The 72089-nt window shown below is 39.5% G+C and overlaps 1 protein-coding gene across 1 annotated transcript; it reads left to right on the forward strand.

The window, feature by feature from the left end:
* Positions 1–35469: 35469 nt before the first annotated feature.
* On the forward strand, positions 35470–56603 carry TRIB2 (tribbles pseudokinase 2). Its single transcript, XM_030447758.1, is given in 5 exon segments — positions 35470–36890; positions 40924–41053; positions 41055–41162; positions 41165–41204; positions 54224–56603. Coding segments are annotated over 5 exon segments (1029 nt in total). The 5' UTR covers positions 35470–36612; the 3' UTR covers positions 54697–56603.
* Positions 56604–72089: the final 15486 nt, after the last annotated feature.

The following is a 72089-nucleotide window of genomic DNA, read 5'->3' on the forward strand; positions in this document are numbered from 1 at the left end:
GTATCCACAACTTCTCTGGGCAATATGTTCCAGAGACTCACCACCCTCTTAGTGAAGAATTTATTCCTAATATCCAGTCTAAACCTATTCTCCTTCTCATCTATTGCAAGAAATCTTTTCCAGATGAAGTCCTCAGAAGACACAATGGAATTATATTTTTATTATATTTTATCTTTTATAAGGGAAGCAAGAGATTTAAATCTTACATAGTCAACAGCTTTCATATATCAAATTTTTTAAAAATGCTCTTTTCAACTACTTCTAGTTAAGTGTAAGTTTTGAGAAGTTGATGAATCACTGGATGTGATATCACACCAATAATATTTTTTTGCATTGTTATTTCCTTGTATTGAGGTATCTTCTACATTGGACTCCAGAAGACATGAGCAATGGGAAAGGAGCAGCAATAGAAAGTGCGTGCTGTTATAAACAGAAAGAAAAGGCAATACATTGGTTTTTCCTATTGGTAGACAGGATGAACAGGTGATATACAGCACACATCTATATCAGATATGAACACAGAACGCAAAACTTTGAGGAATTTTCAAATAGAAAGAACAATCCAGGCTAAAATAAGAGGGAGGATCCAGCACTGAACCAACAGTGTGGTGGTGGAAGGGCATCAGAGTAAGATACAGTGAGTAAAAAGGAGACATTACAGTAAAGGGAATTTTACAGTTCTGACCGATACTGGGAAGGAGGAAAGGCAAGGAAATGAAGAGTTAGGGATATGAGTGATGACATGGATGGCAAAGGGAGAGAGGGGAAGAAGTGGGGCACACAGGCAGAAAAAAAAACTTATTATGGCAGGAATCACCAGATGGCATTGTTACACATAGTCATAAAGGTTATTTTTCTTGACATGTAAGTAAGTTTCAGTTTCAGGGGAAAAAATGCTGTGTTTTAGCTGTTAAAAATGTCTACAAGAGTCAACAAGCAATGGAACTAGAAACAATGTTAGAGGTGGAAACTCAGGAGGAACTGGACAGGAATACTTGATTTTAAAGTAAAAAACCCAAAAATAACTAGGTCTTCATGGGTGATGGCTGTTGATCCATCACCCAAAACCTGATCTGGAACTAAGAGCCAATCCCTATATTCCTTTTCTTCAAAAAGAAAAAAAGTAGTTAGATAATCTCTAAAACAATCTATAATCTATAAGACCCTGACAGCTCCTATTCTTCAGTAGGAATGCAATGTAATGATTTCAAGAAGGATGTAAGGTCTGAAGACAAGGAACAAAGAAATGAAGGAGAAGAGTAAGAAGTGGAAAAATTACAACACTGGAAAAGACCAGGGAAAACATTAGTTACAATGGGTAGTGAAGCATATATGCAAGTCAAGGCAGTCTATAGATTAGCAAATACAGAACCATTAAAATGGCTCAAAATACACTGTAGAAGTGATATGCAGCCAAAATAAGGTAGATACAACTTTAGAGTATTATTTTGGTCTGTTCTATAAGTGCTAGCATATTGAAATAACACAAACAGCACTAGAAATGAGGATTTGGGGAAAATAGCATTACTGAGGCTAGAAAAGACTTTGGAGCTAAGGGGGTAAACAAGATCTGCAACACGTGTTTCTGCTAAATGGCAGAGTTTTGCTTCTATAATAAAAACCAAAACTATTCCTCTTAACACAGTTTCTGACTGGTTTTCAAGCCTGTTTCAAAGCTTCTTGCTTACCAAGTTCTTCTGCATAGTCCAGTGACAGATTTGAATTCTGCAAATTAAAAAAATAAACAAATGGCTTTTACATGACTGCCCTCTTGCCAGAGAGCAAAATCCTTAACAAGGACATCCAAGACAGTCTCTGAAGCTGTCTACTTACTATTCTATAGAGAGCTGGGGAGAGAGGATGTAAACAAGTGTATTCCTACCCTTCTCCAGGCAGAACATGTACTCTATGTTCATTCCAGATTTCCCTCCTTCCCATGGCCTGACTGTTTTAACTCAGACAGAAGAACAGAAGCTTAAGAGTTCTTCACTGTCTTGACTACTCATGACGCTTCCCAGAGAAGCTCATATGTCACAGCTAAGGATCTCTGGCAGACAGCAGCCTTCAAGCACCTTTATGTTCTTCTGAAAAAAAAAAAAAATTCCACTTCACTGCAAACGGTAGTCAAAATACTTGTAAGTGAAATCTTGGACCTATTGAAATCAAGCCTCTGTCCTTCTCTCTCAATGCACAGCCTCTGCTCTCAACTCAGCTCTTTATCACAGAGGTGACCCAGGTCCCTACAGAGGTGGCCCAGGTTCTGCAGCCCGCCCTTTCCTTGCAGCAAAACTGGGAACCCAAGGCTGATAGCCAGAAAGGCTAAGCTAAGCTCTACAGCTAACTGGGGAGAATCTTTCCAGGATGATGTCCTGGACCAGACTGTGCAATATGTGTACAGATATTCCAAAGGCTGAGGACACAGCCCTGAGTTCTCTCAGCAGTACCCAATTGCTCTCTCGTACTGCTGCCACACTGGTAGAGGTCATTCAGCCCACCAGGGCTCAAGCCACTTTAATCTTAAGGTTTTCCGCCTAGGAATGCTGCACAACCAGGGAAAAATAGCAAGTAGTTGAAAATAGAGTAAAAGAAGATGAAAAAATGGTTAAGTCTTTGAAAGTTTATTGTTGGAGCTACTAAGCCTTTGGAAGATGAAAACAATCTTGTTCAGGAGAAAATGGCCATGCAGGCTGCCCGTGATAGGTTGGGCTGCTCTGGGTGAGATGGGCTACCCTTGCTGTGCACCCACACTGCTCTGCTTCTCAACTTCTCCTGTTAAAAGGAGAGATCTTCTGTGCTCAGATAGATGTTATAACCACCTCCATACATCTTTGTTGTCCTCAGACTTATTCCTCTTCACTCATTGCATATAGAAATCTCCAGAGACATACTCCACCCCCAGAAAATCTGGACCCATCCCAGACTGATCTTAGCTGGTTTCAGACCACTCTTTTTGACCATCCAGCTGTGTCTAGCTCTCCTTCTCATCCTACACTGGGAGTCCTCCCAGAACTACCTGCTTTTAGGAGGGCCTTGTTTTTAAATAGCATTAGGTATTTTCAGCTAAGCAGGGCCTGCTCTACTTAAAAGCCTATTACACATGCTAGTAGTTAAGGTAACTTTAAAAAAAGAAAGAAAGAACTAATACATGTCTCTGCCCATCTGTTCTTAACTCCATGTGGGCTCACAGACCTTTTAGCATGTCTTTCTGACATGACAAGAACTTCTTTTGTTAGGACAGAAGACTAAAAGGAACTGGATGATACTTGGAGGCTCTCTTTTAAAGGTAAATATTTTTAACAGTGTAACAAAACTGGTCTGTCAGCAAAATTTGTGAGCAGCAGTTTATATTTCTGTAATAGTACTTTCCTCAGTCTGGATTCCATCTCTTCATGTTTTTATTCTGTTTGGTTTAGCTGATCCCAATTGCACAACTGTTCTCTTTAGTAAATTTAAAGGTCAGTATACATAACATCAAAATCAGAATTATATCACGTGAAGAGGAAACATGACAAACTAATGTGCTTTGAGCTGGCAAGCCCATGTGATGTAGCTGACTGGTTCCTCCCTGCTTCATATCTGTAGTGTTCCTGTGACTTGCATCTCACTCATACAAGCCAAAAGAGAAGCGTCTGTGCCACTGCTCAGATTTAATGTTTTGAGTTGCCAGTAGTTTTCAAGACAGGAATGTTTTTCAAATTACTGGAAACTGGGGAAACACAATATGTAAAAAAAATACAAAGGAAAAAACAAGGAACAATGGTTGCTATGAAACTGAACAGAGTCAACAGGCTTGGTCATGCTCTTTCAGCCCTCAAAAATGTATCTGAATGAAGTATTGGATCATTTCCAAACTAAAGTAATAGTAACAAGGTAGTACAAGTATATATCTCCTATACATTGTAGAGATCACTTCCACTGTATATGTTCCAAGACATCCAAGTACAAAAAAATACTTTATTTAATAATTATTACAAAAATGTCAGCTGCATATTTTAAAGAAGTAGAACAGTGGAAAGTAACTAAAGAAGCTCCCAAATAGCACAAGGAACTCTAAAATTCTTTATGCGAATAATACAATTTTTAAAGAAAATTTGCTAATAGTGCTCTGTATGAATTTAGGAACCTTAAATCCAAAAGAAAAAGTATCAGGATATGGGTAATTTCCTAATTCTTCAAGAGTTCAATCCCATATCACCTGCATTTTCACTTAGAAAAATATACATTGGCTTATTAGCCATCTTAGAGTTCACTGGAATTTGGCTATGTGTTTAGAAGTTTTGCAGTATTAAGAAATAAAGTGTAATAGAAGGGCTTCATTTCTTTCTGCGAGTCTTACAGTTTTAGACCTATGAGTAATAACTCATTCATTTGCCACTGAAGTTTTAGAGATGATCAGGAACAAACATGAATACAGGAAGGAAGACAGACCAGATCTTAAACAGACAGCTTTCTAAATATAACTGTCACCATCATTGGTTACTCACTCTTTTTTTATTTTTTTTTTTATTAAATTAAGGTTAAAAAATTAAAATTGAGGTTTACAAAGTGTTGTTATTATTCTGGTTTACACTTGCTAACTTTCCTGAAAGTTTGTCTGATTTATCCACAGAAAGTCACATTCTTGCTTTTTCATGCATTAAAGATCAATTCATAGCAAATGAAATCCTTTTTATCCTCTTACATGAGGAGATGGAATTATGGATCTTCCACAATCAGGGAAGAGTTTTGGTTGACTATGATTCCAAATGCTTGACTTAAACCTGAGACAAACCATCTGATGATACACCTATTTTGTTATTTGTTTCAGTGTGCAAACATATATTGGCTTAGGCTAACGATTTGAAAATCTATAATGCAATGTCTATTTGTGAAATTTTTAATGAATCAGCCCTAGATCATAGCTCTTGTTTTTGTTCTCTCTTATCAGGCGAGAGATGGAGTCTGAGGAAGGAGATGATGACAAGAAGCTCTCTAGAACATACCAAATTGGATGATGCATCTCAGTGTCTCCACACACTGTAATTAAAAGGCAGGCAGACACACATTTTCAGTAATCTGAAGGAAAGTGTTTTCAAATTTCTGGGTTTTTTCCAATAGAAATACTTTTGTTTAACCTATCGTGCAACCCATCCCTTCCTACCATTATGTGTCATTAGTGACTTTGAAGGTTTAGTCAAACTTTGTGCTACACCCCCCCAGTCATTTGATAAAGAGAAGCTTTAAAGCACGTTACCATTCTGCAGACTTGTTTCAGATGGCCTAGACAGGCACTTCCAATATTTTTACTAAAAATTCAGAAAGGATGGACAAATCTTTTTGAAGTCAGGTCTGACAGCATTTAATAATTACAGATGAGAATTATGCTACCATCAAGTCCTGTGTGGTGTATCTTCATCTATTTACACCTCTCTTTGTAGGCAGAATGGTTTGTTCTCACATCCCCTTGTGGTGATGCATTTACATACAGAGCCTGCTCACAGTCCGTATCAGCTCTGAAGCATTTGGCACCATGCTGCATATTTAATGTTAACACTTATACTGAGAAAGGGTATACCAGGAATACAGAATAGGAGAGTAAAAGCATTGCTTTGTTTCAGTTTCTCTCCCTTTCTAGCATGCTGTCACCATATTATTCTGGGCAACACAACACCAATTTATATTTAATTTAAACTTGTTTTTTTCTTCTTCTCTAGAGCACAACTAAGTCTATTTTCTCCATCGCTTTTATTTTGTTGATTCTCAGTGATCCAGTTACTGTTTAGTTCTGGGAATATTTCATTACAGTGTGAAGTTTTTTTCATGTACTAGTGTTTGTACACATGAATACATTTAGGTTTGGACTCACTTTAATGTTCCAGGGCCACATAAATGATGACCTTTGCTGAATAAATTATGTTGGCTAAATTAACTCTTGTACTGCTGCTGATTTAGGGATCTTGAGTTTTCAGACACTTTTCAGCAAAGCCCAGGAAAGAGATTCTAGAGTGAGATTAAGACCTGAAATTAAATCAGAAAAGAGCAATGAGCACACAGAGAAGTACATATTGTCATTGATTTTTTTTGCCCTCCCAATTACAAAACAAACATTCTTTGTAACAAAGGGATCATTTCAGCTACTCTTAAAAAAAAAAAAAAAAAAAAAAAGGCGAAGCATAAAGAGTTACCCAAGGAGAAAAAGAGTTCAATACTGGCATTTTGACCTTCCATGATAGTACTTAGCCTTCAACAATATCTCTACTGCACTCTTCTGAGATCCCACCTGCAGTACTGTGTCCGCTTCTGAAGTGCCCAACACAAGGACATGGAGCTCTTGGAGTGAGTACAGAGTAGGGTCACAAAGATGTTGGAGGAGCTGGAGCACCTCTCCTACACAGACAGACTGGGAGAGTTGAGATTGTTCATCCAGAGAAGGCTCTGGGGAGACCTTGTAGCAGCCTTCCAGTACCTGAAGGGGGCTACAGGAAAGCTTGAGAGGGAATTTCTACAAGGGCATGGAGCCATATGACAAAGGGTAAAGGCTTTAAACTGAAAGAGGGTTAATTTTGGTTAAATATTAGGAAAAAAATCTCCACTAAGAAGGTGGTGAGACACTATAACAGGTTGCTCAAAAAGGCTGTGGAGGCCCCATCCCTGGAAGTGGTCAAGGCCAGGCTGGATGGTACTTTGAGCAACCTGGTCTATTGGGAGGTGTCCCTGTCCTTCCAACCCAAACTATTCTATGATTCTGTGATAACAGAGACTCCTATTTTTTAATGCTTTGTCTTAAAGATTATTTTACTGAGGAAACCACAGGGGAGCTTAAAGTCTTAGTAAACATTCCCATTATTAAATATTTTTCCTATGATCAATGTTGACTAAATAAAGCCTTAGGTTGTGGAGAAGCCTGCACAGAAGAAAACTTTGCTGCAACTCATTTTGTTCCTAACTAACAAGGGGATAAAAGAGCTCATCTGTGTAACAAGTCCATTTAGTTAGTAATGCTCAAGTCTAGGCTTTTATTGAGAAAGCCCCAGGCTGTGGATCTGTAACAGGTAGATTAGGTGAACAGACCTCTGATTGCTTTCTGTTGCCTACTTAGCTTACAGTCAGCAATAAATATAAACTGTCATCCTGGCAGGCCACACAAATAGCCCCAGGTCATCTCTGCAGTGGGGATTTGTTCTTTTGCAGTCATTGCTAACTATCTTGTGGAGCTGCTACACCAACACTACCCTCAGGCTCAACAGACAGGACTGGAGCATGAACAGAGGTAGCTCACACGCTGCAGGCAGAAAGAGCAAATCACTGCTTGTGTGTAATGGGTCTGTCTGGGGCTATGTCTACAGACACAGAAGAACCTGACAACCCCCCCATACAAACAAGGACAGAGACGCAAATGAGATCTCTCTTCCAGTTGACATAGATTTGTCTCTTGATTCACAATTTTTCTGGCAATTCCTCTGCACACCTTTGAAACACTGAGAGTTCCTAATTCTGAAAGCAGGCTTGGTCCTGCTCCTAATGAAATCATTAGAAATGTTGCCACTGACATTGATAGGTGCAGGACTAGACCTGTAGCTCACATGGGTGATGTTTCCTGAAATATTAGCTACATCATGAGTTGCAGAGTACCACATGGTATCCCTGCCAATCCCTGTCCCTCCAGGAGCTGTTTATGTGGAAAAGAGATCAGTCTGGCACTTCTGATCTGCTTTTGCTTACCTGTGGTTAAGGGGCTTGACTGTAAGTGAATGAAGCCTTTAAAGAATTATAATTTCTTTCACTTGGAACTGAAATGTGACTTGGGAATTATTTTGCTTTTATTTTGAAATAATACTTGCTTTCTTCCTGGCTTCTCTAAGAACATCAAGTGAAAAAGCTGTGTTTCTTCTGTTTTTATATCATTATATTTGACAGTTCTTGTCCTTTTAAATACAGGAAAGAATCTCCTGATTGCCCCACAGAATGAGCATTAACTCCCACAATTTAACAGTTTAAGGCTTAAAATACTCTCTGACTTCTTTCCTCCAAAGTATGATTGAAATAAGATAGATCTAAACAAGGGCACCTAGAGGTGAGGAATCTGTCTGTACCCTTCCCACTCCTAAATGCATTTGAAAGCACTCCTCCTTTAAACAGTCTTCTACCCCGTCTGAGCAAGTTAGGTGGAGTAAACATGTCTGTGCAGTGATAATACAAAGAGAGCCATGTATCATTTCATCCCCAGGGAAGGAGCATCTGGTGCATCACAGATTTGTCAGGAATTAAGTTGGGAGTCACAGTTCTACGTTTTTTAATCTTGTTTGACTTTAAACTATGTTTTGTAATCAGCCTAATAGAAAGGCGCTGCTGAGACACAGGGATTAGCTGTAGAGAAGAAAAGCAATAGTACACATGGCTCTTTGATGTATTTTTATTTTAATTAGAAAGTGCCACTTATAACAGCTCAGAGGGCTGCACATAAAATCTCAGCTAAGCAGTCACACTGTCCAGCACTTGAACTTCTTGCAAAACATTGTCCAAGCTAGACAGAAGCAAGCTCTGAGCAATTCAGAAGTGCAATAAAGGATTCAGTAAGCAATAAATCACAAGAAACAGGATCATGTTGGGTGGCTAAAGCTATCAGTAATGTCAAGGATGTGAGCAGAAAGGAGCATTTAGTAATGAAAAAGAAATGCTTAACAGAAGACATTCAGTGAAAGAATGCCTGTTCTTTAATTAGAGAGAATGGAAGGAAATCAGGGCAAATACTACATATGACTTTAAACTTCCCTTTTGTGTGATTTTTTTTAATTCTGGCTTACAAACACAGGCAGAGGGATCATGGAGACCTTCCGTCTGTGGAACATAAACTGGGATTTATCACCCTAGAGGAACTGCCACTGTAGAAATGCCTGTTTCAACATTGTTAAAAGCTGAACATATTTGGCATCAGAATAAAGCATTAGACAATTTTTAAAACCCATCTTTTGATCCAAACTTGTGTTGTAAATAACACAACAGCAGCTGCAAAGGATTCTCAGTTTCCACCATAAACTTGGTAGGAAGAGACTTTTCTTTCCATAAGTACATTTAAAACTTGCTGGGATGATTCCACTAAGTTTTTACACATCAACAAGTGTTTATAAAACCAAAATATATGCTTTTTATTATTATTATTTTGATGGATCTTCTCCTATACATGTTACACTAGCAACATAACAGAAGTTTTGCAAGAAATTGCCTTGCAGATTCAGAGCTCGGTGGGAACCTAATGGTTGTTTGCTGCTGACAGTCAAGTTGCATGCCATCAGCATTCCTTGGAAAAAAAGTGTTTGATTTGGAGGTATACCCTATTCCTGACAGCAATCAGAGGTGAAGTAAATTGTTTTTGTTTCCACAGAAGTTCAAAATCTGCCTACACAGAGAGATTGCTAGGTCTCAGCAGAGAATTAATGGGAACTGTGAATCTAGAAAGATATATAAGGAAGAGTGTAATTTTCTTCTTTTCTGAGACTCAGAGACCAAAGCAATCAGAAAAAGCTCAGTATGTTTCAAACAACAAGTAACAAGATGTATTTTTTCCTTCGATCCATTACAAAAAACTTGCCCTTCTTAAAATTCCTGCACATACTCCCCTTTATTCTAATTCTGTCTTCTGTGATTTTACCCTGAACTTTCACTACTCAGGAAAGAAAACTTATGGTTTTTTTGTAGTACATTTACCGCACTATGTGCATTCAGAATAATATTAAGGTAGCTGGGGTGTTTGGCTTGATTATTAGTAGAAAAGGATTAAATACATCTCTACACACCTGTGTGTGCATACATGTATGTGTATGTGTAAGATGTTTCAGATCCAGTGGAAGCATTGTAAAACATTTGAAAAGTATTTTAAACAGACGGATTAAATGTAATTCTAAAATCTAGATCTCAATGAGCAAGCTCCGTAAGTTTTTGTCAGAAGAAAAGGATAGATACGGTGCATCACCCATTCTGGTTGCCATCAGTGAACAAAGCTGAGGAATATGTTAAAATAGACCAATAGATTCAGTCAGAAAACCTAGTAATATTTTTCTAACAACACTGCTGTTGATAGACAGCCATTCAAGAGTACTATATGCAGCTGGACAGAGAAATAAACGCAAATATCCTACAACCTACTTAAATGTGAGATATCACAACTGTTTCCCATGGCCTTTCTGACTTTCATCTAGAGATCAGAGAGGTCATCCTTCCTGTCTCCTTTTCTTTGAAGAGAAATTCAATAAGGCTATGCCAGTTTTCACCTGATGGGGATTTAGCTCACTTAACATGAGACTAATAGCTTCAAAAAACATTTCAGCCTTGGCATTGATAATAAATACTGTTTCATGTTAGCTATGTATACCTCACACACTTAGCTCTAACTTACTGTAAATAGAATGAAGAGTGCCTTGTTGCTGAATAATTTATTACACATTAAATATGGCCCAAGGCAATAGTGTTTTCAAGTTGCACAAAGGCCTTATATATTTCCTGCTGTTATAATTATGTAAAGGAAATACTGACAGTCTGAATTATGAAATATAGTCTATCTATTCAGCAACAGTTCAAAGATAAATTGTGTGTGAGGTTAGTGAGCAAAGACAGGGGATTTCTAACATTGTGTACTCTCATGGCATGTACAGTACCTGTTTAAATACCTCCTTGCTGCATAGCAAAGTTGCAGATCATGGAGAGAAGTTCAGTTACCCCAACAAATGGGCATAGCTGACACTACTGACTCATATCCCTTTTAGAGCCATATTTTTCTTTGTGTCCTAGTCTCACTTTATCCTTCTTTTGATGTTTAATGAGACATAAAAATACCTTTACTTCACTGATTATCTTTCATCGAAGCAGCTCACAACACCTCTGTGAGGAAAGCAAGAGACATCCAGAGATTTTTTCACCTACCATAGCTTGTATGTATTCTGAAATGAAGGGTAGTCATTTTTCTAAGAAGCAATGTATATCAAGATTACTTTTAAATAGCATAATATATTTATCTAGTCCTGCTGCATGACACATCCTGAGGCAATAACATAATACGTCTAAATGAGATGTGTGGATTCATTGAAACTATTAATTCTTAAAATGTCAGGTGATTAAAAGTTTTGCTTCTATACCTCAAAGAACCAAATATTTTAGGAAATCAGGTTCAATGATTCTGAAGTCTGTGAGACTTGAGGAAAATACCAGTTGACATAGATACTTTTTCAGCTATGGACAAATTTTAAGAAGAATACTTTTCAGCTCTGCAATTGCTTCTGTCAGAGTTCCATATGCATTGTAAAATTCATGAAAGACATAGTCTCAGTTTTACAAATGAGGAAGTAATGCACAAACAGATGATGTGATTTCCAAAGGTTAACAGTAAACTAGAATGGTACAAACAGGAACACCCTGCTGGCTTCCTGGCCCCTACTTGCCACATGGGGTTGTACTTTCTCTTATATACTTTTTAGAGAGACATAAGCTACTTTTTGAATTCCAGGAAAAATGTTTATTTGATATTAATGCTGGAGAATCTGCTGTGTAATTAGTTGTTTTTTTTTTCTTTCCTAAACTCATCAGGTGACAGATAAAGATTTTTTTTAAATTTAATAAAGGTAGATTCAAACATATTTTTCTCTTGATTATTTAGGTGTGGGGTTTTTTGTGTGTGTTTATGTTTCTTTGGTTTTTAAAACAGATATTTAATGGAAGACACTCAGAAAACCCACACCTTTAAAAGGAAGTTTGCTGACTTTTCCAAAACCAGTCCTGACCAAATGCAATTAAAAAACTCTCCTATGATACATCTGAATGATATTATGTATCATAGTATCTATGGAGATGATGCATCATAAGTTTTCTTTATTTCAGAGGCAGGAAAAATCAATGGCATGCTGATATTTTAACATGAAAAACTACTTGGGTTGAGTTACATTCATTATCTGCATACCAGATTAGATGCACTTTGTTCTGTATCTGGCATATATATAACCTTTGTCATGGAACTTCACCCTCATTATGACACTGAGTGAAAAGAAAATAGGCTGAGAAAGCAATCCCAGCTCTTATACTGAAGTTAGGCTGGATTAAGTTTAACTGAATCAGATGTGCACTGCAGTCACTGGGAGGGGAGAATGAAAGAAGGATTTCTTGGCACCTGTGAAAAATAGCAAAACAAGTGTGTTTTGACTAAATGACAGATTTAGGGAAGGGTGCTTGATTTGCCCATATAGCCTTTCTGCTATTCCCTGTACTTAGGCATTATGATTGAGTATTTAATTATATTGATAATGTACTGGTTTTTTAATTCTGCAGAATCACTCCCTCATTTAGTGGGTGGTACTCAGTAAACAAGGCAGCTGTTCAATATTCCTTTTTAGCCACTTTATTCACTGTGTGTGGCCTCATGCCTTATTTAGTTCACACAATCCCAAATCGGCCTTGGGCCTGGAATTATTCACCGAATAGTATGTGATTATGCAATTAGAAACTGTATCAAAACACTCAAAAGTGTAGAATTAGGATTGCATACAGTCGAATTTAAGTTGGTTGAATTCCTTACATTTTTGAGTGCTTGATTTTTCTCCTTTGGATTCTTTTTTCAATATTTTCAGTATTTTTCTTCTTGCTAACCTTCAGAAGGAAGATCTGTGGAGGACCTTTGCAAGCCTCCATTGCTAGAACTTCAAAGTTGTGGCTTAAGTTGTGAATGGCTTGCTGTGTGGAGCAAAAAAAAGCATTAATTCTCAGTGTATTCCCAGAGAAGCCTCTCTGCTCTCTCATTGCCTGATGCAGCAGTATCATTCTGACCTGTGTCATTTTTCTAATGGAGCCTCCAGAGAAACAACCTCACCTTTTCTGGAGCAGTTAAAAAAAGATCATTGTAGCTCCTATCTAATATAATACTGTGCCTTAAACAAAGAAACTCACAAGGGTCTGGAGAGAGATTGTGTATGGTCCCATTCATCATGCTAGATGAGGATACCTTGAGTATGGTGGCATCCTCGATCACAAACTACAGACTGTGTTTGCTGGTTTCTGGGAAACATCCCTTCTGCCTCACTCAGCAAACAAAGGTACAAGCTGGCCCTCTACAATATTAGAGATAAAAAGACTTAGCCTGTCACCTACTTAATTTCCCCCCGTGGTTTTCACACATTTTAACTTTATTCACACTTATAACGGATCTCAGTGTTAGCAACGCTGTTTTTAATGCTGCTTTTTTTTCCCTCTTCATCTAATCCAACTCTAATTATACTCAAGTATGTCTAATTATAACCTCTAATAGCAGGCTAAATAATTTCCAAACCTTCTTGGCTTTTACCCTGTTCAAATATGTAAAATCACAGACAGAATCTCTTCTCATTTCTGCTGGGCTGTGTCAGAGAGTAAAGTTTAGCTTAGAAAAGTGAAGCTGCAGACTCCCAGTACTAGCAAGGTGGTGTGAGAAAGGGGCAGCATCCCATGCTCCACTATAATCCCAGGATACAATTACTTTGTTAATTTGTATCTAACTTTATTCAATTAGTTTATTTTCTATAACCCAAATTTCTGAGGCTTTGTGGAATCTGGGAAGGAGGAGATGGAAGGGAGTAGGAGGATTAACCAGTTTTGAATTTCAAGTGCAAAGACTTCGGTAAATGAATTCCCAGAGGGCTCCCAGTGCAAATTTAGAAGCATTGGGTTGTGGGCACTACAATGGGCTAATTGCTAATTAATCATTGTTATATATGTTGTGTGCATTGTTAAGCCAAAATTACTCTGACACAAGGCTAGAGCTGGAAATGTCACCCTTGTTCTTGCTCGACATGACCTGGTGCAGAACAGATGAATATTCATCTAACCTGTGTAAAGAAGCCTGTGTTCTGGCTGCTACTCACATTTTTTCCTCTTTATGTTGGCTGTCTTCCTACACATATTGCAAAATCCAGTGCCCTCCACCTACCATTACTGCCTTCTCTTCCTCCTGTTCTACCTCAAGCTATGAATAAAGAAAGGCAGCTGGATTTTCTGCCACTTTGCATACTTCACAACTGTGTAAATTTACTCCAAACCCACCCACCCGAGACTGCATCTCTCCTGTGGCTTGGACCTTCTCACAGAAGGGAATCTAAGTAATCCCAAAGACCATTATGCAATACCAAATAACTCATTCCAAAATTGAAAAGACAAATTAATAATAAATGAGCCTTTGTATTGAATGGGAGATGAAGTCCTTGTTTTGAAGTAAGCACAGCAGAACACCTGAAGTCACTTATTACTCCATGTAGGAGACACTTGGAGACAAGCTTCCATATCCTTCCTCCTTGCAGGGGAGGGCTATCTCACAAATTTAGTAAGAAATTATAACTTTGGAATAAGATGTTGAGGAAAAAAAACTATAAAAAATAAAATTAGTAAATATTCAAAGATTTCTAGATCTATCATAGGAGTTCATTTGGAGGTTTCATAAAGATCAGAGAATAACAGATTGATCTTTAAGAATTACTGTAACAGATTTGCTGAACAAAATAGTATACTAATATACGAGAAATAGAACATTTACACTTTTGACTTTGACTGATTCAGAATTACCCGAGGTAAATTAGTTCATGTGTAAATTTAAATTGATTTCCAAACACAGGTTTAAAAGAATCATCGACCCTTTTCTTTCATTTTTAAAGTACTTCCAAAAAGAAGGGTGTCTTTATTTTATTTTTGTTGTTGTTGTTCCTGTTCCTAAATGACTGTTCTCCACAGACTTGGAATTGACTGCTTTTTCACAGCAAATTCCACTAATAACTTCCTTCTTTCAAATTAGCCATTCAACTCTCACTGTGTACCAGTGAAATGAGGCTGCAGAGTTGACACTAGCAAAAAAATGTTATTCAAAAAGACTTTTTTCTTCATTCTTCCAAATTTCTGAAAACAATGGAATTTTCTTTGGAAAATATTGTAGCCAAATTTTGTAAATATATAGAAATATGCAACTATGACATCTGAATATAATAGAATTTAAACATGAATAAAAAAAAAATCCAATACCTGTTTTAAAGTCAGTTTTGCTGAGACTACATTCTCATCCAAAGTGTGTTGCTATTTCTTTATGCCATCAAAACTCAAAGCCCAGAGTATGTGGGCTTACAGTTGTAACTTGGTTAGCAGACTTTTATGTTAAACTCATCTCTGATTATCAAATGTTGTATGCATTGGTTTTGAACTACTGGTTGTTTACCTTTGCATTTCTCTGTATGTAGTGAACTTTTGTCTAGCATTATGGAGACCCTATATAGGAACCTCTACAGAAGTTCATATTTTCTTTCAGTATTTAACATGCACCTAACATAAACATTTCAAGAATGAAGTCTGGAGTGTTTCTTTGCTTGAAGATTTGCTCATAGTTCTGCAGAAATTCCATATTCTGCAAAGGTTAAAACAGATGCTTTCATCTATGAGTGAAACCTCTGCAGGTCTCCAGACTAAGTCTGTGACAGCTGATGAACTCCTGATATAGCCAATAGGTTTATATGTGGATCATGATAAATCTTCCAACAACAGAATACAGTGTTCTAAAACTTTGGACCCTGCATACACTTTACACTATTTTATTTTCAAAAAAACTTCTATTCATTCTGCCCATCATTTTTACAGTTGGCATGGTAACTGCCTAAAAATGTGCTGTAGGCATTACAGCTCTGAGCTTTTCTTGTAGCTTATGATGCTTAATCAAAAAGTTTGCAATACATCCCAGTACTGTAAGTGGTAAAGCTAAAAATATTGCTCTCTTCAGAGCATAAACAACTGCAACATGCTTTTAAAAGGAGTTTGTGCTTACAACGACACAGAAAAACACCAACACTTATCCTTTTTATCCATTTCTGCATTTCAGTAGTGTGCAGAAATTCTGGAAGTCCTGACTGTCTGGTATTGAGTAAATTTTTCCTTTACAACACTATATATATTTTTAAAGGTAAGTATTTTTGCTGAAAGACTTTGATCTCTGTAATGTGTGACAAGGATGCTATTTAAAGCCATGATACTGCAAATGCATACATGGGGGGGAGGATTTGCACAAAACTGAATTGTAGCACTGAACTCACAGGGATGACTTAGAATAGCAGTAAAGCAGTAAACTCTGTGTTCAGCTGGATACAGAATTTAGGTCCAGCCCTCATAAACCATACAACTGCCCAAATATTTTCTTAACAAATGACCAGTATTCTAAATATTCATTTTTTCTAAGACACAGATACAGACTTAAAAGAGGAAAGATGGGAACTGTGAAACAATCACAACACTTGATGCAGAAACATGAAATGTTAAAAAAGGGTTAATGAAACTACACTATCATCCTGATAAAGCCACATTTGTCTAAAGGTTGGTACTTAAACTAGGGCTACCAAAATAACAAAATGTGTAAACATGGAGCATTACTTGCTGTAGGTTCCTTGTATTAATAAGATGTACAAAGTGGTTCTAGTCTTCGCTCTAGCACACAAGGCAAACATCTCCTCAATGGGGCAAATGACAATCCTCACAAAGAATACATTCCTTTTTGGTACTATTACATATGGGTCTGTAAAACCAGGGACAGCACCATAGTTTCTTTCTAGAAAATTCTGATAGTGCACATCTATGCACCCTGAATGGGCACTCATGCACTCAGCTTGAGGCTCAATGAACCCCGTTATTACAGCAAACATGCACTTTTACAAGGCCTAGCTTCTAGGATTATGGCCCAACCACACATCCCCTAACACTCAGCAAAAGTGGTACAGCTATTTGAAAGATGTGTTATCTCTCCTAAGATGCTCCTCTTCTTGTTTTCTCTTTTTCTTCTGAAGATTTCAAATAGGGATATGATGTCTGCTCCTGTGTTAGAGACATGATCAGCAATGCATTCCTGGCAGCAGAGGTGATGGTGGTGACAGCAGCCAGTGCTGATGCTGACTTGCTGATTTGCTGGAAAATTCTATGCTGTAAAGTGTGAAAATTGTCTCAGTGTTTGGATGGGAAACAGAGGTACTCAGAGCTTCTGAGATTCCAGTTTCTCAGTGAGGTGTCATACTTGTATGAGCTTGGGTAATCTGTGTTTGAAAAACCTTAACTTGAAAGGTATGGTCTCCTCATTCACTGTTGTACTGTAATGAGCCTAAGAAAGGCTTTTTGACTGCATGGAGAGCTCTAATGAGGCTAAATGTAAACCTGTACATTTTTTTTTCTGGTCAAGCAAGCAATTTAATTGCAAGAGAGGAAGGTTGATTTTATGGTCTGAACTTTTAGGATGCAGTTACAGTTTCCTTCTCTGAACATCACCAGCTTCCTGCAATACCTTTGATAGAACAGGTCAGAAAAAAGGCCAGATCCACAAAAATAAGCAAGTTCCATCTTCCAAAAGCTGAAGATACATACATGAGCATGATGATCTTGTAGAACACAAATGCAGAAGCACTCAAATCCTCCACTGTGTCTAACATGTTTACTTTTGTTAAAGAAACACCACATGCTTGCTTGCATGCATGTCTGTCATTATACTGTCATTCAGACATATAAGAGGTAATGACTGTACCGGTGTGAGTACGGTCTGTTTATAGGGGATTGTGGGAACAGGCTCCAAAACATCATCTTTTTCAATTTTTTAAAAAACTTAATTTCCTTTTAGGAAGAAATTTAAGGCAATACTAAGAATTACATTTTCATAATAATACAAAACTCTGCTCTTCAATGAAGCTATAAAGCTGCTACAAAAATATTTTGTATTATTTCATAATTTCTTTTACTTCATAATCTTGTTGTCCAAGGAATAGAGGCCAATATAACTTTGATGCACTTACTCATACATGAGTCCCACTATCATTCTACCTTTCTAGCTTCACAAATAGGTTTTTAATTCCTGAAAAATTTCATAGAAATAGAAATTTCAAAGTTATTATATAACTTAACATGTTCTGAAGATATGGAACTGTGTAGGACAGAGACTGGATGTTAACTGTCCCCATTGAGGGTAAGGATGCAATGTGAGCTCACTCCTAATTACATAGCAGAGCATCCAGACAACAAAATAGAACTGTCCCAACCATTACAAAAATTTCACTGTGAATGTGTGCTTTAGTCAATGCTGGAGAATCTATTTGTCAATTACAGTGTCTCTTTGGTGTGGTTTCACTGAGTTGTAGCAAGATTTGAGCAGATCCTGAAATTTTAGTGGAATTTTGTTAAAAATTTTGCCTCTGTCTCCTGTTTATTATCATAAAATATTCAATAATTTTGTAAAAATGCTAATTTTAGGTCCATTTTTATTGTCTACAACTTCGTCTATGATACATTTCTGTCCCATGAGTGTGATAGACAGTTTTTCAAGGATTTTTTCAGGGCTTTTCTGCACTTGCATGAGCTATCAAAAACCCAATTCTTTTCAATACTCTGGCAAGCTGTCACCTGACAAGACAATATTTCAGATTAGAAAGAAAGTAGGACCACATGGGAGGGATGTTTTTCCAGATCTCATCCAATTTATTTCAAACCCCTGAGAATACAGAGAATTCTGACTCTCCAGGTGAAGAAAGTCTCAACTTAATTACTGGTCAATTTTTACCAGGAAGATATTAGAATATCTTCAAGACAATACTATAAATTCTGTTACAGAAAAATAAAAATAAAACTAGAAGAAATGGGAACTTATTCTTAGGCTCTATGGTGTTTTCAAATATTTTACCATACCTCACTCTGTGCAGCTACTTTTTCATGAAAATGAGAAACACTTTGCAGTTGAATTGCTCTTTAAGTAGAGAAAGTTCCAAGTAGCTGTGTGCCTAACACAGAGGCAGTGGCCCCTGCAACTCAAATGAAAGAAGATGGTGACTCCCAGGACAAGAAGAAAGTCACTGATCCTTTCTTCTCTGGGACTCTGCACTACAAACTCAGTCCTGAATGATGATAGTCTTGGGATGGTAACATTTTAAAAACATTGCCTTTCAGTTGCATAGATTCCAAATACACCTAAAGTATAACAAAGCCCCCAGGATTTTCTGAAGATTTATCTATTATGCTTGTGAATACATACTTTCCATTTAAAACATAATTTTGAATTATGATAGTATGATTGAATGATTTGGGTTGGAAGGGACCTTAAAGGTCATCAAATTTCCCAACCTGGCCCTGGACACTTCCAGAGATGAGGCATCATCAGCCTCCCTGGGCAACCTGTGCCAGTGTCTCACCACTCTCATAGTAAATAGTTTCTTCCAAATATCTGATCTAAAACTATCCTTCTAAATACCCTTCTAAAAAGTCCCTCTTCAGCTTTCTTTTAGGCCCCCTTCAGGAACTGGAGGGCTGCTACAAGATCTCGCCTTCTGTATTTTATAGGAGTAATATATGGGGAAGTTTGGCACTGAGATTGCAGGGGTTATTTTAACTCCTTCCTTAGTTTGTAACTCTTCCACAGCAATATTAATCTCAATTTATTTGGCTTCTTCAACAGTTAAAACTTTCAGAAGTATGGATTTCTGTTAAGTACTACCTGTGCACGTTAGGCAGGAAAGCCTCCCTGCTTTGGTGAGATTCAAGAGAATCCAACAAACAAAGTGACCCAGACCCTGCAGACACGTAACCAGGTCTACTCTTAACAACTTCAATGTGAAATTACGTATGTCAGTAAAATATGTGGCTATGGGCCAGAGTGACATCAAGGGACTTTTGCCAGGTCCTAATTGAGCAATAAGACAGGGTGTAGACTCTGATCCCATGCTTTGGTATGTTGCTAGGCAAAGGGCAGCAGCCCTGCACTATCACTCAACAAGGTGTGCTGTCATTGCACAACTCTGTACAGTGTGCTGGGATGATTATAGAGGGCTATTTCCAGTGTATAAAAGATATTTTATTTATGTATATTTTATTCTGCTGACATGCAGAGGAAGTAACTTGGTAAATGTTATTTTATAGTGACTGCATAGTCTATTTTTAGCTAGACAATAATGTGAAAGATGCTGTTGTTTATAGGCCACTGTAGGTGTGCATATTCTTACATACCAAGGCTGGATGGAAGACTGAAAAAATCCCAATGCTCTGTGCCTGCAATGAGCTGCAGGCATGCAGAATGCTACCCTTGCGTAGGTAAAGAGTTGTTACCTTTGGCATTAAATTTATACCTATAGAAAATCATTCCCAATGCACTGTGTGAGAGAATCCAGTATATATAAAAAAGATAACGCTGCTCCTTTGAAAACAATTTCTCATAGGAAGCTTCATGAAATTGTTTTCAGCTTCACAGTTATCTTGTTTGTTTTTCTAATCCTCACAAAGATTAATAAGGGAACGATGAGACAACAGCTAACTGTAAGCACAGGAAGCGACTATTGCCTCAAGCATCTGGAGATGATTATGTAAACACCATGTAATAAGAAGGCTGAGAGATTTAACTTTTGAAATCTCTTTTATTCCCTCCTAAAAAAACACCCTCTCAGAATATTTACCTTATTCCCTAAGTATTCTACAAGCTATTAATGTACTACAATTTGCACTGCAAGTTCCTTGCTGCTATTGACCAATCTGCTCTAGACTGGATCTTTTATCTGAACTTTTCCTGGTATGTCTTCTGGTATCTGACCCTTTATCTTGAGAGAGAGGTAATTAAAATTAGAAGGGGATGCTTTGTATCTAACTTCTGTATGCACTATTTTCCTCCTACCTGCTGGTAAATACAATCAATATTTTAATATTTATTACATGGTAATATTTCTTTTTCTGTCACTGGAAGAGTGATCTCTTTTTTAAGGCCAAGAAGTTGAACCTTACTCTCAGTGAGCCAGTCTAGTCACCCCACTTGATAACTGTGCTACTCACTAAAATTCCCAAGAGATAAAGCTTTTAGGAATATTGTTTTATAATTTATAAATGTTACTAATTTTAAGACTCATCTTACTATTTTATAGATTTTTTCCTCCTTCAGCAATTCCATATTGTACAGAGTTGATCTCTCTGTGGCTCTCTCTGCACTGATAACCATTAAAACTTGTCCACATAAGGCTCCTGGGAGATTCTCTGATACTGCTATGAGAAAAGTGATGCAGAGACACCTTACAATGTCTAAATTTGATCCTTTTCTCCTGTCAAATGATTCCAGCAAACAGCAGCAACAGGTAGAGTTTTGTATCTCTCATATCTCATTCACAGAACGCAAGATGCTGAAGGTGGCTCTCCAGAGCGAGTCAATAAGCACCCATCCTCCCTCCATGGCACAAAGTCACTGGAGCTAAGGGCATGCCAGGCACATGTGATTCTCAGAAGAGTAATTCAGACTTTTCAGAGCATAGTGCACATCTGAATACACACAGACCCAAAGGTTCCATAGGTCTGGACAGTGCCATGCCCAGGTCTTACAAATCACAGGCTCACCCTTGATCTTATCTTGAAGGCAAGCCACCAGATAACTCCAATGAAAGAAACATTGAGGAAGATCTACAGGAAGACCAATGGCCAAATAACTTGGGCATGTCGTTAAAGCAAGAGAAATATGCACCTATTCTGTCATTTTATACTTATCTAATAATTTAGATTGACTTAGTCCAGAAGGAAGGAGGTTGGTCGATTGGAGGATGGTTCTTCTCTGGCACTTCTATAACATCTTCTGTAATGCACAGGAAATTCTGCTTAACCTCAGTAGCTTTTGGCAAAACATGGTCATTGAAGAGTTCAATTCAGAGAATTGAGGCTGTATCTCTGCTAAATATATGTAAAAGGAGAATATTTTTGTGGTAGAAGGCTAATAATTGGCCAGGTAGGTTTGTTTCATGGGGACACCAAAAACATCTCTGGAGGAAGGACAAACCCCTCTTTCCCTATAGATTTTGCTGTTTAAGCACAGGGCTGGAAGAGCCCACCAATGACAGACTCAAAGATAAACATAGACTCTGTGGCCTTTTTTGGGTTTTGTTGGTTTTTTTTAACCCCAAGCATAATTTCGTAATTTTAGCTTTAATTAATTTTCCAAAAGGAAACATTGAGACAGGTGTCTGTCAGAGGAGTTTTCACTTCAGTTGGTCTGAGTCTGATAAGGTTATAAACAACAAAAAACAATGTTACTCTTGAATAACACAGTTAGTCAGGCTCAACTACAGTCAATTATGAGCTTTGCTCATAATTGTAATAAGAAACTACTGAACTACCATAATCTTAGAGTTTTGCCTGTAAAATTAAATTATAATAGAAAATCACAGGTATCAAGATAGGCAACTGTTTCTCTGAATTAATATTGTCTTCTTCTTTTTTTTTTTCAATGTAGATAAAACATTATTAGTCATTCATTATATAAATCAGGAGTTGAGCAGTAGGTGAAGGAATAAGTGTTCCTACTCCTAAGCAAACACATGCACAGTTTCATTTTTAAAATTCATTTTATTTTGATGGAAAAATAGTGAACTCCAATGACACAGAGTTTTGATTGATAAATCTTCCTTTCGGTTTTTCCTGCTTGCACTCTGAAAAGTGAGGTAGCTCATTCCAATTGCCCACAGAATAAGTTTTATTCTCTTGAAAAAACCTGCTCTCTCTTTAGTTTTTCCTGTTGTGAAAAGTGAACCCTTACCAGAAATGATAATAATTTTAAGGTGTTTGCAGGAGCCATAAAATTCACCAAAAAATAAAGCTCATGTCTAACCAAGTATTCTGTTATCAGGACCATCCAAGAGGTCCAGGTTTGTCCTAGACAAACAGCATGTTCCATAGACACACTATATTTCATTATATGATTTTCTAGAATTAGAAAGAAAATAGAATTTGGGTTGTTGATTAGTCAGGTTATAAAAAGGTTATGAGATGTAAGGACAGGGACCTGTTGGAGTGAGTCCAAAGGAGGGCCATGGACATGAGCACAGGGCTCGGAGCACCTCTCCTATGAAGGCAGGCTCAGACATCTGGGGTTGTTCAGCCTGGAGAAGACTCTGGGGAGATCTTTTAGCCACCTCCCAGTACCTGAAGGGGTCCTACAGGAAAGCTGGGGTGGGACTTTTTGCAATGGTATGTAGGGATAGTACAGGTGGCAATGGCTTTAAACTGGAAGAAGGTAGATTCAGATATTAGGAGGAAATCACTTACTGTGGAGATGGTGAGACACTGGCACAGGTTCCCCAAGGAAGCTGTGGATACCCTTTCTCTGGAAGTGTTCAAGGGCAGGTTGAACGGGACTTCGAGCAACCAGGTCTAGATGGAGGTGTCCCTGCCCATGGCAGGAGGGTTGGAACAAGATGATTTTTAAGGTACCTTCTAACCTAAACCATTCTAGGATTCTGTGATTCTAGAACAGTTTTTTAGTTGTTTTGGAGCAAATACTTCCAAGTCTATTTGTTTATTAGGGCCATTCTATTTATCAGGGTCCTTTGATTTCATGTAGCAGTCCTGGTTCTGGGTTCTACACCTTATATTGAGGAACTTCCCTTGGTAGTTTGGGACTAAGCTGTACCCAAATTCCCCTCTCTTTCTGTGTGCTGGCACTGGGTCCTGTACAAGATGCAAACCCCACAGGACCTACATGGTCCTGCTGCACCTCTCAGTTGTAAAATTTTCTCCTACCGTGACTTTATGAACTGAAGCCTTGATTACTGAGATGCAGAGGGCAAAACATTCCCCAGGAATTGGTCCAGGGGTGGATGGTCTGTCCTGCAGCAAGAGCCCAAAAATCAAGTTTGACCTTTAGCTTCTCTGTTTACTTCTCTTTTTTTCTGGGGGCAAGTGGAAGCCCAGAAAGAAGATGTCTCTGGAAATTCTTAAGTACTTTGATTCAGCACAGGCTGGGAGTTGCCACTGTAGCACCTACTGAGAAAAAAAACAAAACAAAACCAAAAACCAACAGTGGTTTGCATCACAAGAGCAGGATGAGATACAGTGATACTTGAGCTAAGCCACTGCCAGTTCCCAGCACAGTTCAAGGTGATGAGTAGTCCCAGAGTAGCTGGCATCCCTCTATAGGAAAGATCACTTCTTTCACTGTCTTGTACAGTTGTGATTATAATCTGCCAGATCAATCTTTCCTTTCCTGAAGCTGAAATCTCTGTGACTGATAGAAGATCATATTTGGAGGCTCCACAGTTCTGAAACTGGCTTATTCTGGAAATCTTCCAGTGTCACAGCCTGGCAAAACAGAGGGATCAGAATTACACTTGGCTATTCAGTCAGACATGGGAACTGTTGCATCGCTGCTGCAGGATGCTACAAGCTTTCGAGTTTAAGGGACAGCTCTACTGTGTTCTTAAGATCATTTCCATTAATTTGCACAGAGCTAAAACCTATAAAAAGTATACTCTTCTCAAGGCCATTGCACTTTGAAATCATAAAATTTCTCTGTTCATCATCCTTTGTCCATCTTAACATCTGTAAGTAGCAGACTGGAGACCCACATTGGTAGATTACAACAGTTAATTATTCATGTCTTTTGAAAAAGAAATAATGTTACTTCATGTTAATTTCCTCCCCACACCTCCACCCTTTTCTGAGGTGAACAGAAAGAATTCCTGTAGTACACAACTTTTTTTAGGATCTTAAACAATTTACAACACCTTAACATATTTTGCCATGTATAGAAATAACTCCACCTGCTGCAGTATCATATAGATGTGATCATTAAAACAGATGCAAGTAAAAAATAGTAGTATACTACATTTCAATCTAAAAATTATACTAGAAAAAAGCACAGACGTGAGACTCAAGATTCTCCTATTTCAAAAAGATAAAGGGGATTCTCCAGTCTGAGGTGGATTTTTCAATGTAAAAATCCTGTTCTAAATTCCCCAACATTGTTAAAGTTCCTGAAATTTGAAAGAAAAAAAAAAAAAAAAAAAGTAATTTTCCTTGACCAAGCTTTTGAAGTTCCCAGTCAAATTTATATCACTATGCATAGTAAAGGCTACCAAAGTGTTGACACAGATGCATCAAATTTATCTCAAATTCAGAAATTCATGTGTCCCCTTTCCCTGTTGCATCTGAAGCAAACACAGTTCTTCTGGAGTCAACGAAGTACGTTTTCCCTGTTTTTCATAAGATATCTGAGACACAAAATAAGAAAGCCCAAAGATATTTTGTGATAAATAGCCACAAGACATTAGAAAACACAATATTGGCTTCAAGCTGTTTGCAGGTTGATCCTAACTATACTTCTGGAGTGTTGCATGATGGTACAATCTCACTTCAGCTATGAAAGAGATCTGAGACCAAACTTCCTGCAAATTTTTCCCACTGAACTAAAAAAACATAGTGTGAAGGTGTTTATTTTAACAGTGATATTTTGATTTCTTTATCTGGTGGTCATATTACATTTTCAGCACCTAGAAATCCTCTGCTTATAACTGTCTGAATGAAATGTTACTGACGTAACAATTATCTCTTCACCCTGTAGCTTTCAAATTATGACTTAATGTTGAGAAAACTGTGGGCTAAGTGAGTGAAATACCTTCAGTTCCTTCAATGGATGTGGTTAGAATACTCTTCAGGGTGGGAAGGGAGTTTTCCTTCCCAGTTGAAAGAGCAGCAACGACAGTGGCTTTTCAATTGGTTCTGTATTGCAGCTCAGGGCTTTTAGCCCCTGTCTTTTGCACCCACATACGATCTGGTTCAGTCACTTCAAAAGCAGATAGCAACCTCTCAGCTTAAGGAGCCCTTTCAAAGCAAGCTTCAGTCACCCAGGGAGGCAGCAATCTGTAGAGGCTTCTTTTTTTATCCTTGAGATAGACTATCACATTGGCTCTGCTGCACTGGGACCACCCTATGCCCATGGTGGAAAAATAGGATTTGCTTTTCATTAATTCTGTTACTATAAAAAATTCCTGTAGGATATTCTGTAGCTGGAGCACTGAATCATTTCTGAAACTTCCTATTCAAATATTTGTTTTATATGGCAATGGTATTAGTAATGTGCGAGTTTTATGCACTGCTATTTCCTCCCACACCCACTGAAAACTAACAAGAGCCAGCCTGTCAAAATAAGCATGTGAATTATAAATCAGCTATAACATGCTTCAAATAGCCAGTGTTGCAGCCTAGGTGATACCATATAACTTTGCTTTTCCTGTGCTTGTAAAATTGCACAGTCTACTATTCACCACGAAAAGCCTACAAACCAAATCCTGGACTTATCCCATCTCACTGGAGATACTTAAATCTGGTGCAAGAATAGAGAATTTTTTGCTGTGCTGAGCGAAGAGATAGAAAACCTCTTTTCAGCTCATCTAAGATTTAACTTGTCCTTGAGAAGGGCTATTGCTAGCTACTGATGGAGCCCAAGGTGACTTAGGTGCCTCAGTTACATACTTCATTTTCAAGGAGAGGAAAAGGCTACCTCTAAAATTTCAAAAAGCTTATAGGAAGACTGAGCTCTCTTTTGCCAGTCTGCAGTACTTTTTCATGGACTGCATCCATACATTGCCTTGGAGGTTGGATCTGTCATTACTATGTGGTGTGAGCTGGTCCCAGTATCAAAATATTCGAAATCAAATTATCACATTCAAATTATAATTCAAATGATAATTCAAATGAAAATTCAAATGAATCACCATATTCAAAATTATCAGGAAATGGGAGCAAATAATGTGTTTGCAATGTTTACTCATGTAGGGTAATAAAAATGAAAGCTGACTCTGAGGAGCTGCAAAGGTGCTTTATGCTACAGAATGACTGGGTAATAAAATTGCTGAGGACATCCAGTGATGATAACTGCAAAGAAGGTCACAAGGAGGAAACATAACCTTAACTGCATGACCCAGCAAATGAGCTCTGATCTGGTCTTAATCACTGAAGGACCTTGTAATTAAGACGTGTAGCCATAGTCAAGACTCGCATTCAGTCTAGCAGTTAGTACTGGCCAGAAGAGCAAGTTAGTACCAACAACTATTATGAAGACACACAGAACAAACAGAAGCCAACTGTGTGTCACTGCTGCTGTCCATCCCACAGGATATAAAAGGAGTAGAAAAGGAAAAGTGAAATGAGATCTTCTATAGAAAGAATTATTAAATAGACTGAAATTCTTCAGCTGGGAAAAGAGACAGGATATAATGCAGGGTCTATAAAATCATGAAGGGCAGGGAGAAAGTAAGTAGAGAATTACTGTTTGCTGTCTCTTCTAATGCAGTAACAAGGGGGTATCAAATGAAAGTAAGAGGCTTGAATGACACAAGTTCAAACGAAGAGTTACTTTTTCATATATACAAGTAAGTTACGCTATGCCTAGCCACAAGATGCTGTGGTTGCTAAGAGCACATGAGGGCTTAAAAGGAAATCAGAAGAATTCGCTGAAGAAAAATCTGCTGATGGATATCAAATAGAAAGGCACTGCTGCTGTTTCCATGGGCAAATGGGCCACAAATCACTGGGAGAGGGGCCTGAAAGACTGCTGTGAGGGTGTCACACGCTTGCACTGTTCTTGTTCTGTCCCATGCACATTTGCTATCGGCCTGTGTCAGAGAGAAGATGCAGTACAGGATGGACCATTGGTCTGACTTTGTATGATCTTTGCTTTGTTTTTACTGTACTTATAAAACTCCTACACTGGAAAATGAGAAAAGATTATTCTAAGTAAGGTCATATACCTTTTTGACTGGTTGATGTCATCACTTAAGCAAATGGAGGGTAAAAAATTGCTCATGGAAATCCAAACAGGAAACACTCTGCAAACAAAGAGGCACAGGCTGGTGCCTGCAGAGCTGCAACTCTTCATGCTCCATGGCACCTGAAAGAGACCTCTGATACCTCCATCCAGAAGGACAATGAAATGATCTCATTTTTTATTTTTTATTTTTTTATTTTCTTGTTCTTCTACAAGATGATAAGGTCTGATGCTTATCATTTGAAGCTAGGACACACCTGGGCAGTAGCAGGACAGAACTGAGCCAGAAACTATGACAGACTGTAACTTCCCCTGGATAATATCTTATGATGAAACCCAGACCAGCACTGAAGGAAAACTCTCTGATTTTATTACTCTCATTGATTTCAGTGCCAGCAGCACGGTAACACTGACAGTACAGCATGAAGAAAGGTTTTGTTCCAAACATCCCAGAATCGGTTCATCTAACCAGCCCTACCTCTGGTTTTAGGGTGACCTACCCAATTAGCCTTTTAAAACCCTTTCACTATATATGGCACTTTCAGTCTTGGCAAGATAAATCTGAAGGGAGAGCAAAAGGATGTCTCATGATGCAAGTACTAAAGCATTCTTGGATTTTCAAGAAAAAATACACAAAACAGCTTCCTGACTCAAAAAGAGCTGTATCTGGCATGGGAAACTTCTACATTAGGCCTTATCCTGACAGAAAAGTATTAATCACTTTAGAGTTTGCTTAGGTGGACATGATAATGACTTGGTTTTATGGTTTATGTGCTTTTAAAATGCATTCTATGTATTTTACATGTAAGCAGAACAATGTACTAACCAGTAAAATTTATACTCATTGCCTTAAAATAATCTGTTCCACAAAGCTGAAAAAAAAAAAGAGAGATGTATCAGACAGCCTGGAGCAGAAAATTTAAACCAACAAAAATATGAATAATAATTTACAGCAACTCATAAAATTCAATTAGATCTGCAAAAGCCACAATTAAGAAAGACGCTGGCTAAGACCAACATCTTTCAGAGGAGGGACTGGAGTAAAGTCATATTTTGCCAATACTTCTGCAGACAAAATAGAGCAACCAGGTAATTATAGACCTGTCAATCTGACATCTATTCCAGGCAGAGTGATGGAGTTACTGATAGGAAAGTCAATTAATAAAATATTAAAACAGTGCAATTTAATTAATGGCAATCAACACAGATTAATGGAAGAAAGATTTTATCAAATTAATGTGCTATTTTTATAAGACTACAAATTTGGTAGATAAAAGCAATTGTGGTAATACTGTATACTTTAACTTTGAATGCATTTGCTGTGGAGTATTACAAGATATTCTGACAGAAATTAGAGCTAATACAATGAAGACATCTGGCCAACCACTTTGTTTTAAAGCTGGCCAGCACTGGACCTAACAGGCTAACATAGCATGGGGCTATCAGAGAGTGGGTTCTGCAGGGTCTGCTTATGTCTTGCACTCATTTAAAACACAATCAGCAATGCAGGAAATGCAGTGCCTTTGCTAAAAATATTTTTCAGTGAACCAAAATTTAGAAGTGGATAGAAGTGGGTGATGCCTTTTTGGCATTGCCTGTGGGGAAGGTGTAAATAAATAACAGATGTTTCACATATAAACCCCATGTAAAGGCTCTGTCGTAAGAACTAGTATCTCAGACCCTAGTTACATAAGGATTCTTCTTTGGGAAGCTGAGACTTAAGAATGAACTAGGGGTGCTGGCAGACAACCAGCTGAACCCCAGAGCCCTCTAAAACTGTGTTGCCAAAAAGGCCAATTTTGCTGAGTGTAACGTCAAAGTGGAGTGAAAAGGTTGTATTCCTTCTGCATTTGGCATTGGTAAAAGCTACTGGAATAAGGTCAGTTCTGATGTCAGGCATTCAAGAAGGATTTTGGTAAATTGGAGGGAGTTCAAAGAAGAACCACAAGAATATGAATTAAAAAAAAAAAAAAAAAGCTGAAGAGGGAGCAACTCCACAGGGTAAGACTAGATTTAGTGAATCAAAGTGAAAGCTAAGGAGTGACTTGGTTATGGTTTGTAAGTGCTTTTTTCACATGGAATAGGCACTGTCTAACAAGGAAGTTTTTTACTTTAGGTAGAAAAATATACAAGGAAACCCAATGGAAAACTGAAGCTTCATAATTTCAGTTGTATTAAGGATAAGTAACTGTCTCAACCAATTACCAGTCACTGGGATAAAGCTGAATGTCTTTTCCACCTTGTCATTCTCAACTCCTACTCTCATTCTGTGATTCAAAAGGAGTCAATGACAGGCAAGCTGATGACCCATGGCTGAAGAGTTGTAAGTGGTCATAAGACGGGTTATGCCCTTAACACCTTTGAATACAACTGTATAAACTATATCAACCCACATTTTCAAGGAAATAAAATAAAATAAAAATGTTTCTGAGTGAAGACTGGAATAAAAAATCAGCTAGTGGGAATTTCTTGTGTAAATACAGAGGTGCTTTATAATGATGGGAGTAGTGTTTCTGTATAGATCTTCTTTGGGAAGCTTCTTTTTTCTGTGCTTCCCCCCCAAAAAAAGAAGCTGGCAATGCAAGATTGCAATGAGCTTTTGGAGAACAATTCCTAGAAACACATCCAGTTGTCATGTTTCCATGTTTCCACATTTGCCTCCACCAGAATCATGCTGATGGGTGCAACTGAAGTAGCAAAACCTGCTGAAGAGGAATCTTGTTCAGCTTACATACTTGTCTGGAAAATAACTTCATGAAGGAACTATCTCCTAAAGTGAAAAAAGGACATAATAACAATAAAAGTTAAGCGACCCTAATGTCAACAGTGAATTGATTTGACTCTGTTCAATCCCAAAAGGTTAGGAATAACTAGGAATAATCATTTCATAGATTCTCTTGCATATAAGCTTATCCCTGGAATACGCAAACATAGCATTTCTCTTCCTCATCTTAAAGCCATGGGTGCACTCTACTCACCCGTCCCATTACAAAAAAAGTAAGCTCAGTTTTGTTTTTTTTTTTTTTTCTTAGCAATACTAGTATAATTTAAAATGCAGTAAATACAAAAGACCTTCCACTTACATCTGACCAGTCAGGGAGTGAATTTCCTCAGGTAATTTCATAAAGCTGAAAGAAGGGGCCGTTCAGAAGAGAAATCCACCACCTAAGATTGACTTCAGCTAGTGAGGGATAACATTGATATGGAAACACATAACACAACCACTTTTTAGCTTCTGGGAATGCTGCCACCTGCAAATAATGAGAGCTACTGGCAAAAGACAAATGTAAGGTCTGGCTGGGGTACCCAACTGCCCACAATCTTGACAATCTAATTTGGAGGGCAGTGTTGGGATTTAGATTTGCTTTTGCTCATGCTATCTGAGACCCAGCAGCAATGCATCCAACATACAGATGGATTTTTAAACTACCAAGAATGGTTAGGCTGGGAGCATACTGTGGTCATAGCCACAGCTAAAACTTAGATATGTCATACTAACACTTTGAAAAATCTAATATCTGACTGGGATCCAGAACCAGAGAGAAAGATCATTGATTCTTGAGTCAAGGACAGCTTTTCCCTCTAGGCAGAACACTCTCCCATATGCAGAGATTTGTCCTGCAAACAAGTAAGACACCTCTTAGGTCCAAGATAAACAAACATATGAAGACAAACCTCACAGCACTCAAGCTAACAGGTTTTTTCCTTTACAATTTTGTACAATATAAAAATAAGACACCTTGCAGAAATGTTGAACCTGCTTCTCTCTACCTCATTTAACTGGAGCAGGTTTTTTTAATCACACTGTAGTCAGTTGTAAATCTTGCACTGAGTGGTTCAATAACACTTTTTTATTTTATTTTATTTTTTATTGTTTGAGTACAGAATGAGCCTAAGGCTTGATTCTGACTATAGATATAGCACATATTTACCCTTACATACTTGCACACGCCTGTAAGCCCCACACATGCAGTTCATGCAAATGGATAAATTCTGTGTCAAGTTACCTCTTGTGAAAGCAGCTCATTTAATAAAAAATAGAGTCACATACCAAAAGTCAAAATCACACACCCCTTTTCAAAGAACAGGTGCCTGCCTCTATGTCTTTGAATTGCCCTTTTTGATGTATGGAGAAAAGATTTGTTCCTTTACTGTCTCCTGATTTATCATTTTGCTTAGCCTGCCTTACTAGAATACTAAAGTTCTTGTGTAAATAATTACAGAAAACTATTTCAAAAAATAGAAAAATATATCCAAGTTGGCATGGAGATCCAGCCTTGACAACTGTGGTGAGGTACTTGCAAGCATATTTTGAGTTAGCTACTTGGATTAATTTTACTGGAATGAGACTGTCTTCTCAATATGATAGTTTTCAACACTTAACTGTTGTTCAATATTCCTGGTAATCTCAGCCCTTCACTTTTTAAGTCAGAAAAAAAAAAGAAAAAAAGGTCTCTATTTTACAACTTCAAATATTATTGTCCTTTTTGTTCTGGCTTGTGTTTGCATGCTGATAATATATTTTCTGTAAAGGGACAAGGAGCAGACTGACCTGGAAAAGGAAGTCTTTTTTATGTAGAGCTGTCTTTGATCACTCACAAGACTTGTGCTCTGATCTAAGCTCATTGACATCAATGGAAGAAAGACTGCTATTGGCCTGGGGGGTGGAAGGTTGGCTCCTGTTCACACAGAGTCCATATATGCAAAAGCAGATGCTAGAAGATAAAATATATTGAAAGTCTGAGTTACAAACCCCCCCCCAAAACAACAAAAAAACACCTTCTGTTGTACAGGGTTAGGTTTATAATACAATCAGATGTCTTTTTGCTTACATTTTTTTCCCTGACCCACAAAACTCTATTTTTGCTGTTTACCTGAAGATAAACCTTGGATACAGAAAAGTGGAGAGCTTGGTCATTACTTTCCATAGAATGAAGATGGAAGGCCTCCTCTACAGACACCCCTGGGATGCTGAAGAATAGGAAAAGGCAAATTCAGGCTCTAGGGAAACCACCCACACAGCTGCATTTCCTGAAGGAAGAGCCATTCCAGAAAGGGAACTCAGAACTATAGTAGTGGACATGGTTATCAAAAAAGTAGATGACTGCAGAGACCACTCAAAAGATAAAGGAACTTCTAATGGGACTGTTTCTAGGTGACAGTTTCCAGACAAGCTAGATGAGCACAGTGAAGTCCAGAGATGAAAAGTCAGTCAGTTAACAGTCTCAAAAAGAATCCTCCCTAGCTCACCTTTATTCTGACATATCTTCAGAAAGGCCACAGAGAGACCATGATAGTTTCATTGCATGCCAGTCTGCTAGCCATTCTTTGGTACCACTGATTCAGTAACTGTTTTATATTTTGTGTTTATAAAATTTATGTCATTTAATTGCGTAAAAAAATCTAATTAAACAATAGTTGCCACTGACAACACGATTTATTTCAAACAAGAGTCTCCAAGCACTCTGAATATGCCATTAACATGACATGGTATGACGTGACCAGCCAACAGAACCTTTACTCACATGTTATAAGCTGACCTTGCTCAATGATTTCAGCTGACTAACATGGACTTACATCAGTAAAAACAGGCATAGGATTACAGATATAAATAATATGTCTATCAGGCATATGAACATTTGTTCAGAGTTTATTCCTTTAACACTGGACTGAAATGAAAAGAGTGTAGTTGAGCTAACAGAGCAGAAGCAGTGTTTAGAAAGTGTTATTTTATGTAGTGTCACTGTGTCATTCCTGGTCACTCTATATGTATCCTGCCTTGCCTGAATCACTTCTATTAAAAAACAGGACTTTTCAACTAGAGGTTTGAAATGCACTAGATTTTTCACCCCTTTCCTCTTGCACTCCTTTCTCCCCTTCAGCTTGTAGGCTCTGGGTAGCCTTTCCAGAGTTGCCAGGGACTGTGATTCCAGCTGATGCTGGGTAACTAAGAAAGTTAAACAGAAAACATGGGTCTAGAGAACAAAGGTTGATGCAAGAGCCTAGGTCTGACACAGTCAGAAGGAGTATGCAGGGGGAGAGGAAGGGAGAAATTGTGTAAAAAGCCATCTACTAAGAAAAGAATGTTTGATTTGGATCACAGGATATGAGACTGGAGAACATATTGCATAACTTTATGGCTTGTCCTTATTTCAATGATTCAGTATCCGGCACTGCTCATCCCATTTCTAAAAATGGTATTGAAAAGTTACAGAGTATTCAGAGGTGATGGGAATAACTGAAGAATGAGAGGACAACACCTTTTCATTTTTCAGCACATAGTGCTGACTGGGTCTGGAGGTCATCCTACAGGTTGTTGCACTGGTTCTATGCCCTTCCCAAGAGACATTCACCAGGTCAAATCCCAGCAGCCCCTGCTGCCAGAGAGTCACCTTCTTCATGCCAGATCATTACAATCCTTTCTCAGTGGTATCTCAGTGGCTCTCTGTATAGCAGAGCATATAGAACTCCAAGTGTAGATGAGAGATGAAGCAGGTGCAGTGCTGTGGAGGAAGAACAGCCCCTCGGTACAACCATTTCCAAAGACTCCTCTATCAAGACCAGTCCTGACCAAGGAATCCTTACAGCCTTGTTGGAGCCCAGAGGCATTTCTCATGCTCAGAGGCATTTCTCTCTACCCCAAAGTTGACACCTCCAGGTGCCCCCTCCACCAGCGTAATTTCATTTCTAGCGTACTACCCCTTGAAAGCAAGCATTATGCAAACCCTCAGGACAACCCTTCTCCCATTTCTGACCTTCTACTGTGCTGATGTGGCAAAAGAGGAGGCAAAACACTGGTAGCCCCTTGCTTGGCATCAACCTGCAAAGGCTGCAGTACTGTCCTCGTCTTACTGATGATTTATGTTGGGGGTTTCTTTTTGTTTGTGTTGTGTTTTGTTTTGTTTGCTTGTTTTGTGGATTTTTATATATATATATATATTTTTTTTTCTTTCTGTCATTGTTTTAAAGGGATTCACAACCAACACCCAGCCAGATTCTAGAGAACAAACAGGCGTTCAGGGAGCTGCTCATCAAACTTTAATATACATCCTAACTCCTGTTATTTAAACAGTAAAAGCGAAGCAGGTGAAAAAACCCTTATCAGACCGCAGTGGTGCTGCGCGGGGACAGATCGACCTCATTCAGAGCTTTCTCTTAGCAGGGCGAAAGGGTTTACGTTTTTCCCTCTGCCACCCTTCCTCCGTTTTAAATTTTAGGATGTATTAAGGCAACACTGGAGTCGGGAGAACTCCTCCCACCAGACTGCACCGGGAAGCAACCGCTTGCGCTCCCGTAAGTGTGCGGAGACTCAACGCTGCCCGGAAAAAACCGATTTCTTCATTGAGAAAAAAAGCACGCCCGCCTTCAGCCGCGGCGCCAGCACATGTACTAATGCACCCGGCACCCGTCCCCAGGCCAGACTCCGATTTTAGGGGCGTTTATTCCATTATTATTGTCGTTATTGCCGTTTCTTATTAGTATTGCTATTATTATTAATTTATTAAACTCAAACTATTAGTTAACATCTCACCCTCGACGGCCAAGTGTGGTCCATCATCGAGAGGCTGGACCTGCCAGAACCCAGGCAGCGGGGGGAAGCTGCAGTCAGTCAGCACCACGCTGGTGTGTGCTGGTGAGTACTTCTGTTTAGATTAGTGCACGGGGCCCCGTCGGGGGCGGGCTACCCCCGGAGCCCCCAAGCGCAGCCCGCTAGTGCTGCAGAAGGACGTCTCACCTTGTTTACCCCGAGAGCGGCAGGATGCCGGGGGGGCTGCGGGCGGGGCGGGGGCGGGGCAGAGCGGAGCGGGGCGGGCGGCCGGGGCGGGGCCCGGCGCGGTGGGCGGTGGAGTCGGGCCCGGGCCGGGCCGGGCGTGCGGCGGCGGCGGGCAGTCAGCCTGCGCGCTGGGCACGGTGCGGGGCGTGCGGCGGCCGGCAGCGAGGCACGGAGGCAGCCAGCGTCCCCGCCACGTAAGTAGCAATTGATACGCCGGGGGGAGGCGATGCCCCGCTGAAGGGGAGCGGTGCGGCCATCTCTGTCCTACTCCCGAGGAAAGGAAAAAAGCAAACAAACAAACATATCTATTACCTGCATTTTTTTCTCCAAACGATTCCAATTTATTCCCCACCCCGGCATTGTTGCCCCTGTAGTAAGAAGTCAGCCCCCTTCTTTCCGTGCTGTTTTTTCTCTTCTTTGTCCGTGAACTACATTAAAGCGCCGCGAAGACTACGGGCCCCCGAACAAAAATCCCTTGGTGCAATGGAAACGTGAAAGCGTTCCTTTTCCCTTGCCCGTGGTTGCACTTTTTGTTCTGTCGACGCGGCCGCGAAGACGACAGCACGTTTCATCCCGCCGGCGCGGAGTGGTGCCCTCTGCCCCGCGTTCCGCTGCTGCTCCCCGTGGCTGCGCGGCTGCCGCCGGTGTGCGCGGCCCCCATCCTCCGGGGTGGTTCTGCGCCAGCCTCTAGTCCGCGCCCGGCTCTCTTTTTATCGGCCCGGCTGCTGCCAGCTTCAAGTTAAATGCTCCCTCGCTATTTCGCGAGCATTTTCGGAGCGCCCCGGGCGCCAGCGGCGAGGCGCACACGCCATCTACAAGCCGGGCCACGGCCACCAGCGGCTTTGCCTCGCCGTAGGAGAGAGAAAGGACGGTCCCCGCTTGCGCGCAGCGCGTTAACCTACCTTTTGTTTTCTATCCTCGCTGCGCGCCCCGCAGAAGCGGCTGCCGCCGAGATCCGGCCGCGGCCGCTCCGCGCCCTGCCCTCCTTCCCTCCCTCCCTTTTTAACCCCCGCACCCCATCACCCGTCCCCTTCCACGGCACCGGCTCTACTGCCGCGGTGCTCCGCGCCCCCTCCGCGCCCGGCCAGGGCGGCGCGAACAAAGGGCCGCGGGCTGAGCGGCTCTCTCCCTGTGCCCAGGACGCGGCGCTGAGGCTGGTCGCCCGCCGCCGCCGCGCTCCCGCCCCCCCCCCCCCCCCCGGCACACAAAGGCAGCCGCAGCTGGACGGGCGAGGGACCGCGCTCCACGCCAGGGCTCCGGTGCAGCGTCTCGGTTGGTCTTCTCCATACTCATGAACATACAAAGGTCAACCCCTATCACGATAGCACGGTATGGGAGACCGCGGAATAAAACCCAGGATTTTGAGGAGCTCTCGTCCATACGGTCCATCGAGCCAAGCCAGAGTTTTAGCCCGAATCTAGGCTCGCCGAGCCCGCCGGAGACCCCGAACTTGTCGCATTGCGTTTCTTGCATCGGGAAATACTTATTGTTGGAGCCTCTCGAGGGAGACCACGTTTTCCGAGCCGTACATCTGCACAGTGGCGAGGAGCTGGTTTGCAAGGTAATACCTCTCCTCCTTGTTTAACCTTCCCCCGGGTTAGCCTGCTGTCGCGGGTTGGTTTCCTGTGCCTTGCAGGGGAGCCAAACACGGCCGTGTAGCTCAATTATTAAACAGTTGAGACAAAAGGCAGAGAGACAGGATTAAAGGCGCATCCTGTAACTTTTCCCTCTCATCTAGACAATGGCCACGTTATGCCGGTGGCCCGGAGCCAGTTTCTGGCCTCTTACCCGGGGGATATTGGTTCCTGCAAAGAGCCGTCCTTTAAAGTAGGTCTTAACGATGAGTTCAGATCAGGGAGGAAAAAGCCTCATCTTCCCCACTCTCGACGTTTCAAAATCGGAGTAGGGGAATCCCAGCTAATTTTAAGGTGTTGGGACTGTGCTTTCCTTCGATTTTTCCTGTCCCTTTATTCTGCGAGTTGGGTAACAGAAGAGGATGGAGAGGTGGGGGTGATTGCCATCAGCTTTTCTTAAAAGTGACTTTTGAAAAAACCCACATAGAATTAATCGGTCTGAGCTCCATCACCGTGGAGGTTTGTTTGCAATACAGCATCCTCCCCCATTGCACAACGGAGCAAGGAATAAAACCACTGCACACCATACGGTTTTTAGAAGAGCAGACAAAATAGCTATCCCACTCTTCGTAGCCTGCCTGCTTTTCTCTGCCCTGTTTGTTCCTACTGGTCAGAGGTGAGCTGTGGGAAAAAAGAAAGCCACATGTCTGCACGTGTGTGGAGGGACGTTTTTGTCTTTTCGGGATGAGAGAATATTTTCCTTTGTTCCTAAATTGCGAGTCTTATTGTCTGTAGTGACCCAGACTTCAGCGCAGCAAACGAAGGCAGTACCCAGCAGTAGTCTCTGTAACTACTACGTAGCACATTGCAACCTTGCGGGATGTAGTGTTTCTATAGTTCCCAAAATACAGAATTCTACCGTTTGGCTACCTTGAGCAAATGTCTGGTGTCAAACTAACTGCAAAATGGAAAATGAGGCATATTATAATTCGTTTGTGTTTCAGGAATTAATGATAGTGTTGCTGACCTTTTCATACTTTCTCCTACTTGATTCGTAAGAAGTTGCGGACTAGGCTGGGGCGGGGAAGAGAAAATGTTCCTGTTTGCAAGGATTAGAGTTCAGAGGGCAATTTGAATATGCTTACTGATTTGGTTATAAAACCTGATGTTAAGGCAACATAGGATTTGTGTGTTTATTTAGGGGGAAAAAGGGTCCGTGTCTTTGCAAAGGACTAATGTTGCATGCTGAACTGAATGCTTTGTTACTAAACTGAAACAGAACATGAGAATTTCTAGAATGAAAGCCCTGCTTGGTGCAGTAGTACAGTGCTGCACTCTAGGACGTTGGCATCTTTTCATGAAATAAACAGATCCCACAAAGCTTCTGCTCTGCATGAAATTATAGGTGAACTTGCATAGCAAGTAGTAAAGTGGGGACTATGCTCTTCTTTGTTTCCTGTTTGGTTTGCAGGATTAAGGGACTGTTTTAATAACAGTATGAACAGCATAACTGCAGCTCACAAAGGCTAGACTTTATTTTTTTTTTTCCTTCCCTTTAAACTCTGTGGTTTTGAGCTGAGCCTAACATTTGAATACTATCAGTTTTTCCATATGTTTGAGCCATTATTTTGAGCTGTGCTCCAAAAATATGACCTTAGCCTGAATAGCTAGTTTGTGAATATGCAGTTGTCAGTCCTGAACTCAGTTTAATCCATGCTTTAAAATGCCTGCAGGATCATGACTACTATTTTTCAAGTAGCCTTCTGGCTAAGAGACCTGCTATCTGGTATGTTATTGAAGATGCTCTTAGCAATTGCTTGCAGAAACATTGGTTTGGATAACAGACACATACTGATGATTCTCAAGATTCATTTGGCTGCACCCACTGACTGTACAGATGCCGCTATTTGCTTCAAGGCTGTGTGGCATCCAATGGTAACTTCTTACTTCTTCTGAGCAAGAACTAAATCAAACTGCAGCTTGTTGGACATTTGCTGAATCAAGGCCAGGGATCTTGAAAGCTGGGTTACAAAGAAGCTCTTTATGAAAGGTATTCTAGACTGTAGCAGTAGGGTAGCGCTTCCTTTCTCCCCCCTTTCAAGCACAGTACTGATACATATCCAAACCTACTAATTTAACATAATCTGAGAACTACAGAATGTAACTAATTTATATCAGGAATGATCTGGTTAGAAGAGAATACTGGTAAGACCTTTTTTTCATGTGACGGTTTAAGCTACGTTAATATGTCCTGCTTACATTTTTCTTTTTTAGAGAAGGTGCTTTGTAGAAGAGCCATTCACTTTAATGTAGTAGTTTACAATTTTTTGAGATTCAAATATCAATGAATTCTTCTTTGGGAATGGATTACACACTGGGGATTTTTAGCAACAACCCCGTCCCCACCCGAGTTCTGCTTCCCTGTCACCATATCACCAGAATGCCTCAGTGCAAATCTACCCACTGTAAAATATGTTGGATCTGTTTGGCAGTTTTGCCTTTAAGGCTTGTTCTTAGCCTGTGCTGGAGTATAAACAGTATAGGTATGGGATAGAGAAAAAAGAGGTCTGTGAGGAGGTTTGTCCCAGTTTCTTGGGGTTTGGGTTCTTTTCCTGCAGGATGAGCTTGTTAGAATTACTCTCTGAAGCATTAAATGAGTTAGGTTTGGAAGCCTCAGGTAAATTTTTATTGAACTGGATCTCTCACACTCAGTTTTGAAAGCTTTCTAAAGCTTCAAAGCGAGCAGGGAGGTTTGCTTCTTGGCAAAGGATACAAAATGCTGGCTATTGGAGTAATACATTGTAAGAACCTCCCAAAAAAGAAAAATAATTGCAGTTTAAACCAAGGTGGTTAGAGACCTGTACCAGCTTTTAATTTTATATTCAATTAGAATGGGACATGACTACCTTAAATTTTTTACCAAAGTAACAAACACCCAAGAGTAAGTTACATATTAATAGAATTTTTTATGCTGGTGGAAATGCTAGTTTCTTGCTTTGTAGTAACTCTGGAGCAGTTATAATTAAAAATAAAAATCACTCCTATCAATACTTTGCTCATATTCCTCTTTTAGCACACTGAGTTCTGTTATTCTCAATGAAGTCTTTCTTCCTGTACTGTGGGCATTTCTCAATTGACTCAAATACTGATTCATTCGTCAATCACTAGATCATCAGTAACTTTTTATATTTGGGTTTCCCAGCAGGCTTTTAATTCTTACACGCTCATTCATAAGATTGGTAACTGAATGTACTTACTTAGTAAAGGGACAGTTTGCTTTTAATGGAGCACTTGATTGAAATGCAGAGAGTTCAGGGTGGTTTTGTCTTGCCTTTTGAAGGATGTTTGTCTGCACTCCAATAGGCAGAACTTATTTCCCCTGCTTGTCCCTTCTGATCTTGTAAACAGCCATTGTAAAACTGAGACTTTGAAAGTGAAAGTGACTTTGCTGTTTGTCAGAGATGCAAGAAAGGCAGGAAGTAAAATAATGAATAGCAATAGATACATGTATGAAGTTGAAAATCCTTAAATCTCTAAAGGGTTATAAAAGACCAACAGGCCATTGTTATAAGGGTATTTTAATATCTGAGCTTCTCTCAATACCAAGCTACAGGCTGTATACTTTTACTTTATTTGGGTGGAAATAAAAGATAAATGTTTTTTTCTGAGTGCTGCCCTCATAATGTTGCCTAATCGCTTCACAGATTAATTCAGATGAATTCTAAATTAATCGGCTGTTAACTAATTGGTACTATTCGCTACAAGGTTTTTGAAGAGCTAGGCTTCCCCTATCCAAGGCTGTGCCCTAATGTCCCTGTCGGGGGTCATGACGGTCTAATTTTAGTCTTGCCCTGGTGGCCCCTGAGCTTGGTAACATTCCTGTTTACTGTTCATCGTGCAGCTTAAGCAAGACAGCATAAATTGGTACATTAGAGATGGTTCTGTTAACACAGTTAGATATACCATAGCTTCACTGTCCCTTCATGTTGCTAACCCTGGCTTATTGTCATTGTCTCAGGGTGTTTGATGATTGGCTGCTACCAGGAGTCTATTAGCACCATGTTTTTGTCTGCCTGCACATAAAATATCAACCAAATTACAGAAATAATTCTTGGGGAGACAAAAGCGTATGTGTTCTTTGAAAGGAGCTATGGGGACAATGCATTCATTTGTTCGTACCTGCAGAAGCTTAAAGAAGAGGAGGCAGCCAAACTTTCTATCAATAGCTTCTGCTGTTGCACACTGCCATGATGGTGGACTGGTTACTGGCGAGATCTCAAGCTGCGAAAGTTTATTTTCAAGGATGAGGGAAAGGTAAGAGTCTCCTTTACTTTACAAGTGGGGGTTCCTGAGGTCAGATATTCAGAGTTACAGGATGCTGTGCCCTTTCCTTTGTGCTGTGCACCATTCCTTTGTGCTACACAAGGTTTTACAGCTTTATTTTCCTCTGCAATTCAATTGTGGGAATGGATGTGCTGTTTTACCTTCTTGCTTAGGTTTTGGAGGAAAGTAAGTATTTAAGGAGTATGTAAGAAGTGCTGTTTGTATCTGTGCTGGTCTCTGCATCTGCACCAGGGAAGCAGGCTCATTCCTAAGGAGGGGCCATATGGAGGGAGGCTCTACACAGATGACTAAAGCTCTGCTGTTAGCATTCAAAGATAGAAGGAGGCAAAAGGTTCAGTATGTTGAAAAAGGCTGGGGACTGAAATGCTCCATTCCAGTGAGGGAGCACGAAGAGGAAGAACAGCGAAGTGATTAATGTTGACATAGATTTAAGGGAAGGGCCACCAGTGCTTTGAAGGACTTTTTGAAGACAGTTTTTTGCTTCCCATGCTAGGAGGAATTGAGGCTGCTTTTCAGAGTATTATGTGGTCACTAATCATACTAAGAGTAGAACTGCCTTGCTGTGTGGGTGCCTGGTTTTAGTATCAGAGCTATTGTGGTAAGTGGGGAACTACTTTTCCCTTTTTGTGTGTGTGTGTCTCCTCTCTTCACACTTCTCTCAATAACTGGGTGGTAAAATGATTTGGGGAAGGAGTATGGATGGAGAGGAAAAAATGCTGGGTGCTCTCGATACCTTGTCAAGTGTTCTTTCTGATGCTGGACTATACCCACACTGTTGTACCTGTGGAAACTTCGTATCTTTTCCCTGTGGTTGCCAGTTATCATTGTATTTCATCATATATTCAATTGCAACTTCCACATTAAGTGCAGGAGTAGTGAACACTGCCAAAGTAATGTCAGGCTTTCATAGAGGGATTAAATTGAAAAAATGCCGCTAGAAAAAAAAAGAAACTAAATGGGGGCAATGCCTGCTTTAATGTTTCTTGATGTCTTGCTAGAGGATGAGATGTTTTTTCCTTCTAGCTAAATCCTATAAATTGTCCGAAAGCTTATTAAAATTTTTTGCAAAGTGAAATGGGTTTTCTTGAATAGATTTGTTAAAAATAACCAATACATATCAATTCTATTTGGGCCTGTTGGGGCAACAGCAACAGTTGAGGCACCAAAGTTTTCTACAGGCTCAGTAAGTCTGTGGTCTTGAGAACTACAAAAAAATCTACACACAGTTCAGTCCAGAAGAAGAATTTGCTGCCTTAAAATTAAAGGACAGCCATTTATCCTGGTTAAATATTCTCTACTTAAATTTTATTGCAAGCTGAATTTTACAAAATAAACTTCTCCTTTAAACTCTACAAACTGAAAAAAACCCTGTATTTTCACTTCTTAATTCAGTTCAGGCAGTTCTCTGCAAAGCAATAGTTATTCCTTATTTTTCTACCACAGCCTCAATATGTATGATTAGTCATTCCTCCTCTTAAATCAAAAAGCAAACAAAAAAAAGCAAACAAGAAACCCAAAACAAAACCTAAAATGAAACTAGTTTAATGTCCATTCAGAGAGAAATGCAAAAGCAGATAGATACACACTGCCACTTTCACAACTTCAAGTTTAATAAATTAAACACCATCATAGCACCTTTGCAGATGAGAAGGAAGCTTGTACAAAATAGTTGAGGGAATGATTGTTTTCTGTTGTAGCTGATAACATCCTAACGTTAAAATTATTATTTTTTCCCTGGCTTTATATGTAAACTTGCGTGGTCTTGTATGAAAGTTGGGACTCAAAAGCCCTAAGGCTCACCCTATCTTTCTGCTCTAAGAAAAAGCAACCTTAGCAGAGAGCAGTGCAGTGGGAGCAAGATGTGGGCCTGTGCTGACTACTTTTGAACTCCTACCCTGCTGCTTACTAGGAACTGAATGCAACACGAGGCACAGGGCCAAAATCCTTTAGCCACCCAAGAAGAGTGGTGCGTATATAATAGTAGCGTTTGATTTTATGAATGTTTTTAAATGTAACTGTAGTCTGCAAAATCATGCAGTTACTCACTTTTGAACAGTGTCTTCTAATTAAGATGTTAATTCCCTTTAAAGGTCAAATACAACTTGCTGGTGATTTTTAAGATAGTCACAATGTGGTTTTCTTCTGGATGTAATGTTGATCTGTAAGTAGAGAAGTACTGTAATCCTTTCTTTGCTAAATAAACAGAGATGAAATAGTAGGAGATAGAAATAGACTCAAACAGTGACTTTTTTCACATTGCTCTGATCATCAGACTATAATCAGTCATCCACTTTCAATCTGCTGCTATATATAGGGCTGAAAAATCTTCCTGGTCCTTCTGGGCTCACGGAGATGTTTGTGTGCTGCCTGCACCCTTCCAAGCCCGCATTACCCTGAGGCTGCCGATGGGATTGGCTGCCTGCTGAGCTCCTGTTGGTGGCAGTGCAAGGGAGATGGGTGCTGCCTGTCTGTAGATCTTTGATGTTGGTAGTGAAGCAGGTAAAAATGAATGTGCATGAGCTCCTCTGCTGTGTAAATCCCTGTTTTTCAGAGTTCTTTCTTGGTACTTCTCTTCCTAACTATTTCTGAATCAAGTCCGGTTTTCTTCAGTTCACCTGTAGTGAACCTACTGCTTTGAAAATGTCTCTTACTAAGATTCTCACAGGTTTTTTTTTTTAAGAATAAAAGTTGGAGAATCCAGCCATGCAGGCAACACCACGAATTGAAAACTGGCTTTCTTTTGTTTTTTTTAATAAGCTATTTGGTCTGCTCTTAGCTGAGAGCTGCCAGACTGGAGGAACCAGAGAGATTTGAAGGATATATAAATGCAGTTCCATCAATTTAAAAAAGAAAATTAGAAAATTAATTTAAAGAATTTCTTGGTATATATTCCTTCAATGGATCCTATTGATATTCCTGATAGTAATAAAATAAAATTGGATATCCTGGAGTTTCGGCAAATGGGTTGCATATATCACTCTTTCCACCTCATTCCCTTTATCTAAATTACGAATGGAATTTTTAAAGATTCAGGCTTCTGTAATAGCAGCATCAATGAGTGTTCTTGGGTCCTTCTGATGTCACTGCTAAGAAGAACCACATGTTGTTTGGGTGTTGCAAACAGTAGTGCATTTGGGTGGTCTGTAACAAGCCAGGGAACTAAGGAGGTGGAAAAAAAATAGGGTTGCAAGTGCTGAACATTTTGTAGGGGTCCTAATCTTACTCGCGGTGTTCTCTTGATGCGCAAAAGTCAAAGCTAGACTGTGATGATGTGTTATGCTTACCACTGCACATATGTAAATAGGTCAGCACTTAAAATGGAAACTAAATTCCACCAGTGTGGAAACAAACAAAAGCAATCTGTGTTTCAAGGTATTTTATTTATAGCTTATTTTAATCCTGAGCTGCAGGGTTTTAGAAGATATGGTAAATTGCATGCCATGAAAGCAATGTGTGTTGTTCTTAAGCATCTTGGGTCTTTTATGGTTTTGTTTCTGGTTTGGAATTTTACTTTTGTTGGTTGGGGTTTTTTGTTTGTTTTTAAGAGGGGGCTGGAGTTGGGTTTGGTTTTTTTTTTGAGTATGTGTCTGTAGCATTTTAGTATTGAAATTTCAGAGTTAAGCTTCTTAAACCTTGGTGAAGCAGAACTTCTAAGATATTGCAGCATGGCTGGAAATGTTTTGTAAGACTGGGTTAGCAAGCAGCAGCACATAGGTTAAATGAGGACAGTAAATTTCAGAGCACTGAAAATATAAAAAGCAGCATTTACTTGCCATGATAGGTCTCATCAGACTTTCTAAGGTACCTATAAAGTTGTTGAAGGTTTTAGACATTGGGTCCTTAAACTTCTAAATAAAACATCTCCAAAACAATGGCAATGAGATCGAACGTTTTTTTGTTGTTGTTTTCTTCCATGCATGCTGGCAATTTTTTTTTTTGTCCTGGATATCCTTGTCCTGCAATCCTAAACCAGGTCAATGCTGATGTTGTGTGGGGATCTTGCTCTTGATTATTTTTGCTAAGTTTTCAGTTTTCCTTGTACAGCCTGCCCTGGTAGTAGGCCCTTGGGCAGGGTGACTGCCCTTTTCCTACCTGGTGTCACATAACAGTGTTGCAGAATGGGCAGGGCTTTTGGGGTTGTGCTAAAAAGAGCACTATACACTTTATATAGCTAACCAAGCATTTCATCAGCCTCATATATAGCAGATACTTAGAGTAAGAGCCACCTCGGAGACCTCAGAATTAAATCAAGCATTTCTATGCTGCTTGTTCCAATGGTTTTCTTAATGCAAGAATGTTTCTGCTGTCAGGGAATTATTAACTTCTTTAGTGCTTTTTTAAGCCTTTAATTATATTAAAATATTAGCTGTCGTAATATTTGAAGCTTAAAGACCTCATACATTCATCATACTTGGTGAAGGGAAAATTAAAATAATTTTGGTATTTAGATATTGTAATTTTCCTGTACTCTTTGAGTAAACATGAGAAATGGTAGGCAGGTAGGATTCAATAAAAATAAATAGAATTTGACACTTCTTGCTCTGTGCCAGGGGAATGCAGCCAGTACAATATACTAATTTAGAAAGCCTGTGTTAGCATAACATTTATTTGTTGCTTTTAGATATTTTTTCTTCTTTTTTACCTCTAGAATCACTCAACTTTGAGAGAAGGATGCTTTTAGGTGACCTAATTGTTTTCAGTCCTACTGATATAAGCCTGATCCCACAAAAAGAAATAGTGTGCATATACCAACCTTTTTCCAAATAGAACTTCATTTTCTTGTGGTTACCATTTGTCAAATTGGTAATGCAGTCAATGTTTATTCCCTGCGGTAATTAGGACTTGCTGTTTTAGTTATGATTTGGTACAGAACAGGTAAGTTAACAATTTTCCTAAGCCCTAGAGAGTCCCAAAATGGAAGTAAATTAAATAGAAGTGCTCTTTAAATGAGAAGATTTAGAAATACAACCAGTCTTCATCTGTTTTATCATTTAAGCACTTCACATTACCTTGAATAGGGTCACAGGATCAAAGAGTGTAACTTCTTCAGTAGCAGAGAATCATAGGTCAGATTTCAACCCAGAAATTGTTATTATTTTGCATCTTCCTAGAACATGGGGAGGAAGGCCAGTTTCTTCACAGGAAGCAAATCTCTGCCTGTCAAACTTTAAGTAGAGGATGAAAACAGCCAAGTTCTGGCAGTAGGGTTTGTGTTCCCTTTTGCCTTCCTGTGGTTTGGTTACTAAGCATCTGTTTTCTCCTGGAGCAGTTGGCACTTTGGATTTGTTGGGTATGTGGTACCCTTCTCACTGGGGTGCAGGAGTCTCTCTGCAGCTGTCAAAACAGCAGGACAGCTTCACAAAGTGCTTAAATCTCCTCCCGAGGCCATTGATAGTCATAGAGCTTAATTGTGGTGCCTAAGGCCATGAATGAAGGAAAAAGGGGAAATGCTGGCAGCTGGCTGCCCTGGCATGGAGACAAGAGCCCCTGTGGACCTTGGGACAGCTCAAGGCCTTTCTGCAAGACCATGAGTGGTGAGAGCCTTTGTATGTATCACCAAACTGTAGATTATTACAGCAAGTTTTGCCCTTGGACTGTGCTGTCTTTAGGTATGTGGCTCATAGTTGGACGTGCATTGTCTTCCCTGTGATGGGATAGCTCTGCTTATTTATGGGTGGTGTGGAGGTGCAGCCCCATGCCATGTTTGGAGCAGGAGGGGATCCCTGCTTGGGAGCCTTGCCTGTAGGCTGGAATGTACTGCTGCAGGTTGTCCCTGTGTCCTGCCCAACCTCCCCAGCCAGACTGTGTGACTTTCCAAGAGGTGCCTCTGGTTGAACGCCATTATGTATTGGCTGTACTGCCAGGTGTGGTTGGCATGGTTGATTGCCTGTGGTCATATCCCCATCATGGTATTGATCTTTCCAAGAATAGGTGCTCTGCAGTCCCTGGAAGTAGATGCCTCTTGAGACATAAAGAGTTCAACAGATGCTTGTTGTGAAGACTTGAAAGTCCCCATCCACAGACTCAGTACAAAATACTCTGTTTGCTTTTAAGTGGACACTGAGGATGTCTGTGGACAACTGTGCTGTGGCTGAGGAGGGGAAAGAGGGAACCCAGGTGGCAGCAGGTACAGGGGGCTGTCCTGGTGTAATTTTTCTGCAGCCTTTTCTTCCAGTTGTCCTTATTACCACACTGTGAGGTTACTTCAGGCCTGGGAGGAAGAGGAAAGGTGGAGATCATAAACACAGGCCAACTTGGGGTGCATTTATGCTTAAGCATTACAATGCTTAAAAATACCCACTTTTTGGTAGATGCATGTTTCTTGGATGTTTTACAGACATCTAAGCAAAAAGGTTTTTAGTAGAGTTGTGAAATAAGGGGCCTACTTTATCTTAGAGGTACTGAGTACCTAGCCTGCACCCACTGCAGGCTCTGAAAGCATAGGGCTTTTTTCCAATTTGCAGTTATATTAACAACATAAAATGTTGGTCTCCTTTCCCTGAGGAACTTTACCATGTGTCATACGAAAAGACCTAGAAAAGATGGTGAACACAGCAGCTGACAGCAGAGCCTTTTAAAATTCCGACCTTCAATGTGATCTAAAAGGTGAGGTGAAAGTAGCTGCCTTGAGCCAGATGCTTATCAAATAATGGACTCCTTGGAGTGTTGCAACTGAGCCCCTCAATAACATCACTACCTGCCTACCTATTTTTTGGGGAATTTGTTGTGTCCTTAGGCAATAAGGGCATGGAAGAAACCATGTGTATGGTGTACAGGAGAGGTTCTCAGCAATGCTATTATAGTGTTGTAAAGCTTAGGTCTTTGGGACCCGAGCCGTTGGAGGTGTACAAGGGGGTGGTCTCAGAGCATTTTTTTTAAGTGGAAGTCTGCAGAAAAAAAGGTGCCTTCCTGAAACAAGTTAAAATTCCTCAGTTGCTGGGTTCTGCATGTCAGCAAGGGGTTGTGGGGCAGGTCTGAATGCTCTGGGAGCATCCTTTTGGAGGAAGGGTGGGGATATGTAATTTTTAGAGGCTTCCTCATTCTGCGGAAGTACAAGTGAGGGAATCTTCCCTTAGGAACAGGGTTCATCCTGTAAACCTGTACTGCCTGCAAGTCCCAATTGTCTTTTGAAACATATCCTTGAGCCTATTTCATTATGCAAGAGACAGTTTGTCTGATAGCCTTTTTGCAGGTTTTGTTTTGTTTTTTTTTTCCCCCTCTGAAGTTTCATAGCATGTTGTGCAGCAAACTCTCAGGCTGTGGGCTGTTATGCAGTGGAAGTGATCTTAGAGTGGAAGGAGCAGGCTTTAAATTGATGGTGTAACATTTCCCCTCTGATCCTGTGTGCCTTGCCACCCCCGGTGGAGATCGGGTAGGTCTGAGTTTAAGATGAGTCTTTGCACTGAGCTGCAAATCATCTGCACAAGGTTTTGTGAGCCGCCTTTCCCATCTCACTGTCACCGCAACAGCAGCCTTTACAGCTTCTGCATTATTTAGGAGAGATTCCCTTTGTTAAAAAAAAAATCAATTAGCAAAAGAAACCGGTTTCCAGTGTTGAGCTTCCCTTTTATTTTTTTTCCTCTTTGTGACTCTAATGGCATGATTACATTCATGGTCATCTTGTCTTTATGATGGGGCGCTAGCAACTGACCTTGATTAAGTGACCTGTAAATTATTGGCCACATAGGAGCAATCCCTGATCTACTGGGCAGTTGATGGCTTAAGTGCCTCTACCTAGGGAAAGGCTTTCCTGGCCTCAGTCAGAGTAATGTTGAAATATGAGATAGCATTGCTTGGGTACCGTCATTTTTTATGTGCAGCCTAATTTAGGGAGGAATATTGTAAGGTACTTCTTCCCTTCAGAAGTTGCCATTTTATATTTAGCTGCAGTAGTATTAATAAAATATCAATTTGGATGGCCATGACAGTGGTTTCTGAGATTATCTCTGGAGGAACAAGGCTGTTATGTAGAAATCTGTAAATCTGGATTATCTAATTTTGAACCAGCCTGAGTAGCTAGTGGATGTTGTACCTGGAGTGTCTGAAGAACGATGGCTTCTATCTTCTCCCAAAACAGGTGATCTGGCTGTTATCTGGGGGATGATGCTGGACTAAAATAGTTGTTCCAGTCTGCAGTTAGTGTTCCTAATATAGTAATAGAGGCTCAGCTGTGGTTCAGGTGTTCCCATACAGATGGCTTTGGGGGAAGTCTAAAAGTAACTGCTTTCATTGATTCAGGCATGAACTCCTTTACTACTGAATGTTTATTCAGTGCACTGGAGATACTTTCCTCTGAAATACTTAGACTTTCAGTCAGTGTTTCTGCTTCAAATGTACCAGTTTATTTTTTTTTCTCCTGCCTTATGAGTTTAGAGCCCTCTAAATAATTCCACTCATTTTTGGTATGGAAATTTTGTTTGCTTTTGGAGAGCAAGTGTGAATGCCAGGTTCTTACAGCCCTGGCTTCAGTGTCAAAAGGCAGGGTAGTAGCTTGCCAGTAGCCACTAAGCTATGCAGTGAGGAATAATGCCTATCACTGAAAAAAGTGTGGGGTGTGCAACAAAGCTGTCTGCCAGGGAAGGGTGCTAACTCAGGAGGTTGCATTGAAGAATCTTCTGGAAGAGGTTTAATTGATTAGGTTTTGTTACATACTGAAGAGCAAAGTCTGAATGCAGTCAAGTAATGAATGGCATATTGATAAGAAATTCAGAGTGGTATTGTTTTTCATGGGTTTCCCTGACGGTTTCTATGGGGACAAAAACGCATTTCCCGTCTGAGTGCTGCTGCTGCCCTCTGATTGCACTTCTGTGGTTTCATTCACCAGTAATGGGAAAGCATTCATAGGCAGAATAGCTTCCCCTTTTTAAATAGCCATGATTCAGGGTTGTGGGGTTTTTTTGTTTGGCTTTTTTTTTTTTTTCTGGTGTGTTTTTTTTAATGCATTAGACTAATGCAGTGTTTTATCAATGATCTGATAGATGCATAATGCTCTTTTTTCAAGTGCTTTTTAAGAGTCTGCATTAAAACTTGAAATTATGTACTGTAATTACGTAAGCCTTGACAAAAGTCTTTATTGCCATACAGTATGTCTGCAAAGTGATTCTCATCGGGCTTTGGCAGTAGCTTACATTTGAACTTTAGGGATTAATTTTGTTGCAACCATTTGAATGGTCAATGCTCATGAGTTTCAAAAACTTTCTTCTCTTGTGGGGGTCCTTCAGTTGACTGATGTGAGTTAATTATTTAGAGAATAAGAGTTTTTTAGAAATGTGACTTTTTTTTTTCTGCTCTGTGCAGGAAGGCGATTCAAAGCTGATTGTGATTTCACATCTCACTGTTTCATTTTAAGTCTGGCTCTTGCTTACCAAGTGTTGAATTTAGGGCTGTCTGCTTACTTTGCAATTGGAGGCACTCCTCACTCTTTGCTGTGCAGGTTCTGTATTCTCAGGAACTTCTTGCAATTTTGAGGTTTGTTGTTGTTGGCTTTTACTCTTTTTCATGCATATTTGCTTTCAGTGCTTCCTGTGAGAGTGTTTGTGTAGGGGGAGAGAGGTGGCTAGATGGCTTCCTTCCCCTCCACTATCCCCATTCCCCCCAGCCCTTCCCCCAAGAAAAATCCCCCCCAAAAGTCATATCTAGAAGCTGTTTCTTGCAGAGATGGGGTGCTGTGCAGTGGGATACAGCCACTCCTGAGCCAGGCTGCTCCTCTCTGATTGCCTCAAAAAACCGCAAACATGTTATGACTGTAAAAAAGGGGAGCAAGACTTGCTGTTAACATCTGCGTATTACCCAGTTGCAGTAGGATCACAGGTTGTGTTCCCTGTGCAAGGCTGAAGTGTGTAAAGTCATCCATCCTGGATGGATACAAATAAGCTGGAGTGGGTCTCCCCACCCCTGGTGAGAGGCACCTGCAGGGCTGGGCCAGGGCATTGTCACCTGCATCAGACACTGGATGTCCTCTGGTGGTGATTGGGAGGGGGAGAAAGTCACACTGAGGCCCTGTGCTGGGACTGATGATGGAGAGATTCAACTCCTACAGTCTGCCAGGGAAAGGTGCATCTGTATGTGTCAGTGCCAGAGCAGAGCCTCCTGTCAGGAACAGCCGTTCTGCTTGTGCCTGATTGAGAAAGGTGTTACCAGGTGACGGTGTTGAGGGTTATGAGGGCAGGGGGGGGAGGGCTGGAGATTGTGCTTCTGTTTAATTTGGGACCTTTTGTTTCCTCAAAGCCTGTTGACTCAGCAGGGTGAAAAACCTGGTTTGAGTGTTGGCTTCAGTTGGCCACAGCTTTTGGAGGGGCAAGTAGATAAGGGACAGCTGTTGTTCCATTTTTTTGTTCAAACAAAACCTGCTGTAGCATGCTGCAGGCTGCAGCACCTTGCAAGAAAAGCAAGGCAGTGATAAGGCTTTTGTACAATGCTTATGTTTTATTGGGAGAGAAAAGATGAGCGGTTTTGACATATCTTGCAGTCTGTCCTTTCTGGTTTTGTACTGTGTCTGTTGTAGAAAATAAGAGGACATTCCAATAATATTCTGTAATATAAAAGCTTCTTAGTGAACTGTTTCTCTAAATTCTTTGGCAACTCAGAAATGTAAAATAGGAGGATAGAGTAAACAGCCTTTCCCTGTGCTGTTGACACTGGGATGGCAGGAGAGCGTGTGTGTGGGTGAATTCCCTCCTGTAAATTGTTTATAAATAGCTTGCTCTGCCCTGCTCCCTGTGTGTTCTGCTTCTGTTAGTTAGCAGGAGTGAGTCGATGCTTTCCTGTCTGGCAGTTCAGTGACTTAATGCATGTTTGAGTAGCTGGCCTCACCGTTTATTGCTGCACATGCTTTTCTGTGGAAAAACTGAGGTGGGGCAATGCAAATGGAACCTCAGCTCATGTCTCTGCCTTCCCTTTCATTTCCTCCTCTCTGTTCTCTGCCCCACTTGGTGTGGTTTTGCTCTGGGCGTTTATCCTTTCCACTTTTCCTATGCTGTGCAGGTGCAGGGACACGCTGAAGCTGAACATGGTGAAAGGATCTCTTCTCCAGTCACTCTTCAATTTTGGGCCTGTGAGCTATGTACGGAAGGAAATTGCTGTGGTCTTGATAATTCTAGTTACATTTCTTCTTGCAGCCAGCTTCCTGGGTGAGGTATTGCTGCTGCAAAGTATTGTTTGAGTGCTAATAAGGGGGTTGTCCCTTGCCAGGAGAAGTGCCTGCTAGGCTGGCAGTGGGTAATTAATCAGGAAGCAGGTGTGTTGCACAAAACCCCAGCAGCATCCTCACTGGAGGAGAAAACACTGGTCTGTTTGAGCTGAGAAGGAGCTGCCTTGACACACTGTGCTTGGGAGCCAGGTATTCTGAATTCTGTGTTTTATGACTTCCTGATTCGAGGCATGTTGCCAAAGGGGCTTTCACCTCTGCTAGTAAATGTCTCTAGCTGTTGAAAAGGTCCAAGTGTCATTATGAGAGTTTATGGCACAGTTGCCTCTGGAGTACTCCATGGAGTAAAATGCGCTTCTGTTGGTTCAGAGAAGACGATTGCTTTGAGCTACCCTGGAACCAAGTCTAAGCCAAGGCTGGCCCAGCTGTCTTTTGCAACTCAAGCCCAAGCCATGTTGTCTTCAGTAAACAGTTAGGAAACAGGGCTCTCCTTGTCTCTTTTAATGCCTATTAAATGATGTGCTTTAGTTGAGAGATGCGAGTTCTGCTTTCTGGGATGAAGTTCAGTTCCTGCCTGTGATTGCCTGTGTATGGCCATGCACTGGACTAAGAGTGATCATGCAGGCTGGTGAGGTTGAGGGACAAGGACAGTAATACCCAAAGTTGAGTTATGATCCAGAATTGTTGAAAAAGAAAGCCTGCACTACTGCTGTGTCACTCTTCTACCTAGATGCACTGGACAAGTCCTGTTGAATTTTACTGATTTTGTTCTCAAACCCAGCCATTGCTGGCAAATAGTGTAAAGGATAATTGGTAATTCTTTTGGATGCCTTCACAGGGACAGATTTTTAAATATAGCTACAGATGCTAGCAGTGAGAATTAAAAGGAAAAAAAGGTTATGTTCATCTAGTGCAATGACAAGCAAGTTTGGCAAAATTTTTTTTTGCTTCAGCATGGTACCTATAAGGGAAGAAAATTCTCTTGCAGAGATAAGTACTGCAGCACAATGACAAGTTCACAGTGCTTTGCAGGCAGAATTTTAAAATCAAAGTAAGGCAGCTCTGTCATCTCTCTGCAAGTCCTTCACTACCTATCCTTTAGTTCCAATGTGAGGAGTTCCTCTGCTTCAGCTCTGGTATATAAGCTTTCTTTCTAATAATCTTGGCATCCAGCTCACCTGATCTTGCTTTTCCTGAAGGTCTATAATCAGTTAAACTTGCCCTTCTTAATGCTGGGATAAAGAAAAATGTTGTCTGGTCAGAGGGGTCCTTGAGGGGTCAGAGTGATGATTTTATTCTTGCTGAACCTCATTGAATTACAGGTGCAAGTAACTGCTTACCAGTGTGAAGGTGTCCAAACAACCTTGTCTAGTTAGGGCTAGATTTCTATTTGGGCATGGGTTCTATACAGGTATATTAGTGTGCAGCCAACAGAAATATTCTTGAGGTTTATGTCTCTGGAAATAATGTCTACATAAAACTTACTGCAAGCATGAGTAGGACAATTAGTTTATCTTCTAGGGATCTTGCTAATAAGTTTACCAGACATAATTGTGTTTGAAATCTTGTAGCCATGTAACAATATTTAATATCTAATATCTCTAACCAGTGTAGAAGAGTATCAATTACCTGTATTGAGTGCTGTGAGTGGGATTTTAAACTGATGCACTTATGCAGTTGTTGAATTTTGTAGAGTATTACTATTATTACCATGTAACTTTTAACAGCTCGGAGTTTGTGTTTGGATGTTTACTTACCTTGATGGTTTTGTTGTGGGTTTTTGTTTTTTGTTTTTTTGGTTTTTTTTTTGTTTGTTTGTTTTTTTTTTTTTTTTGCCTGTAGGACTAGAGTGAAACTGGAAAGCCTAGAAGATGCTTACATTTTAAGAGGAAATGATGACTCTCTCTCTGATAAGCATGGATGCCCAGCCTATGTGAGTCCAGAGATCTTGAACACAAATGGCAGCTACTCTGGCAAAGCAGCGGACGTATGGAGTCTCGGTGTCATGCTTTACACCATGCTGGTCGGACGCTATCCTTTCCATGACATTGAGCCTAGTTCCCTCTTCAGCAAGATCCGCCGTGGGCAGTTTAACATTCCAGAAACTCTATCCCCCAAGGCAAAATGCCTCATACGTAGCATACTGCGTCGGGAGCCATCGGAAAGGCTGACTTCACAGGAAATTCTGGACCATCCATGGTTTTCTACAGATTTTAATGTATCGAATTCAGGATATGGTGCTAAGGAAGTATCAGATCAGATGGTGCCTGATGTCAACATGGAAGAAGACTTGGACCCATTCTTTAACTGAGCACAAAGACTGGTGTTCAGAAGGTACACAACCTGGAGATGGACACATGAAGGAGCCCTTCGTGACCATGTTAAATCACATCCTGCATCAGCCTAGCTTGGTAGCAAAAGACACTCAGAGGTCCTCCGATTGAGAAGGAACCTCCACAAGGAGCTAATATAACAAATGTAGCATGGGGACAGACTGGGGGGGCGGTGAGAGCTTGCTATCAGGTTAGATTGATTTGGAGGAGAAAAGGCAGCATGGAGCAATTGTAGCTTCTCACCTTTTTGGAGCCAAGGAGACTGCACATGCCAGTTCTGGTGCAGCTGTATCACTCCTGTTTCTGTTCCATTAAAAATAGTGGTAACTCACAACAAATAAAAACTTTTTTGCCTCAGCTCACATCTTGGCATCGCACTGTTAGATATTTAACTTCAGCCATTATTCAGGGAAAGTACAATTGGCTAACAACTTTTGTAATCGGATGTCTAATAATTAATGGGGTTAATTTAAGAAAAAGATTAGGTGCACAAAGACAGACATGAAAAGTGGGTGCTAAAAACAAACAAAATTTCAGTTATGTCTCTTGATAGCTATTTTCAACTCATTTCTTCTAAATAAACTACTTAATATTCTTGTCAGGAAATGACATTTTAATGCTTTGTTCCCTTAAGGGGAAGTAACTGTCATTTAACAAGCTGTTCTGTTTTGTGTCAAATGGTTTGTTGCAGGAAGCTATTATAACTCGAACTTCCAGATGCATTACTGCTATAATAGGGAAAGAAAAGAAAACTATATGATTTTTTGTTTTGTTTTGTTAAAGGTATGAGATACTGGCTTCCATATCTGCCATGCTGCACATATATGACTAGAGTGGGCAGAAAGCCCTTAGTCCTGTCTTTATCTGAGAACCCATCTCTTCTTTAACTGACTGGCCCACATGTAAATAGAGGGCTCTTTATTACTGAAGAAGAGTATTGTGGGTTTGGTTTTTTTTTTCTTTGAATTCCTCTCAACTTCAGAAAAGAATTGTTTGGGTTTGATTTTTCTTTATGTCCAGAGTAAGAAATAAGAGGGTATTAATAAGCTGAACATTTATATTACAGATATTCCTCTTGAAACATACACAGTAATATGCACCTTTTGTATTGTCAAGACTTATTCTATTTATTGAAGAAAATGTCACAGTAGTGATGTATTAAGCCAGTACTTCAATTACGGGTTGACTTGGGATGACGTTACATGCTGTAGTTAACACACTTCTTTTCTGTTCAGGTATTTCTGTCCCTAAATAACTTTTTGTTTAGCTTTTTTTTTTTTTTTTTTTTTTTTCTAGATAGCTTTATTTGATTTAGACTGGCAAATGTTTTTATTACTGCTTTTATATTGCTGTATGATATTGAAATCTCTTGGCATAAATATTTGTGTTTCCAGTACCTCAGTTGTTCTGATATTACTGCCTGTATACGTTTTGTGAAGTGGTCATGTTTTTTGGGTAGGTACATGTGGACTCTGTAGTATGTAAATGTTACTTGAATTTGTGCTTAATTATAGTATGTGGCATGTGCGTACAGCTACTTGGCATTTGACGTATGGATGCTATTTGCCTGCCTTGCAGGAAAGTTACGGTCCCACTCTCAAGAGGATGTTTCACAGTTCTTTATCAAGAGACAAAGCTAGCTGCAGCTGACCTGCCTTGGTTCTATTTTGGTAACTAAGAATATAAAGGAGTAATGTTTTTACACTCTGAAGATGGTGCTGTGTCAAGAAGGACTTTTTGTTTTTATTTTATAAGTACCTTATAGGAGGAAAGATTGGTGATGTGCATGGTGGGGTTTTACTGCCTCTGGTGCTTTGTCATGTATTTGGTTTAATGTTTTTGTCCTAATCTCTTCAATAAATAAAATTGTGCATATTTAACTAAACTTCAGTTGTGAACCATGTTCTTGCTGAATGAGAGTTTGCAAGAGTTTGCTCCATTAGGATCATTTAGCTGACTTTTTTTTTGTTGATGCTGACAAGCTCTTCCCAGAGCTGTGAGCTGAGAAAGCTCAGCACTTCTCTTTTCAAGGTAACACTAAGCCTTTTCATCAAAAATATTACTGTTTGCTGCCAATGAAGCTGGTTTTCACTTCATTTTCTTTTGGTTTGTCCCTCCCCTTTACAAGCCCCTTTAGCTTTTTCAGGGAGGGTATTGAAATGCAGGAGAACTATGTCTTTTGGTGATGAGTGCCTCTGGCTGATGAAGAGAGATACCAAAGTGGAGCAAGATTGCACTTGCACTTTCTGAAGTTCTAGAGAAATGTTGCATCTTGCTCTTGCCCTTCAATCCCAAAAGGGATGTATTGGAAGTAACACTTGTTCATGTCACTCATCTTGGATAACAATGAGTAGGTGCCCATAGTGAGACCACACAGGTGCATGTGAAGCAATAAGGTGCTTTTTGAACATGAATTCTGGTCTATTAAGGAAGACCATTTGGAGGGGACTTTGAGTTGAAGCAGGATACAGTCAGTTTTGCAATTTTATGGTTTGAAAAAGCTGTAGGTAGCCAATGATCACCCCTAAATAATGATCTCCTGCCCTGATACCTCCACCTTAAACCAGGAGTATTGCACCAAAACAGCACAGGGATTACTGTCAGTCTGGATAGCTTTGAACTACATGATTTCATCCTAGGTAATTCCTGGCATGTTTTGCATATTTTAGTTGGTAGGTTGAGAATTAAAACGGTTGATTATAGCAACAACCAGAACTGCTATTAACATGTAGAAACACTTGAAGATCAGTTTTTCAATGATCTGTATGCCTGCAGCCAAAGTTTAAATTACTTGAAACTCTTTCAAATCAAACTCCCACAATAAATGTGCTTCATAGAAAAAAAAACAGATTGTAATCAGTCAGAGGGGGAAAGGGAGGGGGGAGCACTGAGGATTTCCCTCTCTCCCACTAAAACTTATGTGAATGGCTTCTGTTTGGGTGGAAGTAGTTAGACCTTATTTTACAGCAACCTGCATGCTTGCTTTTTCATAGCCAGTAATTATATGAAAAATGTGGCTGACTAATGATTGCTCATTTGCTGTGAATGTTTTATTCCAGGCAAAAGCTTTCTTGGTGTTACTGTGGACGAATCCTTTGGCAGCTGAAATAAGCTTTATAAAATGCTTAAGGGGTGCCTTGTTTTCTGAGCTCCCTTGTACCCTGAAGTGAAATGTGAGAGGAAAATCTCTGATTCAAAAACAGCTGATTTCTGCATCTTTTTTTAATCCCTGCTTCATGAGCACTGTTAGTGGAGTATGGATTTAACACTGCTCTCTGCAGAAACACCTCTACAGCTTTCTTAGAGCTTCTTGACCCTTCATTTGGGTAGCAACTGCAGTGGGATGTGGGGATTTTGCTTAACCAGGCTGTTGGATGGGCTCAGCTGCCTACTAGTCCTGGGGTAAGGGGTGATCTCAGCTCTGTACAGGGTAAGAAGCTGTGTTTACAAAAACCTATGTCAGACTGAGAGCAGAAGCCTCATGGCCCTTCTGTGTCCTCTACCACCACCACCACCCCACCAAAAAAAAAAAAAAAAAAGAGGAGGGAAAAAAGGAGAGATTTTTTTTGTTATTTACCAAAACATTTATTTTGTAAAGCAGCACTGTGTGTAATTTCCAGCTACAGGCAATATTTTCTTCAGGACTGCACAAACAAGTAACAATTATTCCTTTGGCACCATGATGTCATATAACTTGATCTGAGGTGTGCATGTGTTATGGGGCTGAACAAGTCAATTAAAAAATGCATTCTCTTGAAGATTAAATGATCTTAATAAACCTGTGTTTTAAAAAAAAAAAAAAAAAAAAAAAAGCCCCACCCAAGTGCCTAAAACCCCAAACTGCACTTTCCTGGCAGTCAGAGAAGTTAGGGTATGAAATGTGATGCCAAGAAAAAATCATTGGGAAAGGGAAAAAATAATGCTTCTCATCCTGAAATAATTATGTTGAAATTTGGAAATGTATGAGTGAGCTCTGTGACTAATAGCATAATGAATACCAAAAGAATTAGTAATGATAAGTTCTTTAAAGTTTTGTCTAAGGTTTCTATGAAAAACTTGCTAATTTAATAAGTGACAGTATAGCTAACAACTTAACTAGCTTGTAACTTTCCTAGTCTTTCAATAGAAGCAAATGTTGAAAATTGGTAACATGATGAGACAAATTGAAATCAAAGTGTAAGTAAAGCAGGGTATAAATGACCTGTAATGTGGTGTAATTCTACTGGAACACGAAAAATGAGGAAAATTTCTTTAAAAGCAAACAAAGAAGAAAAAAACTGCAAAAAAACCCACAAAACCCCAAAACAACTCACTTAAATCAGGACAGTTCTGGCACTGACTTTTGCTTTTCCCAGTGTTCTTGATAGTTATATTCCCAATATAAATCTCAAGGCCTTACTTTCCTCTTTTTTTGCCTTCTGAATTAAGCTAATTTAGGATATTCACTTGAAATTCTGATCCTCCTGAGATGCCTGCCCTGAAGCCTCTATGCAAAAGTTTGAAAGGTTTAAAACTATGAGCCATATTTGGCTTGAAAATTTTTAAGTATATTGGTGAGTGTATGCCAGTGTGAGGAAAAAATGTAAAGTGTTGATAGTGTAAATAATAAAAAAAATAATTTGGTATTATTTGTGCTTACGCAAATCAGTGGAATTTACTTCTAATAGGCCTAAGTGAGCCTGACTTGTGTGCTGAGAAGTGTCATTTATCCTGGTTGTTATTCAATTTAAATTAATTTAGACTCCTCACAAAAAATGGTTGTGCCCAGGAGTGGATTGCTTTGTTCTGGCTCTCTCTCCTCCTTCACACAACATCCATAGCTTGCAGGGGAAAAGAAATAATCTTGGTGTGGCAGCTTGTGGAAAGTAATAGGTTAGCCACTGCATTTATTTATTCTCAAGAGATTAAACTGTAGTTGCAAAGCTGGTGCTGACATCATTCCAAGCACACAAAAAGCTGACGTCAGTTATACAGCATATTGCAAGGTGTTTATCTTCATCTGATTAGGTTAGCAAAACCCATATTGCAAAGCCAGCACACAGAGGGAAATGGTGTGTTTGTGTGCCACACTTGCCCTCTGACACCAGAATTGGTCCTGGAAAGACTGAAACACTGTGTGCTTGATAAGGCCCCTGTAAAAACCTGTGGAGCTACCACTGGGCTTGATTTTTTTCCCATGTTAATCTCCAAACCTGAGTGTTAAGCACACAGCTTGACTGAGGTGGATGTTGGGCAGCCTCCCCCCCCTCCTCCTTGCAGGAGAGGCCAGATCTGAACTTTTGGCCTCCACAAAGCCAATCAAAGTGACAAAGTGAGAAGGCAGATCATGACACAGCATCAGCAAATGCTGATCTTCTCTGCCTGCTCACTGAAGTGTGTGCAATTGGCCAGAAAGGAAAGCAGGCAGGAGAGTTGTGTTTGGCCAGGCTGGAAAGCTGCTGTCCTTGGAGTTAGGCTGGCTCTGATTCCTCCACCTGCAGGGGAGTGCTGGAGATGTGGAGGACAGCAACAGAAAGCACCTCTCTTCCTTCAGTTGTGTGATAAGATACCCTTAAGAACAGGCAGTCCCAGCTGTAAGTGCAAATACCTGCAGTAAGAAGACACCTAGGAACAGTGTGCTCTATGGGTCAAGCCAAGCTCTTCAAGGTGTGGGGCAGAAGGGGACGGGTGGCTGATTCCTGCTGGTATTGAGCCCTGACTCAACAACCCACACGTATTGTGCTGTGCAAAGATTGGGTTAAGTATACACTTGGCTTCTATGCTTACATTTAAAATGACAATTTCAGTGTTTGCTCCTAGTGCCTGTCTTAGATATTTGTGCATGCTTTCCACAAAAGGAGTCTTGTTCCTCCATAAGTACTCCCAGTCCCAACTTTTTTTTTTTTCCTTTTTCTTTTTTTTTTTTTTTTCTTTTTTTTTTTTTTTTTTTTTTTTCCAAATTTTGTTTTTTTTTTCTTTCATAACAGTTTATGGTAAAAAATTTGATCTAATTCAGTCACTGGGAATAATGGTAAAATTTAAGCATGCATTCTAGTCAGAATTAGAATATCATATGTTGAAAAAACTGTTCATTTCATGCACTTACAGTTTAATTTTGAAAGCTCAATGTCAGCCTTCTAGAAGAGAGGGCTTCATGTTTACTGGTCACCAATGGAAATTTTATTATTTCAAATTTTGTTGTCTACTACTCTCTTCTATTTGCAATTGCCAAACCTGCAGATTATTTGTAATTTCTAAGCGTGTAGTTGCTAATTACATCAAGAAATGTGCTGATCAATGTAAACTGCCTTTAGAGTAGCTCTATGATGTAGTGTATCTTTAGGGAAAAATTGCAGATATTTTGAGTTCTGAGTTTCTGACAGGGCTCCAGCTGCATTAGGGCAAAAAGATTTTACTACATGCAAAATTTTATTAGAATAAACCTTGCTTTGAAAATTACATAACATGCCTGCTCTCCCTGGTAGCTGAAATCAAGGCCATCAAATCAAAATGCTCAAGATGAGTAAGCATATGCATATTTCACCAGCTGTTACTTTTTACAAACTGTAATTCAATCAAAGAAACATGTCTTGGAAGAGCAATAACATGATTGCCAGGGAGACTTTGTGGCAGAGAAAGAAAAACCACCTTTTTAAAATTTTATTTTATTTTATTTTGTTTGTTTTTAGCATCATGAGGAATGTCAACAAATCCATTTTTCACTATCCATTTTTTACTGTGTAGAATATCAAGGTTTTTTCTCAGTCTGAGAAGCTGTTAACATGAATAACTGGTGATCTCATGTAACCTCAGGACAGCAGTGAGATTTGTCAGAAAGTTAGCAATGTGCTGGCTTTAAAAAACGAACAGCAGACAGCATGAATGTGTGATTCAGAGAACCCCACTGACATTTTGCTATTGACTGCAACTGATAAAACTGGAGTAGTCAAAATTATCTGATTTCATCCCTCCTGACAGACCAAGCCACAAGCATAACCCACATTTTATTGCAGGATGAAAATTTTTCTAGGATTAATTTAACTGTGTATACAAAGACAAGACAATGACAAGGTTACATTTATGTCCTTAGAGTACACGAGATGGAGGGTGATCGTGCCCTTCCTCTCTCTCTTTTTTCTTTTCTTGTTTCTTTTTTTTTTCTCTTTTTTTCTTCTTTTTTTCTTTTTTTTCTTCTTTTTTTTTTCCTCTTTTTTTTTTCTCTTTATCTTTTTATGTTTTTTTTTTCTTTTTTTAGATGTAAGGAAGTTAATGCCCTTTGCCCATTGTGCAGGAGGAACATTATTGACCTGCTCCAGAATATCTCCACATGCTGACCTGCCAAGGGCCCACTGGCTTTGAGATCTATTTATTTGCTAGTTGAGCAAGGGGAAGCCTGTGCCATCACTTGATTTTTTCCATCAAGTAAGCAGGGCTTGTACAACTGATTTTGCAAAATGCCTTGAAATCTATAAGTACTATGATCCTGTGATTTAACAAGCATATCATTCTGCTCTTCCTTCTACAGCTCTTCAACAACAGCATCACCATTTTCTGTAATTAGTAATACAGAAATGTTTTTAGGTTTCCTGTAAATAAGTAAAAAAAGATAACAAACATAGCAGATACAGGATATTTTATGCAAGCAATCATAGACTTTTGTTAATCTGTTTTCTTAAATTGTAGAACAAAGACCAACATCCTCAGTATTTGTGTTTAAAGAGTTTTGTGTTCTGACTTTTTCTATTCTGCCAATCGTCTTCGCTTTTGTTTCAGACAATTGTGACAGCAAGTGACTCTTGCTACCTTGGGGCTTATGCTTCTGGGTCACTCAGAGTGCATTCTGATGCCACTGTGGTGAGCACACTATAAAAGTTAAGCAGAAGTGTATGCTTTATAGCTAAAAGTTATCAATTATCTACCTCAGAAGCACCTGGATTTCTAAAGGCTGGAATATTTCTCATCTAATAGTAATATTTCTCATTCTAATAGTAGGTGGCTTTAAGAAATTGAATATTACTGCTCCCATCCATAAGTAATGTTTCTAACATTGCAGCTATTGGGTGACAATTGTTCAGTGAAGTGGAAAAAAAGTGTTGAAACCACATATTTCAATATTTCTCTGGAACTTTTTGCAGTTTCTTTGCACGATCAATTTACTGTGAGTTCCAGTTAGCTGAATCAGTAGCAGATATAATCCCTAGACACCTAGGAAAGATCTTTCAGAAAGTTAGTAGACAGGCTGTAGACTTCTTTGTCTGGTGTGGAATCATTGTGCTTTTGCTGCATAACTAGACTGAAGAATATGAAATTTAGGGCAATTTCAAAGTTTATTCCAAGATTGTTTTCACGCTCTGTCAGAGTACAGTAGGGGAAGCTGACCAAACTTCTGGAGTCAGTATAGACATCCCAGGTTTTGTTCTGCCTCTCATCTCTTAAGTTCCTCACAGAGGAGCAGAAAAACTCTGCCAGCTTTATATGTACATGGAGGACAAGGACAATATTCATACAATCCAATGCTGTTGAAACTGGGAGTTACAGCTTATACAAGTGGAATTTCAGGGTGGGATTTATCTGGCTAATGTTGACAACTGTATTACTCTCCACTGGCTATAAAAGGAGTTTGGTGTAACTAGCTCAGGCATAGATGTCTAAAGTTAGATAGAATTAATCTTTGCTGCTTACCAGAGAGCCCCAGCTGACTTGCATGCACAGAAATGTCTCACAATTTGAGGTACACCAGGTATCCAAGACATTTTTGCAAGGCTTGCAGATGTGACAGAGGAACTATGGAAGACAGACCTCTTCTGAAGAGACAGCTAGAGATGTGGTAGGACCTTCAGAGGTGAGGTGCCCTTGAGCACCTCAGGTGGTGGTGGGTGGGCACATCTATAAGGGCATTTGTATAGGGTGGTCCAAAACACTATTCTCTCGTTAGCTTGAGAGTTTTGCAAGTGCTTACACTTGTGTACCTTTGAAAATGTGAAGAAATATGTACTTTAGGTGGGAAAATGCTCCCCTTCCCTCTTCAAAAATGGGCACTGTGAACCAAGCTTGCAAATGTTGATTGCCTGGTAGGATTTTGGGCCAAAAGAGGCCTGACCCTTATGCAATATGTAAGTGCTCAGACATGGGGTACTTTAAACCTTTTTCATCAAGCAGTTGCTGGACAAAGCCCAGAAGTAAACCAAGCTACAGAGACAGCATACATCATCATAAAAAACAGCAATGATGAATGTTGATATATCAAATATGCTGGAAGACTGAACAAAAGATGAGGAGTAAATGTATTTATTTAGTTTTTATAGCATGTTTGTCTCTTGTTTTCCCCTTGTTACACATCCATGTAGCGTGTGCACCTGTTAAAATCAAAAAATACCACCTGCTAAGTAGAGAAATTAAATGCTTTAGAAAGCATTTCCCATTTCTTCTCTTAAGTGTCCACCAGAGGATGTGCTCTCTGGCTTGAGAATCTGGCTTGTGATCCTTTCTGTTGTGTATATGGCACTTTAACCTCTTTGCTTTTAGACTTTCTCCCTCCACAATGTCCCACAAAACCAATTCATGTTATCTTTGAGAGAGATCTGAACGTTGTCAGGGAGGAACATTCAAATTGGGCACAGCACAGTAAACACAACACTTACAAATCTCTCTGGTTTTAGGCAGTAGGAAAATGAGTTCCTAGCATTTGCTAATACTTCTCCAGACAAGTGTGTTCATTAAACAATGTCAATGTTTTTCTTCTCTTAAAAGCCAAGCTATGGTATGAGGCAGCCTTGTGTTTAGCAGTTGCTCACTGAATAAAAATCCTATGGCAACCAATAAATGGAAGCCAAAAAATGTTGCAATATTATTTTAGAGAACTCATCTGCTTATTTTTACAGTTAGCCTTGCATAACCTTCTGCATTTTTTGGACTCTGCCTTATGTAGAATATTTCCTAAAGTTTCCACTTATTTCAATTGTACAATGCATAAGGAAAACTCTCTAATAAATGAGTCACAAATACTTTCCCTTTACGATGTTATTCTGCCTCTCTATAACCTATTTATGTACTACCTTTACATAATAGTAATTTTGTGTTAAAATTTTTCTGAGAATTTAATGCTATTTTTTTTAGTCTGCAAATACTGTCATGGTGGTAGCTTGAAATGTGTGCCTGCTTCCTGGGATTAAACATGAGGATGTAATAAATGGGAAGTGTTGCTCCCAGCTGATAGCCAGAGCGGGGTTTGCACCTTGAGCCACCTTGTGTCTATCACAAGAATGTGGAGGGGTTAGCTTGGGGTTTTTTTGGCTTTTTTTTCTTTCGCTCTCATTGTGGAAATGAATGTTTGTAAACAATGAAAAGATGTCTAATGGTACATTTAAAATGACATATAAAAGATCCATTTACTATCAGTACAGCTCATTTCTGTGTTGCCCTGGCACAACTAACAGTTATCAGCAGAGTATCAAAGACTGAATCTATCAGATTCAGCCTTGGATCTGGATCAGCCTTGATCCAGATATGATGGCTTAGCCACATCATCAAACGTGATGTGTTTCACTCTCTCATCACACAAAAAACTATCAAGAGAATCCTGGCAGTCTGTTCATCTTTACCAAATGGTATTGCAGCACTTGAATTGCTTCAAGCCAGCTCTCTATAGATGGGCTGGTTCATGCCTGATGTTGCAATCCCATCACCCATGACGAATTACACATATAACTGTTGCAAAATTGTGTTCTGAACAAATAAAGGCTTGGAACTTTTTCCTTTTTCTTCAGCAAACAGGATCTTATGTAAAAGTGGAGATGGATGAGCTTGCATACCTGCATGTGTGCACAAGGGTGTGTGTGCACACTCCTAAATTGGGGGGGGAGGTGGGGTGGTGATGGTGTGGACGGTACTATTCTCTTTTTTTACATATCTCTGCAACAAGCTGGATAAGAAGCTGAAATAGGAATTAGTGACGTATTCCTTGGTTGCTTCAGAGCATCACAGCTTATTTCTCCAGCAGGAAGAGCTGAGGAAAGGTTTGGCAGTTCTGTAGGCTGGACATTTGCAAGCTGCTGTGGCTGCTGCTTGGGAACAGGGCTGATGGGAGGTGGCAAGGCCCTTCCCTTCACCTTTTCAAAACATCCTCGCCTGTGAAATTATACTAGTTTTGATACTGAAAATTTGTGTCTCATTGTCAATTTATATGCAAATAACAGGGGAGCCCAAAAGTTCAGTCCTTGGATTCCTAATAACTCAGGTGGGTTTCAGCCTCCCTCATGTCTCAGTTCCTGGACACCTGATCAGCACTGCCTGTGGAGCCTACACAGCAACCAATCTCATTTCAAAATAGACATTGATATTTGATCAGATGAGTGACACCCTGCACCCACTGCCTGCTAACTCTTCTGTTTTGTAAAATAAGAACCAAAACATGGAGCTGAACTACAAATGACTACCTTGTAATCACTAGAAGTCAGGAGACAAGTATCCTGCTCCTGGCTTGACACAGTCTAAAAAACTGTGTAATCCTTTCCCTTCCTTTTGGTTTCCGTGGACCTGGAACAAGAATGATTTGAACAAGAATGTTTAACAGGGGAAATAAAAGAAGCTTGCGTGTAGCAGGTATTTTTGTACATCCAAGTTTGCTTTAATAGACAATAAGATCGAGTGTAACTATTCGTATGCTACAGCTATTAAAATGTGTACTCCAATTGCAAGTTCTTTGGGATAAGTAAAGGTTTTTTGCTCTGTGTTTGTATGTAGCAGCACAGTAAATTCTGGATATGCCTAGTACATGGAATCTTTCTGACAGCTGAAGTAAAATTAATATATTAGAATGGTTGAATAAACCATTCTAAACCAGTTTTAAAACCCAGTACAATATGTTCTATCTTATGAGATCAGCAGCCTCCTGTTCTTCAAAAAAGGCATCTGCTCTGTTCTAATTGAATTCTTTGGGGTTTTTGGTGCTTTTGTTGTTTGTTGCTTTTTTTTTTTTTTTTTTTTTTTTTTTTTTGTGGGAAGGGAACAAATTTTATTCGTGAACTCTTGCTGCAACTGACCTAATATTGCAAAACCCATTTCTCACAGAATCTAAAAAGGTTTTAACCCAGCTCCTGAAAGGAAAGCAAAATACAATAATCTACTTCAGCAACTGTACTAGGAAGATAATCTATTAAGAGTAAATGAAAACAATAGAATAATTTTATTTTCATGCTCTTGTTCTGAAAAAAGGTCACATAACAATCTCATAAGATGAAGTATTCATTGACATTTTAGATGCTTCCAGTATGCTTTGGAATATGTCAATCCAATTGTAACTATCTAGTATATATTCCAAAGTTGTTGGGTTTTTTTCTAAAGCAATGGTATTTTTAGTTATATCCAACACTGTATTACATTACATATTACATTACTATACTTAAGACCAAGAAATCACTTCCTTCAGATTTATTAGAAAAAAGAAGCAGCAGAAGATTTTTGAAAATTTTAAATCTACCAGCTTGACAAACATGGCTTACTGGTTTATAGAATGAAACAAAACCTGACAGAATCAACAGCAATCCTTCCTGATCCACACTAACGTTTTGTGGAGTTCTGCTGGGTTTGTTGCTCTTTTTCATTTTGTGAATTTATTTATTTATGCTCAGTCCTAACTGGTAGTGTATATACTGTCTGGAAAAAGGCTTTTGTTGTGATACTTGTGGTTCTGAAGTGTTGGTGCCACCCTAAGGAGCTCCCCACGTTGGTTCATCTCTAATGTTTGGACTCAATTTCAACCATTTCAGGGCAAAAATTCTCTGAGTGAAGGCAGCCTCTAAAACTCCTGCTTGGGGACTCAAAGCATCTTCTGACCTGCAGCCAGCAATGGCAGACCCAGGTGGGCATCAGGCTGGAGCTGCCACAGGTATCTCCCAGCTGCATTTCAGTAGGCATCAGGAGATTCAGGACTGTGCAGATTAGGGGAGTCCTGAAAGGCAGTGCTGTGGCACAGCTCCATTTTGCTACACACACTTCACCCAGCCTTCAGGTAATGTCATTACAAAGTGTTATGAGAGTAATATCAGTATCCTCATAAGGTGAATGTATATGGTCCTCACATTTATAAATCAGAATACTCTGTCTTGCAATAGGAAATGTTATTGTAAAGTGATATAGTTGCAAATTGCCTGTGCTTAGCACTTGCTGGAGGTTAATGCCACACACATTTACCAATCTATTAATTATGGTAGGTTAATTATAAGAAAACCCTCTTCCTTCTGGGGTTTCTTTCACTTCATGTTTCTACTCAAAATGAACAGCCTTCATAAAGGGTGAATGTGAATGTAAAGATGTGAATTTAGGTGCAAGAGTAGAGGTTAATTCATTTTTTTAATATATTGTTTTAATTAAACAGTAAAATTAAACAAAAAGGAAGGCAACACACTCTTGCCTCACCTCTCACAGCTATGTTCTACGTGCCTTTTTTTTTTCTTGTTATTGCTGTGTCACTTTTCCTATCTCCCATAGCAGCAGGCAATTTCCAGGCAGTAGTCAACACATAAAGAGATTTAGAGATTCAGACATCACATCTTTCCAGCTTATATGGTAGTGTTATCTGCTCTCATAATTTTACAAAAATATTGTAGCTTTATTATTTTTTTTATGACCTTATCTTTTGGATTTTTTTCTTCTGATCCTGATTTAAACTTTGTATTTAGGTATGATTGTACAGTAAAGCTAAAATTCCAGAAAAGCACAGAGTATCTTTAGATGTGTAATTTTTTTCAAAGTTCACAGTTTTTAAATAATCTGTGTGTATTTTGGAGATCTGACTTGTTTGTTATTTCTAGTGCTGAAGCTGACCTGTATTGCAAAAACCAAGAAATGTTGTAAGCACAACTCTAACTATTATGCTGAATCTTATTTCCTTTATCTGCTGAGGTCTTATATGACCAGGAATGCATCCCTGGATGGATACTGTTCCTATGAAAAAATGTTAATTTGTTCTGTGCCATCATGATTTTTTTGTGTATCTGTATCAAAGGCCAACTTTGACTTTTCATTCATCACTCCAGGTGACATACAGGATAGAACAGGAGACTAAACTTCCATATAATTTCACACCTCGAGTACTGTGTCCAGTTCTGGGCCCCCCAGTTCAGGAAGGATATCGCGGTCCTGGAGCAGGTCCAAAGGAGGGCAACCAGGCTGGTGAAGGGATTCGAGCACAGACCCTATGAGGAGAGGCTGAGAGAGCTGGGGCTGTTCAGCCTGGAGAAGAGGAGGCTCAGGGGAGACCTCATCACTCTCTACAACTGCCTGAAAGGAGGCTGTAGCCAGGTGGGGGTTGGTCTCTTTTCCCAGGCAACTTTCAACAAGACAAGAGGGCATGGTCTTAAGTTTTGCCAGGGGAAGTTTAGGTTGAATATTAGAAAGAATCTCTTTACTGAGAGGGTGATCAGGCATTGGAATGGGCTGCCCTGGGAAGTAGTGGATTCTCCATCCCTGGAGATATTTAAAAAGAGACTGGATGTGGCACTCAGTGCCATAGTCTAGCAACCGCAACGGTGGTACAAGGGTTGGACTCGATGATCTCTGAGGTCCCTTCCAACCCAGACAATTCTATGATTCTATGACTTATCAAAAATTATATTTTAAGAGAAGTTGCTTTTAAAAACCTTGTAGTTTGGTTGTTTCAATAACAAACATCATTGATTTGCAATTCAGTCTTCCTCTGCAAAATATCCCAAATATCAGAAATAAAAGATAACAAACATGATGGTCATTATTAGTCCTATTTGAAAAACATTTAGATGGCCATTTCACACCAGAAACCTTCAGGAATAATGGTGTTTCATTCCTCAGAACATGTGATCCAATTTCTGGCCCATGATATGTTTAGGATAGTTGTCTTTCAGATTCCATACCTGTGTTTGGAAAAAATATGCCTAATGCTGAGTTATGCTATCATTTAGACCATAGTACTTGAACAAGTAACCATTTTAATTTTTAATATTTAATTTCACACCGTCAGTATTTGATACGATTATTTATAGTTATAAATAAGACATTAATATATGCATGCAACTATTACATTAATTAATAGCATATAGTATAGAGTATATATATGTTTATATACGTATAGAATTTGAAATTAATTATGTGTTTATATAAATGTATATATTTGTATACATTTGTATATATATAAAATGTATTTATATAAATGTAGTTTCATACCAGAGTCCATCCTGTGGTCTTTTCTGTTCAGCTAGGTGAAGAACAAGTTGTTCTCATGCTGCATAACACAGGGCTATTTCATCAGCCTGCTCCTTGTAGTTCTTTTCATGTAAACAGAGCTGAGCAGAATCACTGTAAAAAAAGATCACATTAAAATGCCTCATTGCACAGATTTTCCCTTGGCACTGGGGATCTCCTGGTGAGAATGACTCAGGTGACTGATGGTGTTAATGCCAACAGGAAAAAAAGATTAAAAATTGGATGGAAAGAATTCAGCAAAATGATAGGAAAAAACTACAGTCTTCACAGTCGTCTGTCATCTTCCTGATCTTAATCTCCTTATTTTGCTTTTTCCCTTCCCTTTCCATTTCCCTTTCACATTTTCTCCCTTTATGTCTCCTGCTGTCCCCTGAATGTGCAGTAGCTTCTGAGTCATGAATTGAGGAGTGTGGCGACCTCAGGAAGCAAATAATTGCTATAGAGAAGGCACCATTGCACAGTCCCTCCCCTGCAAAATCCACAGCCTGAAAGGGAGAGATCCATCCCCTTCTATTCCCCACATTTGGAAAGCCACACAGAAACTGCAAACAGAATGTAAGTTTTCATTTTTGTGATCACGACAGTTAAGGCCTTATGCTATAGCACAACCAGTATCCTCAGCTCTGATTGCATCCCATCAAACTTGACTGTGCTGTAGCCCTATTTCATTTAGATTTTGTAAGATCTGGCCTTTTTGAAATCAGCATAAACTATAATGCTCCAGTCAACAGTTTGTCCAGCAGACAGCAAAGTCACTTGATTTTGCTTTAGTGTGTCTCTGTCTGTTAAACAATAAGGTTTTTCTTTACTGATGTTGCACTGGTGTGTATGAAATAAGAATAAGCTCATTCTAACACTTTTGCTAAGCTCGGCTTTGCTTTGCTTTCTATATAGCCATAGTTTGTAAATACATTGTATTAAATCATGTTTTCTAGCAACATGTGAACCAGGCTAGAAAAGAAAGATTGACTGAAACAACTAAAACTGTCTAAAAAGATCACATATTAGGGATTTTTTTGCTAGTTTTTTTGTTGGTTTGGTTTTTTTTCTTTGGCTTTGTCTGCTTGGTTGGTTGGTTTGTTTATTTTGTTTTATTTTGTTTGGTTGTGGTTTTGGTTGCTTTTTTTTGTTTGTTTTGGTTTTTTTTTTTTTTTAGTTTTGTTTCACAGCTGTCTAGATGAATATTGAGGAATGTGTGAAAGCAGGACTGTGAAATATTGTATTACAGGAACTTAATAGTTAACTACAGTGGCCAGGAAAGATTAAACCAATCTTCCCTGTGAGCTTTCTGGCTCATGCTTAGGTAGAAAAATATGCTACTATATTTTTTATGTGGTCATCTAACCAGGAGGTTGCTGATAACTAATCACTATCACAAAGGGGATTAAATATAAAGCCGTACATATCTAAGATAGCTTTCAGTTGTTGGGATAGGTTTGCTGCCCTTAGCCTGTTGTATCTTGATTTTATCAGTCTTGTTTTTCTTCAAGATACCTCAGACCAGTTACAGTATCAGAACATACATTTTAAAGGAGAAACTGTCTTCACCACAGAGCTCCTTCTTAAACTATCATCCCAGTTATTCTAGATTTAAATCAGGCTGATTCCTCTAGTTTGGGAGTACTGTCCATAACTTACAATTTTATGTTTTATATACAGTTGTATGGCAATCACAAATATCAACTTACTAACATAAAACATAGGTGTATGGTCTGTTTTTTATGCCTAGTTAATTCTAATAACTTACATATTTTCTGAGAACTTAAGACACTTTTGTTTTAATATCATGGCTGAATTAGCCAAATATTCACCAATACTGAGAAAAATAAAGGCCATGTAGGCCTTCTAGGTTTTATATCAATTTTTAAAAAGTTCTGTGGAGGAAATCTTGGACCTGCTGAAAAGTCTAGCCATTGACCTCAGTGGGACCAAAATTAAATTTTAGATTTTCTCTAGGTCCACTGAATAACTTTCCAATTCCTAAATAAAATGCTGAAGATTTTAAAAAACCTTAAGTACTGTTCATCAATAGCAATGACCATCTGCTGTCTCAGAATTTGATTCCTTATTGAGCAAAACAATTGTAATGAATCTTTTTAGGTTTGTGGAGTTTTGAATTTTTTGTGGTTTTTTGTTTGTTTGCTTGCTTTAGGAA

This window comes from Calypte anna, chromosome 3, assembly GCF_003957555.1.
Source record: "Calypte anna isolate BGI_N300 chromosome 3, bCalAnn1_v1.p, whole genome shotgun sequence".
Taxonomy (NCBI): domain Eukaryota; kingdom Metazoa; phylum Chordata; class Aves; order Apodiformes; family Trochilidae; genus Calypte; species Calypte anna.